The following is a 72,089-nucleotide window of genomic DNA, read 5'->3' as shown; positions in this document are numbered from 1 at the left end:
GTTCCTGTCTTCTCCCCATATCCCTTGATTCTGTTAGCCCTAAGAGCTCTATCTAACTCTCTTTTCAATGCATCCAGTGAATCGGCCTCCACTGCCTTCTATGGCAGAAAATTCCACAGATTCACAACTCTCTGGATTAAAAAAAGTAAAGCTCTTTCACTGTGCCTAGTGAGTAAAGCCGAGTAAAGTAAAGCTTTTACTACACAATTTACAGTGCTGCTACAAGGGCGGCACGGTGGCGCAGCGGTAGAGTTGCTGCCTTACAGCGAATGTAGCGCCGGAGACTCAGGTTCGATCCTGACTACGGGCGCCATCTGTACGGAGTTTGTATGTTCTCCCCGTGACCTGCGTGGGTTTTCTCCGAGATCTTCGGTTTCCTCCCACACTCCAAAGACGTACAGGTATGTAGGTTAATTGGCTGGGCAAATGTAAAAATTGTCCCTAGTGGGTGTAGGATAGTGTTAGTGTGCGGGGATCGCTGGGCGGCACGGACCCGGTGGGCCGAAGGGCCTGTTTCTGCGCTGTGTCTCTAAACCTAAAAAATCTAAAAATCTATACTATTGTTCTTCTCCTTGCGTATGGCGTGCACTGCCTCAAGTTGGAGGTCAAGGGTAGACATCCAGGCCAGGGCAGCATCAGTTGCTGGGCGGATGGCCTTGATGCCACCAGGGAAAAGCCTCAGTGAGCAGTCATTCACGATGTGTGGGATGGTCTGGTCTGGATATCCGCAGTCACAAGCAGGGCTGTCTGCCATCCCCCACTTGTGCAAGTGATGGGCTGTTCTTGCATGGAGGGTGCGGATCCTGTTCAGGGTTGGCCATTGCTTGCGATGGAGGTCAAATCCCTGGTGGTTTCACTGTGGGGTCTGTGATGACCTCTCCGTTGTTGGTGTGGCTACACTGCTGTGTCCCGGCCCCTTTACTGGAACAAATGATGAAGGACAAGGATGGCTTTTTCTACACAGCTTCAGCAGATGCAGCAATATTCAAAGCTTGCAGCATCAGAGAATGTTGGTGACGGGCAGACACAAAGTGTTGGCAGCTTTTCATTGCTTATTTAGAACATCTGCATCCTGTGCTGTTTTCACTAACTATGCCACCTGCATGTTCCATTCTTCGGCACACATTATGACACAGGGCAGCACGGTGGTAGAGTTGATGCCTTGCAGCGCCGGAGGCCCGGGTTCGTTCCTGACTGCGGGTGCTGTCTGTGCAAAGTTTGTACGTTCTCCCCTGTGAATCTGTGGAATTCTCTGCCTCAGAAGGCAGTGGAGGCCAATTCTCTGGATGCTTTCAAGAGAGAGCTAGATAGAGCTCTTAATGATAGCGGAGTCATAGAAACATAGAAAATAGGTGCAGGAGTAGGCCATTCGGCCCTTCGAGCCTGGGGTCAGGGGGTATGGGGAGAGGGCAGGAACGGGGTACTGATTGTGAGCGCCATTCAATGTGATCATGGCTGATCACATTGAATGGCGCTCAAAGGGCCGAATGGCCTACTCCTGCACCTATTGTCTATTGTCCCCGTGACCACGTGGGTTTTCTCCGAGAAATTCAGTTTCCTCCAAAGACATAGAAACATAGAAACATAGAAAATAGGTGCAGGAGTAGGCCATTCGGCCCTTCGATCCTGCACCGCCATTCAATATGATCATGGCTGATCATTCAGCTCAGTAGCTTGTACCTGCCTTCTCTCCATACCCCCTGATCCCTTTAGCAAAAAGGGCCACATCTAACTCCCTCTTAAATATAGCTGTAGGCTGTACAACTTTAACCATACGCAAGGAGTAGAACAATAGTATAGACGTACAGGCTTGTAGGTTAATTGGCTTGGTGTAAGTGTAAATTGTCCCTAGTGTGTGTAGGGTAATGTTAGTGTGCAGGGATCACTGGTTGGCACGGACTTGGTGGGCCGAAGGGCCTGTTTCCACGCTGTATCTCTGAACTAAACTAAACCACACACTGCACCTTTCACAGAGTATTCTCCTACTTTGGCTGATCCTTCCATGTGACTGGCTTAAGATATTGGTTTATCTAATCTCCAAGGTCCTAACACTGTGGACAGTTCATTGAACAAATTTGTCTTGAAATAAATATGTTCTTCGGCACTGACGCAATATTTTAAACAAAACAATCTGTGGACTAACTCTTCATAATTGCACCTCAGGTCTTCATTAGAATACTTATGAGTGTACATCTTTCAATCAGGCAACTGATGATCCTGTATATGTTTATGTGATATTCATCCTCTGCTTTAAAATATTCCCAGATGCACCATAAATATTTTTTCAAGAGATGTGGAAGAACTTTCCTTTCCACTGTCCGCATATCTTACAAATTAGTTCAGTTTAGTTTATTGTCAGAAGGTTCCGAGGTACAGTGAAAAGCCTTTAGACAATAGACAATAGGTGCAGGAGGAGGCCATTCAGCCCTTCGCGCCAGCACCGCCATTCAATCTGATCATGGCTGATCATTCTCAATCAGTACCCCGTTCCTGCTTTCTCCCCATACCCCCTGACTCCGCTATCCTTAAGAGCTCTATCCAGCTCTCTCTTGAATGCATTCAGAGAATTGGCCTCCACTGCCTTCTGAGGCAGAGAATTCACAACTCTCTGACTGAAAAAAGTTTTTCCTCATCTCAGTTCTAAATGTGCTACCCCTTATTCTTAAACTGTGACCCCTTGTTCTGGACTCCCCCTAACGTGTCCAACCCCTTAATAATCTTATACGTTTCGATAAGATCTCCTCTCATCCTTCTAAATTCCAGTGTATACAAGCCTAGTCGCTCCAGTCTTTCAACATACGACAGTACCGCCATTCCGGGAATTAACCTAGTAAACCTACGCTGCACGCCCTCAATAGCAAGAATATCTTTCCTCAAATTTGGAGACCAAAAAGGCCAACAACTCCCCTTGTTATGACTGCCTTTGTAGCGTGCGAACCAGTCAGCGGAAAGACAATACATGATTACAATCGAGCCACTTACAGTGTATAGATACATGATAAGGGAATAATATTTAGTGTAAAGTAAAGTCGGTAACGTCCATTCAAAGGTAGTCTATGGGTCACCAATGAGGTACTAGATAGTGGTTCAGGACTGTGTGGAATTCTCTGCCTCAGAAGGCAGTGGAGGCCAAGTCTTTGAGTGCATTCAAGAGAGAACTAGATAGAGCTCAGGGATAGCGGAGTCAGGGGGTATGGGGAGAAGACAGGAACGGGGTACTGATTGAGCATGATCAGCCATGATCACATTGAATGGTGGTGCTGGCTCGAAGGGCCGATTGGCCTACTCCTGCTCCTATTGTCTATTGTCTATTGTCTATTGTGTGGGAAGGAACTGCAGATGCTGTTGTAAACCGAAGATAGACACAAAATGCTGGAGTAGTGGGACAGGCAGCATCTCTGGAGAGAAGGAATGGGTGACGCTTCGGGTCTGAAGAAGGGTCTCGACCCGAAACATCGCCCATTCCTTCTCTCCAGAGATGCTGCCTGTCCCGCTGAGTTACTCCACCATTTTATTGTCTATACCTTTAGTAGTTCAGCACTGCTCTCTGGTTGTGGTAGGATGATTCAGTTGCCTGATAACGGCTGGGAAGATACTGTCCCTGAATCTGGAGGTGTGCGTTTTCACACTTCTATACCATTTGCCCGATGGGAGAGGGGAGAAGAGGGAGTAGCCGGGGTGCGACTCGTCCTTGATTACGCGTCTACCCAATCAATTTCTCTCATGATTCTTATATAAGAAGATCACCCCTCATCCTCTATAAGGAATAAAGTCCTGCCCTGCTCAACGTGGGGCAGCGGTAGAGTTGCTGCCTTACAGCGAATGCAGCGCCGTAGACTCAGGTTCGATCCTGACTACGGGCGCCGTCTGTACGGAGTTTGTACGTTCTCTCCGTGACCTGCGTGGGTTTTCTCCGAGATCTTCGGTTTCCTCCCACACTCCAAAGACGTACAGGTATGTAGATTAATTGGCTGGGCAAAATGTAAAAATTGTCCCTAGTGTGTGTTAATGTGCGGGGATCGCTGGGCGGCGCGGACCCGGTGGGCCGAAGGGCCTGTTTCCGCGCTGTATCTCTAAATCTAAAAAAATCTAAATCTAAACCTCTCCCTGTAGCTCAGACCCTCAAGTACAGCCAACATCCTCATAAATCTTCTCTGCACCCTTTCCAGCTTGTTATGATTTACCTGCCAAAATCCTAATGGCCATGTCCAGCTGACACATTAGGTTTAGGGTTAGGCTTAGGTTTATTATTGTCACGTGTACAGAGGTACAGTGAAAAGCCTTGTTTTGCAGATCCGATCAGATCTTACTATAGATAAATACATTCAAGTCAAACTCAAGTACAATAGATAGAGCACTTCTACAGAGTTCAGAATAGAGTTCTCGGCACGGTAGCACATCAGTTCCGCAGACAAAGTCCAATGTCCACAATGGGGTGGAGGTGAATCGGACAGTGCCCTAGGTTATGGAAGGAATGTTCAGAAGCCTGATAACAGAGGGGAGGAAGCTGTTTCGTGAGTCTGGCTGTGCATGCTTTCTAGCTTCCGAACCTTCTGCCAGGTGGGAACAGGAGGGGGGAGGAAGAAGAAATGTCCGGGGTGGGACAAGTCTTTGATTATATTGAAGGCAGACACAAAATGCTGGAGTAACTCAGCGGGTCAGGCAGCATCTGTGGAGAAAAGGAATAGGTGACGTTTCGGGTCGAGACCCTTCCTCAGACTGAGCATTTTGGCTGCTTTTCTGAGGCAGCGTGAAGTGCAGATGCAGTGAATGGTGGAAACGTGCAGTTGTTGGGGCAGTCCAGAACCGGGAGGGGGGGGTCACAGTTTAAGAATTAGGGGTAGGCCATTTAGGACTGAGATTGAGGAAACATTTTTTCACCCAGAGAGTTGTGAATCTGGGGAATTCTCTGCCGCAAAAGGCTGTGGAGGCCGATTCGCTGGATGTTTTCAAGAGAGAGTTAGTTTTAGACAATAGACAATAGACAATAGACAATAGGTGCAGGAGGAGGCCATTCAGCCCTTCGAGCCAGCACCGCCATTCAATGCGATCATGGCTGATCACTCTCAATCAGTACCCCGTTCCTGCCTTCTCCCCCTACCCCCTCACTCCGCTATCCTTAAGAGCTCTATCCAGCTCTCTCTTGAAAGCATCCAACGAACTGGCCTCCACTGCCTTCTGAGGCAGAGAATTCCACACCTTCACCACTCTCTGACTGAAAAAGTTCTTCCTCATCTCCGTTCTAAATGGCCTACCCCTTATTCTTAAACTGTGGCCCCTTGTTCTGGACTCCCCCAACATTGGGAACATGTTTCCTGCCTCTAATGTGTCCAATCCCCTAATTATCTTATATGTTTCTTAGGGTTAGAGGAATCATGGGATATGGGGAAAAAGCAGGAACGGGGCACTGATTTTGAATGATCAGCCAAGACCATATTGGATGGCGGTGCTGGCTCGAAGAGCTGAATGACCTACTCCTGCAACTATTGTCTATGTTTCTATGTTTCTATGTTTCTAAAGTCTGCTTTGCCTTTCTTATGTTCTGATGACCGCCCGGTATTGTGAAATCTCCAGTCTCTTGCTTTCTCCTGCTCACCCAGTTACAGGATGACATACTTCTTTCAGATCTCGTGTGAAGGCAAAACCTCCAGGCTTTCTCTTATCATTTATTCATTCAAAGATCCTGATCGAGAAATGTTTCAGGATTGTGTTTTTGTTTGTAAAATTGTGCATGCAACAACAGCTGAAGGCGAATCATTAAAAAGTAATGGCATGGAAAATACATTTTGAATACACATACGCATTGCCATAAATATGATGTATTAATAAAACCATCACATTTTAAATGTGAAACATAGGACTGTGAAACATTCACTTAGTCAAAAACATTGTTTTCTTTTGAAACTTTATGAATGTGCCATCCTTGATTCAAACAAACACCTTCAGGGCAGCAATTGATTTTGATTGAATTAATATTTCAGATTTCAAGTTGTGACCACTCTAAATATAGTTTGCACTTTGTTTACAGTTGTCTAATGAGAAATGTTTCACTCACCTCCAGCCTCCAGCTTTCTTTCCATCTTTCCATCGCGCGCTCCCTCTCTCTCTCTCTCTCTCTCTCTTTCTCTCTCCCTCCCTCCCTCCCTCTCTCTTTTTCTCTCTCTCTCTCTCCCCCCTCCCTCCCTCCCCCTCTCCCTCCCCCTCCCCCTCTCTCTCTCTCTCTCTCTCTCTCCCTCTCTCCCTCCCTTTCTCTCTCTCTCTCTCGCTCTCTCTCTCTCTCTCTCTCTCTCCCCCCCTCCCTCCCTCCCACTCCCTCCCCCCCCCCTCTCTCTCTCTCTCTCTCTCTCAATGAGGGGGAAATCTCATTCAAACATACTGGACATTGAAAGGCCTAGATAGAGTACACGTGTAAAAGATGTTTCCAGTAATGGCCTCCTCCTGCACCTATTGTCTATTGTCTATTGTCTATTAATGGGAGAGATCCTAAGACCAGAGGGCACAGGCTCCGAATAAAAAGGACATACCTTTAGAATGGAGATGAGGAGGAATTTCTTTAGCCAGAAGGTGGTGAAGCTGTGGAACTCATTGCCACAGGTGGCTGTGGAGGCCAGGACATTGGGTACTAGATTGATAGGTTCATGATGAACAAGGGCGTCCAAGATTATGGGGAGAAGACCGGAGAATGGGTCAAATGGCCTATTTCTGCTCCTATCACTTATGAAAATGAAAAAGCCCCTTCAGCCCAACTTACCCATGCCGACCAACATGCCCCAACTACACTGGTCCTACCTGCCTGGATTTGTCTTATGGTCTCATGGTTCCTTTCTCTATTAGCTTCTATAATTTACTCTATGATGCTTCCTGTCGCTCTTTCAAATGGTGATCTTGTGTGACCCTGTTCCTGGCACAGCTGCTCTATCAAAGTGAACAGTCAATACAGCTTTCTCCTTCCTACTCTCCTATCAGTCAGAAGAAAGGTTCTGACCCGAAACGTGGTCTGTAAATTCCCTCCCCAGCTGCTGCCTGACCCATTGAGTTCCTCCAGCACTTTGTGTTTTGCTCAATACATCTTGGATAGATCTGTCCCAGTACTGTCCATAATTGGGTGTTCCTTCAGACATTACATTTTAAGAGACAAAAACATTGTGCAGTTTTGGTCTCCAAATTTGAGGAAGGATATTCTTGCTATTGAGGGCGTGCAGCGTAGGTTCACTAGGTTAATTCCCGGAATGGCGGGACTGTCATATGTTGAAAGACTGGAGCGACTAGGCTTGTATACACTGGAATTTAGAAGGATGAGAGGGGATCTTATGGAAACGTATAAGATTATTAAGGGGTTGGACACGTTAGAGGCAGGAAACATGTTCCCAATGTTGGGGGAAGTCCAGAACCAGGGGCCACAGTTTAAGAATAAGGGGTAGATTATTTAGAACTGAGATGAGGAAAAACTTTTTCAGTCAGAGAGTTGCGAATCTGTGGAATTCTCTGCCTCAGAGGGCAGTGGAGGCCAATTCTCTGAATGCATTCAAGAGAGAGCTGGATCGAGCTCTTAAGGATAGAGGAGTCAGGGGGTATGGGGAGAAGGCAGGAACGGGGTACTGATTGAGAATGATCAGCCAAGATCACATTGAATGGTGGTGCTGGCTCGAAGGGCCGAATGGCCTCCTCCTGCACCTATTGTCTATTGTCCATTGTCTATTAGCCACGGTGCAGTTGGGTTCAAGTGAAGGGATGCGCTACAATGCGCTACAAGGCTGAGAACTGCGCTCTGTACCGTCCCTGTTGCTTGTGAAAATAATAAACCTAGGTCTAAACCTAAAGCTTCCCTCGTCCTCCCCACTCTGCATTTCATTTGAGGCGTTATACAGTGCTTGCCGTCCTGCACGTATTCCGGACCTGACAATAGACAATAGACAATAGGCAATAGACAATAGACAATAGACAATAGGCAATAGACAATAGGTGAGGAGGCCATTCGCCCCTTCGAGCCAGCACCGCCATTCAATGTGATCATGGCTGATCATTCTCAATCAGTACCCCGTTCCTGCCTTCTCCCCATACCCCCTGACTCCGCTATCCTTAAGAGCTCTATCCAGCTCTCTCTTGAATGCATTCAGAGAGTTGGCCTCCACAGCCTTCTGAGGCAGAGAATTCCACAGATTCACAACTCTCTGACTGAAAAAGGTTTTTCCTCATCTCAGTTCTAAATGGCCTACCCCGTATTCTTAAACTGTGGCCCCTGGTTCTGGACATCATTGGGAACATGTTTCCTGCCTCTAACGTGTCCAACCCCTTAATAATCTTATACGTTTCGATAAGATCTCCTCTCATCCTTCTTTTCGATAAGATCTCCTCTCATCCTTCTATCTGGGAGGAGACCAGTGCACCTGGTGGAATCCTAAGTAGTCACTGAGAAAACACGCACATTCCCAGCGGAATTTAGCTGCAAAGGTCAGGGGTGAAGTCAGGTCATTCTAGCTGCGAGGCAGCAGATGTACTTAACGCACCAATGTAGAACATTTTAGTCAGAGGGCGGTGAATCTGTGGGATTCTTTGCCACAGAAGGTTGCGGAGGCAAAGTCAGTGGATTTATTTAAGGCAGAGATAGATAGATTCGTGATTAGTAGGGGGGTGTCAGAGGTTATGGGGAGAAGCATCTGAGGAAGGATGTGCTGGCTCTGGAGAGGGTCCAGAGGAGGTTTACAAGAATGATCCCAGGAATGAGTATGATGGGCGTTTGACGGCACTGGGCCTGCACTCGCTGGAGTTTAGAAGATTGAGGGGGGGACCTCATTGAAACGTACAGAATAGTGAAAGGCTTGGATGGAGTGGATGTGGAGAGGATGTTTCCACTAGTGGGAGAGTCTAGGACTAGAGGTCATAGCCTCAGAATTAAAGCATGTTCTTTTTGGAAGGAGATGAGGAGAAATTTCTTTAGTCCGAGCGAGGGTGGTGAATCTGTGAATTCTGCCACAGAAGGCTGTGGAGGCCAAGTCAGTGGATATATTTAAGGCAGAGATAGATAGATTCTTGATTAGTACGGGTGTCAGGGGTTATGGGGAGAAGGCAGGAGAATGGGATTGGTAGGGAGAGATAGATCAGCCATGATTGAATGGCGGAGTAGACTTGAATGGGCAAAATTCTACTCCGATTCTTATGACCTTCTGACCTTAATGGGGTTAGGAGGGAGAGTTAGATCAGCCATGATTGAATGGTTGAATAGCAGAGTAGACTTCTCGGGCCGAATGGCCATATTCTACTCCTATCACTTATGATCTTATGACTTATGATCTTATGAGAACCATGTGATCCAGACCTACCAAAGTAATATACTTTAAACACCTCTTCAGTTCAAAGGTAATAGTGATGGGCAATAAATATCATTGGCAGTAATGGTCCTGCCTGTGAATAATTATGAAGAGAATAGCTTGAAGGAATCTTAGGTTTAGGGTTATTATTGTCACGTGTACTGAGGTACAGAGGAAAGCTTTGTTTTACATGCTATCCAAGCAGATCATATAAACCATACAATCAAGTCAATCTCAAGTCCAATAGACTGAGCAAAGGAGAAGGTATGAAGTGCCGAATGTAGTTCTTGGTATTGTTGCACATTGTAATTTATCAGTTCCATAACAATAGACGATAGACAACAGGTGCAGGAGGAGGCCATTCGGCCCTTCGAGCCAGCACCGCCATTCAATGTGATCATGACTGATTCTCATTCTCAATCAGTACCCCGTTCCTGCCTTCTCCCCATACCCCCTGACTCCGCTATCCTTAAGAGCTCTATCCAGCTCTCTCTTGAATGCATTCAGAGAATTGGCCTCCACTGCCTTCTGAGGCAGAGAATTCCACAGATTCACAACTCTCTGACTGAAAAAGGTTTTTCCTCATCTCAGTTCTAAATGGCCTACCCCTTATTCTTAAACTGTGGCCCCTTGTTCTGGACTCCCCCAACATTGGGAACATGTTTCCTGCCTCTAACGTGTCCAACCCCTTGGGCATAACCCCCTTGGAGATAACAGAGTCCAATGTCCGCAATGGGGTAGAGGTGAATCGGACAGTACCCTAGCTTGTGAAAGGACTGTTCACGATAACAGAGGGGAAGAATCTGTTCCTGAGTCCGGTGGTGGTGCTTTCAAGCTTCTGTACCTTCTGCTGGACGGGAGTAGGGAGAAGAAGGAATGACCAGGATGGGACAGGTCTGAAGAAGTGTGAAAACGCACACCTCCAGATTCAGGGACATTCTCTTCCCAGCTGTTATCGGGCAACTGATTCAAACTACCACAACCAGAGAGCAGTCCTGAACTACTAAAGCTAGACACAAAATGCTGGAGTAACTCAGCGGGACAGGCAGCATCTATGGAGGGAAGGAATGGGTGATGTTTCGGGTCGAGATCCTTCTTCAGACCCGAAACGTCACCCGTTCCTTCTCTCCAGAGATGCTGCCTGTCCCGCTGAGTTACTCCAGCTTTTTGTGTCTATCTTTGATTATGTTGGCTGCTTTTCCGAAGCAGGGTGAAGTGTAGAAGGAGTCAATGGTGGGGAGGTTTGGCCTGCACGATGGACTGAGATACATCTACAATTTCTCGCGGTCTTGGGCAGAGCTGATTCCAAACCAAGCAGCGATTCAAGCCGACGGTGTGCTTTCTCCTGTTGTGCGTCTGTGGAGGTTTGTAAGTGCAATTCCCTCGGCTTTCTCAGGAAGTAGGGGGCTACTCTGATGCCTTCCCGACTGTCACACTAATGCGGCTGTCGTTAGATATCACACAAGACGTTTCGCAGAGCTTGCCGTTCATCCTTGCCAATGTGCAACCAACTCTATTAACACATTTATTGACCCAGCCATTTTGGTCAACACCTCAGTCTCAGTCTCACAGCAATGCCAGATGGTTGTTATGCAACAAACTAACAGCATTTAACGGAACACCTATAGCATTGGTACAAAATCTGCCAGAGGCCCTCGACGGTTTGTTTCTTTTGATCCCACAAGTGCATTGCATATTGCCCCGTTCAAATTAAAGCGAGAATTGATTGTTTATATCAAGAAACTCCAGTTTCATTCTGTGTGACTTCTTGTGCCTGAGGCAAGTTAGCACGGTAAAGAAACCCACCATTCTTTTTTACATCTGGGAATCAATTTATTCAGGATGCATCATGGAATTGAAAGCAATTGTTAAAAATAATGCATGCAAAATGAAGTGGAACATTGAGGAAACGTCAATATTATTTTTTAAAGGTCAAGGGAGAAATGTTTTTCAATTTCCTGATAGAGTATGTTTTATGCATACATCTCTGGATGGGTTTATGATTTCTTCTACCAGCGTTTCGTATTCATAAGTGATAGGAGCAGAATTAGGCCACTCAGTCCATCAAGTTTACTCCGCCATTCAATCAAGGCTGATCTATCTCTCCCTCCTTACCCCATTCTCCTGCCTTCTCCCCTTAACCCTTGACACCCGTACTGATCAATAATCTATCTATAATAAAACATATTATCCTCCAACATTTCCGCCACCTCCTACGGGATCCCACTACTGGCCACATCTTTCCATCTCCACCCCTTTCTGCTTTCCACAGAGACCGTTCCCTCCGAAACTCCCTGGTCCACTCGTCCACTCTTCCCACCAAAACCACCTCCTCCCCAGGTACTTTCCCCTGCAACCGCAGGAGATGCAGGAGGTCCCTTTACCTCCCCCCCCCTCGATTCCATCCAAGGACCCAAACAGACTTTCCAGGTGAGGCAGAGGTTCACCTGCACCTCCTCCAACCTCATCTAATGTATCCGCTGTTCCAGATGTCAACTTCTCTACATCGACGAGACCAAGCGCAGGCTCGGCGATCGTTTCGCTGAATACCTCCGCTCAGTCCGTCTTAACCAATCTGATCTCCCGGTGGCTCAGCACTTCAACTCCCCCTCCCATTCCCAATGTGACCTTTCTGTCCTGGGCCTCCTCCATTGTCAGAGTGAGGCCCAGCGCAAATTGGAAGAACAGCACCTCATATTTCACTTGGGTGGTTTACACCCCAGCGGTATGAACATTGACTTCTCTAACTTCAGATAGTCCCCGCTTTCCCTCTCTATCCCCTCCCCCTTCCCAGTTCTCCCACTGTCTTCCTGTCTCCGACTACATCCTATCTTTGTCCCGCCCCCTTCCCTGACATCAGTCTGAAGAAGGGTATCGACCCGAAACATCACCCATTCCTTTTCTCCAGAGATGCTGCCTGAGTTACTCCAGCATTTTGTATCTACCTTTGATTTAAACCAGCATCTGTAGTTGTTTTCCTAAGAATCTATCTATCTCTGCCTTAAAAATATCCACTGACTGGGCCCCCACAGCCTTCTGTGGTAAAGAATTCCATAGATTCCCCAGAGGCATGTGCCATCAACCCCTCATCACATGCTGTTTCCAAGGAAGGTGCTGGAGTAACTGAACGGGTCAGGCAGCATCTCTGGAGAACATAGTTAGGCGAAGTATCGGATCGGGACCCTTCTTCAGAATGAATGTTGTCTCGGACTTACCGCAAGTAGGCAATAGGCAAGGAGAAGGGGGGGAATTGGATATTTTGATAGGTAGATGGTTGGGCAAAGGCTAGAACAAACAGAAGGTGTGAACAGACAGAAGGATTGAAGAGTTGTAAATTGTGAAGCAGGAGGAAGGAATGCATGTGGAGCGGGAGGGGGGGGGGCAGAGAAATAGGTACGAGTCCAGGTATACATTGTACACAGCAATGTGCAGCCATGTGACCAACAAGGTATTGGGTCGGCACCTAAGATCATAAGAGATCACAAATATTAGGAGTATATGTAGGCCATTCGGCCCATCAAGTCTACTCTGCCATTCAATCATGACTGACCTATCTCTCCCTCCTAACCCCATTCTCTTGCCTTCTCCCTATAACCCCTGGCACCCGTTCTGGTCAAGGATGGGTGCTTTGCATGGCAAAGAAAAATGGTAATAATGAAATTGGTCTTATTCTGCACTGTAACAATTCAGGGGAGGCCATTTAAAACTGAGGTGAGAAGAAGCTTTTTCACCCAGAGAGTTGTGAATTTGTTGAATTCTCTGCCACAGAAGGTGGTGGAGGCCAATTCACTGGATGAATTTAAAAGAGAGTTAGATGGAGCTCTCGGGGCTAGCGGAATCAAGGGATATGGGGAGAAGGCAGGCACAGGTTGTAGATGATCAGCCATGATCACAATGAATGGCGGTGCTGGCTCGAAGGGCCAAATGGCCTCCTCCTGAACCTATTTTCCATGTTTCTATGTTTCTAATTCCATGTTTCCGTGATTTTAATCTAATGTGTTACCATATCAACAAGGCTTAACTGTGGATTCCCACTGTCAAATCATGCAAATTAATCAAAAAGGCCAAGTGGATGATCAGTTTTTTGGAAACTATTAATTTATCTTGGGATAATTCTAAGGAATGTCAGGCAGGGAAGATGAGATTGATTCTGCTTAGAGAAGAGTCACTGGTTTAAACCACAAACTGCTGGAGGAGCTCAGTGGCTCAGGCAGCATCTGTGGAGGGAAGAACAATGACCTTACAGGTTGGGATCCAGAAGGGTTTTGACCCGAAACGTCACCTGCCCATTCCCTCCACGGATGCTGCCTGACCCGCTGCGTTCCTCCAGCACTTTGTGCTTTGCTCCAGGCTCCACCATCTGCATTTCCTTGTCTTGGCCAATGGCTTACGTTGGGCGTTATTGGTACCACGTAGAACATAGAACTGTAAGGCACACAAACAGGCCCCTTGGCCCACAGTCTGAAGAAGGGTCTCGGCCCGAAACGTCACCCATTCCTTCTCTCCAGAGATGCTGCCTGTCCCGCTGAGTTACTCCAGTTCTTTGTGTCTATCTGGTTTAAACCAGCATCTGCAGTTCCTTCCTACACCTTTGTCCCACAGTATCTGTGCCATGATGCCAAGACTATCACTTATCTATCTGCACATAATCCACATCCCTCCACTCCTCATATATCCATATGCCCTTACAAATCTTTTAAATGCCACTAACCTATCTGCTTCGCCCACCTCCACCGGCCTTGCATTCTAGGCACACCACCCTTTGTGTAAACAATCTTGCCCGACACATCTCCTTTAAACTCCTCCTCTCTCACCTTAAAGCAATGTTCCTCTAGTATTTGATTTTCCACCCTGGGACAAAGGAGTCTTACATTCAATTCTATCTAGGCCTTTCTTCTGAATATGTCCAGAAGACATCTTCCAGAGACGTGCAGGTTTGTACATTAATTGACTTCTGCAAAAATCGTCCCTAGTGTGTGGGATAGAACTAGTGTACGGGTGCTCGCTGGTCGGCATTGTCTTGCTGGGCCGAAGGGCCTGTCTCCACGCTGTTTCTGCAAACTAAACTCAGCTAAAACATAATTTTATCTGTATACTAAAACTCTCATTTGTTTGTTTGTTTGTTTGTTTTCTGAACTACAGCCGAAACAGTGCACGTCAGCGCGACAATTTTAGGCCCACCTTACTCACCGACGTCCCTTTGGTGCTAATGGAAGAAGTTTCATTGAAATCGGTGTTATATTTTTAAAGTTATTCACGTTTAAAAGTTAAATCTATCTCCTAGCGAGGGAGGGAGGGGATGGAGGGGGGCAAGGGGGGGAGGAGGGAGGATAAGGGGGTGTTGAGGAGGATGGAGTGGGGGGGGGAGGGGAGGGGGAGGGGGAGGGGGAGGGGGAGGGGGAGGGGGAGGGGGAGGGGGAGGTGGAGGGGAGGGGGAGGGGAGGGGAGGGGGGGGAGGAGGGAGGATAAGGAGGCGTTGAGGGTGATGGAGTGGGGGGAGGGGGAGGGGGAGGGGGAGGGGGAGGGGGAGGGGGAGGGGGAGGGGGAGGGGGAGGGGGAGGGGGAGGGGGAGGGGGAGGGGGAGGGGGAGGGGGAGGGGGAGGGGGAGGGGGGAGGAGAGGAGGGAGGATAAACCCTGACACCCCAAACAACTTCAGACCAATCTCCAACCTACCCTTTCTGTCCAAAGTTTTGGAACGTGCTGTAGCTTCCCAACTAAAATACCACCTCTCTACCAATAACCTGTATGAAACTTTCCAATCTGGATTCCGCTCAAACCACTGTACTGAAACTGCGCTCCTCAAAATCACAAACGACATTCTCCTCTCCTCCGACGCTGGCAACCTCAACATCCTCATCCTACTTGACCTCAGCGCCGCCTTTGACACCATAAATCACTCCATTCTCCTCACCCGACTTGAAACCTCCCTTAACATCACCGGCACAGCCCTATCCTGGTTTAAATCTTACCTCTCTGACAGACACCAGTTCATCTCCATTAACAACTGTAAATCCCCCACCGCTCCCCTCCCCCAAGGTGTCCCCCAAGGCTCAGTCCTTGGCCCCCTCCTCTTCATCCTCTACCTGCTCCCCCTTGGTCAATTAATCCGCCGTCATGGTCTCAACTTCCACTGCTTCGCCGATGATATCCAGCTCCTCATCTCCACCAAGTCAATCTCCTCCACCACACACTCTACACTGACAAACTGCATTACTGAAATAAAATCTTGGCTTCAATCAAACTTCCTCAAACTCAATTGCAACAAATCTGAAATCATCATCATTGGTCCAAAAATGCTCACCAAATCCACCCAAAACTTCATCCTCAACATTGATGGTCTCCCAGTATCCACCTCACCTCACATCCGGAATCTTGGAATCATCCTTGATCAAACCCTCTCCTTCGACAAACACATCAAACACATCACAAAGACAGCCTTCTTCCACCTCAAAAACATTGCCCGTCTCCATCCATCCCTCTCCTCCACAGCTGCAGAAACCCACATCCACGCCTTCATCACCTCCCGTCTGGACTACTGCAACAGCCTCCTCTATGGCGCACCCTCAAAAATCATCAATAAACTTCAATACATTCAAAACTCCGTTGCCCGTCTACTCACACACACCTCGATCCGTGACCATATCACCCCCGTCCTTTATAAACTCCACTGGCTCCCCATCCCCCAGAGAATCCAGTACAAAATCCTCCTCATAACCTACAAAGCCCTCCATAACCTGGCCCCATCCTACCTGACCGACCTCCTCCACAGGCACACTCCCACCTGCACCCTCCGCTCTGCCGCTGCCAATCTCCTATCCCCCCACATCCGGACTAAACTCAGATCCTGGGGGGACAGGGCTTTCTCCATCGCTGCTCCCACCCTATGGAACTCATTACCCCAAACCGTTAGAGACTCCCCCACACTCACCACATTCAAAACATCGCTGAAGTCTCACCTGTTCAGTACTGCCTTCAACCACTGAAGGTCACCTCACCTACTGTCTCCTTTCTCTGTTCATTTATTTCCAACTTTCCAGAGAAAATAATCCAAGTCCGTAGCTTCAGACTCTTTGACTTTAGAGATACAGCGCAGTAACAGGCCCTTCGGCCCACTGAGTCCGTGCCGACCAGCAACCACCCCATAAACCTGCGCTATCCTGCACACTAGGCACAATTTACAGAAGCCAATTAAGCTACAATCCAGTACGTCTTTAGAATGTGGGAGGAAACCGGAGCACCCGGAGGAACCCCACGCGGTCACATGGAGAACGTACAAATTCCGTACAGACAGCACCTGTGGTCAGGATCGAACCCTGGTCTCTGGCAGCAACACTACCGCTGCACCACAATGCTACCCTCATCACCCCCTAATTAAGACATCATTCTGGTATAAAGATGGCTGGATTAGGGGGCACTGCTAGCTTCATGAGTTTAAATTCCACCTCCAGTTTAAATTCCGTTTGGAATGTTTTGGAGGACCAAGAACCAAGAACCAAATCAGCAAAAGAAAATTGAGTTCCACATTCATTATTGTGGATTGTGTTTAAATAAATGCACCTGAAATTTAAAATACCTTTATGCTACCAGCCTGCTCAGTTTGCCCATCTCTCATTCCTTGACCCAGCTCTACAAACTATAACAAATGTTGAAATTGGAAATAAAAATATAGATGCTGGAAATACTGACAGTCTGAAGAAGGGTCCAGACCTGAAACGTCACCCATCCATTTTGTCTAGAGATGCTGCCTGACCCGTTGAGTTACTCTAGATCTTTGTGTCTAAGGGTGTCAGGGGTTATGGGGAGAAGGCATGATAACGGTGTTAGGAGGGAGAGATAGATCAGCCGTAATTGAATGGTGGAGTACATTTGAAAGATGCTCCTTTCACTTATGGCCTTATGATTATCTTGTTGGAAATACTCGATGGGTCTCTGAAACCAAATTAATTTTGCGGGCCAATGACTTTTCATATAGACAAGATAGACAATTTGTCAGGTAGACAAATTCTTGATTAGAACGAGTGTCAAGGTGGATAAGGCAGGAAAATGGGATTGGGAGGCGGGAGATCAGCCATGATTGAATGGCAGAGTAGACTCGATGGGCCGAATGGCCTAATTCTACTCTAGCATAACTGGTGAACTTGTTGACCAGTGAACTTGACTTGCCATTTCAGTCATTGGCAAATCATTGACTGTCAATTCATTCATTAGTAGGAAGTAGATATCATCGGCAAGGTCAGCTTTATTGACCATCTCTTGTCTCAGTTTAGTTTATTGTCACGTGTACCGAGGTACAGTGTAAAGCCTTTGTTGCATGCTAACCCCAGTCAGCAGAAAGACAATACATGGTTACAATCGAACCATTTACAGTGTACAGATAAATGATAAAGGGAATAACATTCAGTGCAAGGTAAAGCCAGCAAAGTCTGGTCAAGGAGAGTCTGAGGGTCACCAAAGAGGTGGATAGTAGTTCAGGACTGCTCTGTGGTTGTGGTAGGATGATTCAGTTGCCTGATAACAGCTGGGAAGAAACTGTCCCTGTGTATTAATGACTCTTGCACTCTCCTTCACCAGTTCATTTTGTCATTTAATCTCTCCTGGTCTTTTGCCGGGCTTCTTCACTGTCTGCCTCTCACCCCTCCCCTTCCATATGAAAACGTATTTTACCTCTAACATTTTAGAATATAGAGCAGAGAATAGTACGGCACAAGGACAAGCCCTTCGGCCCACAATATCTGCGCTGAAGAATGATGTCAAGACCATCACTTATCTATCTGCACATATCCCATATCCCTCCATGCCCTGCAGATCCCCCCACCCATATGCCTATCAGAAAATCTTTTAAATTCCACAAATGTATCTGCTGCAGCCACCACCACCGGCAGCATGGAAATTGCAGCAAATTGTGGATGCAGCCCAGACCATCACACAGATCAACCTCCCTTCCATTGACTCCATTTACACCTCACGCTGCCTCGGCAAGACCAACAGCACAATCAAGGACGAGTCGCACCCTGGCCACTCCCTCTTCTCCCCTCTCCCATCGGTATAGAAATGGTATAGAAGTGTGAAAATGCACACCTCCAGATTCAGGGACAGTTTCTTCCCAGCTGTTATCAGGCAACTGAATCATCCTACCACAACCAGGGAGCAGTGCTGAACTACTATCTACCTTGTTGGAGACCCTTGGGCTATCTTTATCTTTGATTGGACTTTTGACTTCATCTTGCACTAAATGTTATCAACTTTATTCCCGTTATCATCTACCTGTACTCGTTGGATGGCTCGATTGTAATCATGTATTGTCTTTCCGCTGACTGAATGGCACGCAACAAAACTTTTTCACTGTACCTCGGTATACTTGATACTGACTGACTGCCTGACCGACTGACCGACTCACCAACTCACTCACCAACTCACCAACTAACTCACCAACTAACTCACCAACTAACCAAATATCCAACCAACCAACCAAATATCCAACCAACCAACCAAATATCCAACCAACCAACCAAATATCCAACCAATCAACCAAATATCCAACCAACCAACCAACCAACCAACCAACCAACCAACCAACCAACCAACCAACCAACCAACCAACCAACCAACCAACCAACCAACCAACCAACCAACCAACCAACCAACCAACCAACCAACCAACCAACCAACCAACTAACCAACTAACTAACTAACTAACTAACTAACTAACTAACTAACTAACTAACTAACTAACTAACTAACTAACTAACTAACTAACTAACTAACTAACTAACTAACTAACTAACTAACTAACTAACTAACTAACTAACTAACTAACTAACTAACTAACTAACTAACTAACTAACTAACTAACTAACTAACTAACTAACTAACTAACTAACTAACTAACCAACCAACCAACCAACCAACCAACCAACCAACCAACCAACCAACCAACCAACCAACTAACTAACTAACTAACTAACTAACTAACTAACCAACCAACCAACTAACTAACTAACTAACTAACTAACTAACTAACTAACTAACCAACTAACTAACGAACTAACGAACTAACGAACTAACTAACTAACTAACTAACTAACTAACTAACTAACTAACTAACTAACTAACTAACTAACTAACTAACTAACTAGCTAACTAACTAACTAACTAACTAACTAACTAACTAACTAACTAACTAACTAACTAACTAACTAACTAACTAACTAACTAACTAACTAACTAACTAACCAACCAACCAACTAACTAACTAACTAACTAACTAACTAACTAACTAACTAACTAACTGACTGACTGACTGACTGACTGACTGACTGACTGACTAACTAACTAACTAACTAACTAACTAACTAACTAACTAACTAACTAACTAACTAACTAACTAACTAACTAACTAACTAACTAACTAACTAACTAACTAACTAACTAACTAACTAACTAACTAACTAACTAACTAACTAACTAACTAACTAACTAACTAACTAACTAACTAACTAACTAACTAACTAACTAACTAACTAACTAACTAACTAACCAACTAACTAACTAACCAACCAACTAATTATATTCCAGGCACTTACCACCCTCTGTGTAAAACCCTTGCCCTGCACATCCTCTTTAATCTTTGCCCTTCGCATCTTAAAATTATTCTCTCTAGTCTTTGATTTTAGCATCCTGACTGTCAACCTCTCGACACCTTTATTACTAAGTGACAATACCAATTCAATCTCTTGGTTCCTCTTTTATTTCAGATCATTTGAGGAAGGTAGACCGCACAGGCTAAGACAGCATTTGATGTTCATTTTCCAATGTCCTTGAACTAAATGACTGACTGGGTCGTTTTAGTGGGGCTGTAATCATCCAAACACCTTGCTGTGCTTCTTTAGTTTAATTTAGTTTAATTCAGAGATACAATGCGGGAACAGGCCCTTCAGCCCACCGAGTCCGAATCGATAAACGATCCCCGCACATTAACACCTCCGTGCACACACTAGGAACAATTTTACATTTATACCAAACCAATTAACCTACAAACCTGTAGGTCTTTGGAGTGTGGGAGGAGACCGAAGATCTCGCAGAAAACCCACGCAGGTCACGGGGAGAACGTACAAACTCCATACAGACAAGCACCCATGGTCAGGATCGGGCCCGGGTCACCGTGAGGCAGCAACTCTACCGCTGCGTCACCGTGCAGTGACATATAGAGTAGAGTGGGCAAGGATGGCAAATAGGCTTCACTGGAAGGCAGTAGCAAAGCTGAGGGATTCCTACAGCAATCTGCGTGCTTCACGTTCGCCACCACTGATACCAGGTTCCTCTCTCTCTCCAGACATACTTAATTACTGAATTAAATTAATTAATTATTCATGAAATTCCCTGGCTGTCGCAGTGGGGATTCGAACTTGTGATCATTAATCCGAGACTCTGGATACGAGTCCAATTAATTACCCATGGTGTTACTCCGCCAACTATTTCGGAATCAGTCTCGCTATTCCGTTTTCCTCTCTGTGAGATCGTGTCTGTCCCACACAATTTTCCTGTGAGGCCAAAAGGGACTACAAATGCTGGAATCTGGAACAAGAAAATAAAACAGAATGGAAGAAACTAACTGGTCAAATGGCCTCCTGTCAAGCTGGAAAGGGTAGAGGAAATGTTGCCAGGACTAGAGGGCCTGAGCTATAGAGAGAGGTTAAGCAGGCTGGGACTCTATTCCTTGGAGCACAGGAGAATAAGGGGGTGATTCATAGAGGTGTATAAGATCTTGAGAGGAGTAGGTCGGGTAGATGCACAGAGTCTCTTGCCCAGACAATAGACAATAGACAATAGGTGCAGGAATAGGCCATTCGGTCCTTCGAGCCAGCACCACCATTCAATGTGATCATGGCTGATCATTCTCAATCAGTACCCCGTTCCTGCCTTCTCCCCATATCCCCTGACTCCGCTATCCTTAAGAGCTCTGTCTAGCTCTCTCTTGAATGCATTCAGAGAATTTGCCTCCACTGCCTTCTGAGGCAGTGAATTCCACAGATTTACAACTCTCTGACTGAAAAAGCTTTTCCCAGAGTGGGGGAATCGAGGACCAGGGGGGCATAGGTTCACGGTGAAGGGGAATAGGAATCTGAGGGGTACCTTTTTCACACAAAGGGTGGTTGGTAGGTGTAGTTGAGGAGGTAGTTGAGGCTGGGACTATCCCGACGTTTAGGAGACAGTTACACAGGTACATGGATGGGACAGGTTTGGAGGGATATGGACCAAGCACGGGCAGGTGGGACGAGTGTAGCTGGGACATGTTGGCCGGTGTGGGCCTGTCTCCACGCTGTATCACTCTACGACTCTATCTGTGGAAAATGATGGCAGTGGATACAGCGATATATTGGCTCAATGATTTATTTTACTATAATGTGTACAAAGCTATAGTGAAATACCTTTTCTTGCATACAGCTCAGCAAGACTATCCTCGTACATAAGGACAATCCCCTGGTCAACACAGAAGGTACAGAATAGCCCACGGAGTCCGTATGCAAGAGTCGCCATATTTGCACCATTTTACAGTCCCTGCTGCAGCTGGCCACCATGGCCCATTGCAGCCCATCGCCACCATTTTGGTCGTACTGCGATCCGTCGTACCGCTCCACGCACGGCCCTCCAGCCGGTGTTCCCAGGGGGGGGGGGGGAGAGGGGGGAGCCTCCCACAGCCGATCCTGAGGGCTTGGGTGCTATCACCCCCCCCCCTCCGGTTCCTCTCACCGGGCCCTTTGTCCAGTGTCCATCGACGTCTCCATCCATCCTCCATCCTCCTCTCCGCAGCACCCTTCCCTCTCCAGACTGGTACCCGGTTATGTGGCGGCTAAGCCGGGCCTGCCATTGGGATATGGCCGCGGCTCGCCGGGCTTCAATGTGGGGGGGGGGGGGGGGGGGGGGTGGGGGGGTGGGGACCTTATTGAAACATACCGAATAGCGAAAGGCTTGGATACAGTGGATGTGGAGAGCATGTTTCCACCAGTGGGAGAGTCTAGGACCAGAGGTCATAGCCTCAGAATTAAAGCACGTTCTTTTAGGGAGGAGACGAGGAGGAATTTCTTTCGTCAGAGGGCGGTGAGTCTGTGGAATTCTTTGCCACAGAAGGCTGTCGGGGCCAAGTCAGTGGATATTTTTAAGGCAGAGATAGATAGATTCTTGATTAGTACGAGTGTCAGAGGTTATGGGGAGAAGGCAGGAGAATGGGGTTAGGAGGGAGAGATAGACCAGCCACGATTGAATGGTGGAGTAGACTTGATGGGCCAAAAAGCCTAATTTTACTCCTATCCCTGCCGCACCCTCTAGTTCTGGCTCGACGTGCTATTTCTTTGACAATATCACAATTTTATTTCATGCACCTTTATCTTCTTGCCCCTCCCCCCCCCCCCCCCACCCCCCCATTTAGCAGTCCAGTCTTTTCACTCAATGTCTCACCACTGACGACCCAACGCGCACACACACACACACACACACACACACACACACACACACACACACACACACACACACACACACACACGGGATCATTTGGTCGACATTACGAGCGTTTTGCAACCCTCATGCAAACCTTCGTTTATAAAACGAAACGAACAAGGAAGTAAAAATTCTCACCATTGCCATTTATCACCACAAAGAATTTTATTGAAGAAAAATAACACTTTTACAGCTAACCTTTGGGAATGTTTTATGGATTAAAATTGAAAAATTCAATTCCTCTGTACAAGCATTATTTCTCTCTAAGCTGCCATCATCACAGGATACTGCTCTGGGATCTTTCCATCCTTTTGTATTTGATTGCGTTTATTTTTGTATGTTTAGTTTAGTATAGTTCGGGGACACTGCGCGGAAACAGGCCCTTCGGCCCAGCGAGTCCGCACTGACCAGCGATCCCTATCCTAACACTATCCTACACCAGGGACAATTGTTACATTTATAACAAGCTGCACGGTGGCGCAGAGGTCGAGTTGCTGCCTCACAGCGTTTGCAGTCCCACAGACCTGGTTTCGATCCTGACTGTACGTTCTCACCGTGACCGCGTGGGTTTGCCCCGAGGCCTTCGGTCTCCTCCCACACTCCAAAGACGTGCAGGTTTGTAGGTTGACTGGCTTGGTATAATTGTAAATTGTCCCTAGTTGTGTGTAGGATAGTGTTAGTATGCGGGCATCACTGGTCGGTGAGGGCTCAGTGGGCCCCAGGGCTTGTTTCCACCCCGTACTCCTAAACCAAACCAAGCCAATTAACCTATGTAAAAGGATGCCACTCGTAGGCAGAGTCTTTTACTATATAAGTTTATTAATGACACTACACATACATTATGCCCTAGCTGTCCGTGGTCATCACTGGCACTAGAGAGCGAGCTGGAGGTGGGGAAGTTACAATTATACCAGAGACAATGGGGAGTGGTTAGTAGTGGTGAGGTCACTATGTTAAAGGAACATGCACTGATCTACATCCTTCCTCTTGGAAACAAAGTGACCACGGCTCATGCGCTAGGCTCAAACTACAAGCAGACTACTCGTACACACCGTACCGGACAGGCGGCCTGACCACTCTCCCAGAGCGGGTGCGCAACCCACCATCCCCTCCGGTCGAAGGAGCAGCATGAACGGGTGCGGGTACAGAGGCTGGGGAACCAGGGGAAGGTGGAGGACTGGGAAGCGATGCACGCGCAGGCGAGGGAGGGGAAGGTGGCTGGGGCGACTGCGGATGTACCGGAGCAGGAGGCACATCAGGCACCGCGGACTGGACGGGAGGTGAATACGGGATCGCGGGAGGCGGTGCAGGCTCGTTTACCAGCATCAGGTGCTGGCGGGTACGACGGTACACGGTGCCCTCGTAGTTGACCAGGTACGACCGTGGAGAGTCAGCATTGCCGACGACCACGGCCAGCCGGTGGTGACCGGAGGTCGACTCCATCCGGACAACCTGGCCAGCGAACAAAGGTGGAAGGGGACGTGACGACTTGTCAAAGGAGCGCTTCTGAATGAGCTGCTTTTCAGTGATGCGCTCCCTGACAGCGGCAGGGCTCCGAGCCGTGGGTTGCAGGGATTGCTGGGAGACGGGGATAGGGGGTCTAGTGGTGCGGGACATGAGGCGCTGGGCAGGGGAACCGAGCGCGGGGTCCCGGGAGATGTTGCGGAGGTTGAGGAGGGCAAGGTACAAGTCCGAACTGTCAAGCCGGCAACGTTCCATCAGTTCCTTAGCGCTGCGGACAGCGCGCTCTGCAAGTCCATTGCTTTGCGGGTACTCGGGGCTGCTGGTGATGTGGCGGAAGTTCCACCGATTTGCGAAAACAGCAAACTCGGCGCTGGTAAACTGGCTGCCGTTGTCGGACTGGAGAGATGCCGGGGAACCAAAGGTAGAGAAGTGGCGGCGAAGCTTCCCGATGACGGCAGCAGACGTGAGGGACGGCAGCAGGTCCACCTCGAACCAGCTGGAGTAGGAGTCCACCAGGACCAGGTAGTGTTTGCCACGCCACTCGAAAATATCGGCGGCAACAGCCATCCATGGCAACTCGGGAGCCGGCTGCTGCAGGAGAGGCTGGCGCTGCTGGTGAGGTAATAGGCTGTTGCAGGCAGCGCAGGCGGAGACCCTGTCCCGGATCTCCTTGACCATGCCAGGCCAGTAAAACTGTGCTTGGGCCTGGGATAACGTGGCCTCCAACCCTGGGTGTCCGTTGTGGGCAGTGTGGAAGTAGTGATCTCGCAGCGCAGCCGGCACCACAACCTTGTGACCCTTCACCACCACGCCCTCGTGCAGCACCAGTTCATCCCGAACCAGGAAGTAGGGCACGGCACCAGCCGGCAGGGAAGACCGTCGTTCAGGCCAGCCACGGCGGATGACGCCCTCAAGCTGTTGAAGGTTCGGATCAGCGGCAGTGTGTGTGACCAGGGACTGCATCTGCCAAGATGGAACGATGTTGACGTTCAACACCATCAGGTCAGCCGATTCGTACGGATGGCGGGAAATGGAAGGTAGTGGGGCACGGGACAAAGTGTCTGCCACGAACATCTCCTTGCCTTTGCGGTACACGATTTCGAATGTAAAACGCTGCAGCTGCAGCATCATTCGCTGCAAGCCGGACGAGGCTGCGTGGATGGGCTTGTTTAAAATAGAGACCAGCGGCTGGTGGTCTGTTTCGATGGTGAAAGTTTTTCCCAGAACGTAGTCTCTGAATTTGGAGCACGCGAACACCACGGCAAGGAGCTCCTTTTCAATCTGCGCGTAGCGCTGTTCAGCAGGGGTCATTGTGCGAGAGGCATAGGAGACGGGCAGCTGTCGGTCGTCGTAGAGCTGCAGGCAGGCAGCACCAAGGCCGAACCGAGATGCATCGCAGGTGAGGACAATTGGCCTGTTCAGGTCGAAAAACTGCAAAGTCGGGGTCCGTGCGAGTCTGGACCTCAGGGCCACGAAGGCCGATTGGTGGTGCGGGAGCCAGACCCAGGCATTGTCCTTCTTGGTCAGCTCCCTCAGGGGGGCACTCAGTTCGCTGAGGTCGGGTATGAACTTACCCAAGTAGTTGACCATGCCCAGGAAGCGCTGCAGGCTGGGCACGTCAGTGGGAGCGGGCATTTCGGTGATCGCCGCCGTCTTCGCGGGGTCTGGCTTCAGGCCCCCCGCCGTGAAAACGTGGCCGACGTAGGTGACTTCCTCAACGCGGAACCGACACTTCCTTCGATTAAGCTTGAGGTTGATCTCACGAGCCTTGTCCAGGACCTGGCGGAGGTGTCGGTCATGCTCAGCGACGTCCCTCCCGTACACCAGGATGTCATCCACGATGATGGCGCACGGCAACCCAGCAAACAGCTGCTCCATCGTACGCTGAAAAACCTCGCTTGCCGAGTTGATCCCAAAAGGCATGCGGAGGAAACGGAACCTGCCGAACGGTGTGCTGAAGGTGGTCAGGAAGGAGGAACGTGCATCCAGCGGTATCTGCCAAAAGGAGCTCTTGGCATCCAGGACCGAGAAAACCGTGGCTGGACCGACCTGTGCCGCGACGTCCTCCACCGTCCGCATGGGGTAGTGCGGGCGTTTAATAGCCAGGTTCAGGTCCTTGGGGTTGATGCAGATCCTGATCTCGCTCGCGTCCTTCTTGGCAGCGACCACCATGGTGGAGACCCACTGGGTGGGGGCACTCACCTCCTTGAGGATGCCCATGTCCACCATGCCACGTAGTGTGGACTCCACGCGGCCCTTCATGGCAAAAGACACACGGTGGGCCGGTCTGACCACTGGGTCGACCCCCGGGTCCACAACGATCTTGTAGGCACAGGGCAGCTTCCCCAGGACGTCATCAAATCGGTCAGGGTACTCGATCAGGGGGTCCATGGGGGCCTGCACCAGGTGGATGTCGCGGTGAAATGAGACCAAACCAAAGTCCTGGCATGCACGGGCGCCCAGCAGGGTGACGTTGTCGGATGCTAGCAGGAGGAACGTGAGGGGCCGAGAGGTCTCCAGAACAGTACAGATAACCGTTGCCTTTCCCACGGCAATCAGAACGCCTCCCCCATAGGCATGGAGGCGGGAGTTGTCAGGAGTAACCCTCTCCCCCGAGCTTATCTGCTCGAAGAGGCCCACAGACATAACATTTGCAAACGCCCCAGTATCGACCTTGGCAGGGAAGGAGTGTCCATTGACTGTAACATGCACGGATGGATCCGTTATCAATGCAGGTGCTCCCAAGAGCGAAAACACCAGAGAGTCTCCATGGGAGGAAGTCGTATCTGAGCCATGGAGTACCTCATGTTGGTACCCGGAACCGGTTGCGCTATCATCGTTGGCAAGGTTGTTTAGACTCCCTCTAGGAGCAGGGACAGGTCTCCCACGAGAACGACAAGCTGCAGAAAAATGGTTCTGCCTCCCGCAGGAATTACAAGTTTTGCCCTGCGCTGGGCAAACGTTATACCTGTGTGACGAGAAGTTGCAGTTTGGGCATCTGCGAGGGGTGACCATAGCGGGCGCGGAGGGGGCGACCCGGGTCTGCGGGTCATTCAATCGCCGGCGGCCGGTGAAATTTATGTCCTGGGGCGCCGGCCGAGATACTGAGCCAACAGCAGAGGCCATGCGTGCGGCATGTATGGCGTCCGTCAGCGACAGGTCAGGCTTCATCAGGAGCTCATCCCGCAGCTTAGAGTTTAGGAGACCGTTGACCAGGACGTCCCTGATCATCTCGTCGGGTGTAATCGTTTGAAGGCGGCACCGCCGAGCCATATGTCGTAAAGATGCAATGAAGGCGTCAACGTGCTCCCCTGGAGTCTGACGCCGCGAGAAAAATTTGAAACGTTCGATAATGTTATTGGTGGGTATATCGCACAGGGCAGTGAACTTAGCCATGAGACATACCGGGTCGTTGCGGTCCTCCGGAGGGACGAATTGGAACGACGCATAGCGTTCCATTGCCTCCGGACCAGCCAGGTTGAGGAGCAGGTGAGCTTTTATCGCAGCAGTTGCATCAGGATAGGCAATCGCTATATAGTGTTCGTAGTCCCGCTGGAAGACAGTCCAGCGGTGCACTATGTCCTCATCGAAAACGAGCGTGTCCGGACGACGACACGAGGAAGACATGGCAAAGTGGAAGGAGGGGACACAATTGGGAGAAACAAATGATAAACTAAAAACCGATAAACAGGAGACGCAAGTCTACCGATCTGACACCATGTAAAAGGATGCCACTCGTAGGCAGAGTCTTTTACTATATAAGTTTATTAATGACACTACACATACATTATGCCCTAGCTGTCCGTGGTCATCACTGGCACTAGAGAGCGAGCTGGAGGTGGGGAAGTTACAATTATACCAGAGACAATGGGGAGTGGTTAGTAGTGGTGAGGTCACTATGTTAAAGGAACATGCACTGATCTACAACCTACAAGGCATGTCTGTCTTTGGAGTGTGGGAGGAGACCGAGGTTCTCGGAGAAAACCCACCCAGGTCACGGGGAGAACGCAGAAACTCCATACAGACAGCGCCCGTAGCCAGGATCGAACCCAGGTTTCTGGAGTTGCACGCACTGTAAGGCAGCAACCCTACCACTGCGCCACCATGCCGCGAGGTTTATAATAATACTATACAATATATTATTGCTGTGGTCATGATTATATGATGATTAATTATTCTTTTATTATTGCACAAGATTTAAATTTGTTGATAGCACTTTATGTGGAAGAGGACTACTCTTCACCATGCTTTTGCTGAAGAAATGCTTCTTTATCTCTCTTCTGAATGTACTGGTTCTGTTATTAAGGCTAAGCCTGCGAACCCTATCCCACTAAACCTTTCCCATCCATGTACCTGTCCAAATGTCGTTTAGATGTTGTTATAGTACGTGCCTCAACTATCTCCTCTGGCAGCTCATTCCATACATCCATCACCCTCTGTGTGAAACAGTTGCCCCGGGGTTACCACTAAATCTTTCCCCCTCTCACCTTAAACCTATGTCCTATGGTTTTTGATTCCCCTACTTTGGATAAAGGTCTCTGAGCATCTACCCTATCTGTTCCACTCATGATCTTGTACACCTCTGTAAAGATCACTCCTCATCCTCCTGCGCTCCAAGGGGTAATGTCCTAGCCTGGCCCACAAGTCCTGACAACATCCGTGTAAATCTTCTCTGCATTCTTTCCAGCTTAGCAATATCTTTACTATAGCAGGGTGACCAAAACCGAACAGAAATTTGTCCTCATCGACGTCTTGTACAACTGTAACATAATATCCCAACTTCTATGCTCAGTACTCAGATCACTCACCAGGTTTTGTCTGACCTTCCTCGTTACCCAATTTATTACCCCCTCCCGCACCACAATCTATTTGAAGAAGGGTCCCATCCCGAAACGCCACCTTATCCAGGTTCCCCAGAGATGCTGCCTGACCTGCCGAGTTACTCCAGCACTTTCAATAATAGACAATAGACAATAGGTGCAGGAGGAGGCCATTCGGCCCTTCGAGCCAGCACCGCCATTCAATGTGATCATGGCTGATCATTCTCAATCAGTACCCCGTTCCTGCTTTCTCTCCATACCCCCTGACTCCGCTATCCTTAAGAGCTCTATCTAGCTCTCTCTTGAATGCATTCAGAGAATTGGCCTCCACTGCCCTCTGAGGCAGAGAATTCCACAGATTCACAACTCTCTGACTGAAAAAGTTTTTCCTCATCTCTGTTCTAAATGGCCTACCCCTTATTCTTAAACTGTGGCCCCTGGTTCTGGACTCCACCAACATTGGGAACATGTTTCCTGCCTCTAATGTGTCCAACCCCTTAATAATCTTATACGTTTCGATAAGATCCCCTCTCATCCTTCTAAATTCCAGTGTATACAAGCCTAGTCGCTCCAGTCTTTCAACATATGACAGTCCCGCCATTCCGGGAATTAACCTAGTAAACCTACGCTGCACGCCCTCAATAGCAAGAATATCCTTCGTCAAATTTGGAGACCAAAACTGCACACAGTACTCCAGGTGCGGTCTCACTAGGGCCCTGTACAACTGCAGAAGGACCTCTTTGCTCCTATACTCAACTCCTCTTGTTATGAAGGCCAACATTCCATTGGCTTTCTTCACTGCCTGCTGTACCTGCATGCTTCCTTTCAGTGACTGATGCACTAGGACACCCAGATCACGTTGTAAACCAGAAATTTCCTTGCAGTTCCTCACGTCAGCATTCTCGTAAGCCTCTTCTGCACCCTCCCCAAAGCCTCCACGTCCATCCTGTAATGGGGTAATAACCAGACCTATGCAAATTATGTTCCCAATGTTGGGGGAGTCCAGAACCAGAGGATACAGTCTAAGAATAAAGGGGAGGCCATTTAAAACTGAGGTGAGAAGAAACTTTTTCACCCAGAGAGTTGTAAATTTGTGGAATTCTCTGCCACAGAAGGCAGTGGAGGCCAATTCACTGGATGAATTTAAAAGAGAGATCGATAGAGCTCTAGGGGCTAGTAGAATCAAGGGATATGGGGAGAAGGCAGGCACGGGTTACTGATTGTGGATGATCAGCCATGATCACAGTGAATGGTGGTGCTGGCTTAATGGGCCAAATGGCCTCCTCCTGCACCTATTTTCTATGTTTCTATGTTTACTCCAACTGCAGCCTAACCAAAGTCTTAGAGATAGACAAAAAGCATTGGAGTAACTCAACGTGTCAGGCAGCATCTCTGGAGAAAATGGATGGGTGACGTTTTGGGTCCGACCCGAAATGTCACCCACCCTTTATCTCCAGATATGCTGCTTGATTCGTTGAGTTACTCCAGCACTTTGTGTCTACCTTCAGTATAAACCAGCATCTGCAGTTCCTTCCTACACAAAGTCTTAGAGAGCTGCATCTTGACTTCCCGACTCTGACACTGAATGCTCCAACCAATACCATACACCTTCTTTATCACTATATCTACCTGTGTTGCCACTCTCAGGGATTTAAGGACCTATACCTGAAGGTCTCTTTTCCCCATCAATACTGTCAAGGGTCTTGCCATCCACCATGCACATTCCCATTACATTTAACCTCCCAAAGTGCAGCTCCTCACACTTGGTACTTCTGCTGAATTATACGAGTGGTTTACTATTGTCTCTAGGTTGCAGCATCTGCAGTCTCTTGTGTGCCCAGCTGTGAATGCGAGCTGTTTTGCCAGCGTCGAGGCTGACACTTGAATGCCCCATTGAGGGAATGTTGAAAGTGCTGTCTTTCAAAAGAAACATTAACCTCAGGCATGTTTGGTCTCTCAGGAGGATGTAAAACCTCACCGTTCAACATCAGCATCATAGAAACATAGAAAATAGGTGCAGGAGTAGGCCATTCGGCCCTTCGAGCTTGCACCGCCATTCAATATGATCATGGCTGATCATCCAACTCAGTATCCCGTACATGCCTTCTCTCCATACCCCCTGATCCCTTTAGCCACAAGGGCCACATCTAACTCCCTCTTAAATATAGCCAATGAACTGGCCTCAACTACCTTCTGTGGCAGAGAATTCCACAGATTCACCACTCTCTGTGTCGAAAAAAACTTTCTCATCTCGGTCCTAAAAGACTTCCCCCTTATCCTTAAACTGTGACCCCTTGTTCTGGACTTCCCCAACATCGGGAACAATCTTCCTGCATCTAGCCTGTCCAACCCCTTAAGAACTTTGTACGTTTCTATAAGATCCCCCCTCAATCTTCTAAATTCCAGCGAGTACAAGCCGAGTCTATCCAGTCTTTCATCATCCACTCAAAACGTATCAACAAAGCTCAGCATGCAGCAAAGGCTTCTCACTGTACCTCGTTACACGTGACAATAAATAATAAACTAATAGGGCGGCACGGTGGCGCGGCGGTGGAGTTGCTGCCTTACAGCGCTTGCAGCGCCGGAGACTCGGGTTCGATCCCGACTGTGGGTGCTGTCTGTACGGAGTTTGTACGTTCTCCCCCTGACCGCGTGGGTTTTCTCCGAGATCTTTGGTTTCCTCCCACACTCCAAAGACGTACAGGTATGTAGGTTGATTGACTTGCTAAATGTAAAAATTGTCCCCAGTGTGTGTAGGATAGTGTTAATGTGCAGGGATCGCTGGTCAGCGCGGACCCGGTGGGCCGAAGGGCCTTTTTCCGTGCTGTATCTCCAAATTAAACTAAACTAAACTAAATTAAACTGAAACCCATAGAACTAAGTCTCTGCTTATCTGTAAGTAATTGGATTGGAATAGCCTGGAGAGAGTGGATGTGGAGAAGATTTTCCACTAGTGGGAACGTCTAGGACCAGCGTGCAGAGCCTCAGAGTCAAAGAACGGTTCTTTTGGAAGGGGATGAGGAGGAATTTCTTTAGTCAGAGGGTGGTGAATCTGTGGAATTCTTTGCCACAGAAGGCTGTGGAGGCCGGCAGTAGATATTTTTAAGGCAGCGATAGATAGATTCTCGATTAGTTCGGATAGCAGTGGTTATGGGGAGAAGGCAGGAGAATGGGGTTAGGAGGGAGAGATAGAGGGTCATACTATGAGGGTCATACCGGAGTTAGGGGGTATGGAGAGAAGGCAGGAACGGGGTACTGATTGAGAATGATCAGCCCTGATCACGTTGAATGGCGGTGCTGGCTCGAAGGGCCGAATGGGCTCCTCCTGCAACTATTGTCTATTGTCTATTGTCTATAGATCAGCCATGATTGAATGGCGGAGTAGACTTGATGGGCCGAACGGCTTAATTCTGCTCCTTTCACTTATGACCTTATGGATCCCTTGGCAGGAGGTCATGTTACAGTTGTACAAGACATTGGTGAGGCCACATTTAGAATATTGTGTTCAGTTTTTGTCACCCAATTATGGGAAAGCTGTTAAGCTGGAAAGGATTTGTCACGGAGAGAAGGTACAAACTCTATACAGACAGTACCCACCCATAGTCAGGATGGAACCTGGGTCACTGGCGCTGTAAGACAGCAACTCTACCGCTGCGCCACCGTGCTGCCCTATAAAATGTTTTCCTGTGCAGAAATGTTTATATGTGCAAAGGTTGTGAAATGTTTAGCTGTGTAGTGGTCCAACACTTGATAGCCATGACACAGTGAACCTTACCACACTGGGTTTTAACAGATTCATACATTTTATCAGGATGCCTCACAGCTTGATTTGGGGAACAGCTCCATCCAAGACTGCAAGAAATTACAGCGAATTGTGAATGCAGCCCAGACCATCACACAAACCAACCTACCGTCTGTTGACTCCATTGATACCTCACGTTGCCTCGGCAAGGCCAGCGACATAATCAAGGATGAGTCGCACCCTGGCCACTCCCTCTTCTCCCTTCTCCCATCAGGCACAATGTATAGAAGTGTGAAAACGCACACCTCCAGATTCAGGGACAGTTTCTTCCCAGCTGTTATCAGGCAGCTGAATCTTCCCGCCACAACCAGAGAGCAGTGCTGAACTTTTTTCCACCTCTTTGGTGACCCTTGGATTATCCTTGATCGGACTTTGCTGGCTTTACCTTGTATTAATCATTATTCCCTCATCATATATCTATACACTGTAAATGGCTCGATTGTAATCATGTATTGTCTTTCTGCTGACTGGTTAGCGTGCAACAAAATATTTTCACTGTACCTCGCTCGGTACACGCGACAATAAACTAAAATGAAACTGAACGAAACATTTGTAACTTCTTTCACAAAGAGTGCAGCCTCTGCCTATTTTGACGTGTCTAACACAAGCAGCATCTGTTTGGGCTAATAAGTGTTTTTGCGATGTTTAGGATGTCAGGCTTTCCAAATCAATTTAAGAAAATGACACTCGTTCGAGCTCTTAGGAACAAGTCCGTTGGGAGATCAAGCTACTTCACTGTTACAAATAGATGTGTTGTTGGCATGACAAATGCTAACGCTTTCTCCCCCCACGCCTCACAAGATCTTCACACTTTCTACCCAAAACAGCAGTTAGCTTCCATGCTTTCCATGCACTGTGTGAATATCTTTAATCTCAGTTCGAGCGCTCAACAATTACTGCACTTAGCACATCTCTCCTTCTACTCGAGATACCTTCCTAACCACTGCTTGGAGAGGACTTCAAAAGAAGGAATATTCTCCTGTCCAATATGTAGAATACAGATGCACAGAGTCTCTTGCCCAGAGTAGGGGCATCGAGGACCAGAGGACATAGGTTCAAGGTGAAGGGGAAATGATTTAACAGGAATCTGAGGGGTAACTTTTTCACACAAAGGGTGGTGGGTGTGTGGAATGAGCTGCCGGAGGAGGTCGTTGAGGCTGGGACTATCCTAACTGGGACTAAGAAACAGTTAGACTGATACATGGATAGGACAAGTTTGGATGGATACAGACCAAACGCAGGCAGGTGGGACTAGTGTAGCTGGGACATGTTGGCTGGTGTGGGCAAGTTGGGCGAAGGGCCTGTTTCCATACTGTGTCACTCTATGACTCTATATATGTGTACAGGGATAGTTTCTACCCAGCAGCTATCAGGCAACTAAATCATTCTATCACAACTAGAGAGCAGTGCTGAACTATTATCTACCTCATTGGTGACCCTCGGACTATCTTTGATCGGTTTTACCTTGTACTTAACATTACTCCCTTATCATGTATCTGTACACTGTAAATGTCTCGATTGTAACCATGTATTGTCTTTCCGCTGATTGGATAGCGCGTAGCAGAAGCTTTTCACTGTACCTCGGTACACAAGACAATAAATAAAACTGAAACTGAACTGAGCTGTGACTAGTGGTGTGCCTCAGAGTTCGGTGCTAGGCCCGTTACTGTTTGTCATTCACATCAATGATTTGGTTGAGAACATGCAGGGCAAGATTATTAAGTTTGCTGATGATAAAAAAAAATGGGTGGTTTTGCAGATTGTGAAAATGGTTGAGAAAAATTGCAGCAGGATCTGGATCTATTGGCCAGGTGGGCGGAGGAATGGTTGATGGAATTTAATACAGAGAAGTGTGGTGTGTTACATTTTGGGAAGTCTAACATGGGCAAGAGTTACATAGTGAATGGTAGGGCTCGGGAGGGTTTTGTAGAACAGAGGGACCCAGGAGTGCAGGTGCATGTTTCCTTGAGGGTGGAGTCGCGAGTAGATAGGATGATCAAAAAGGTGTTTGGCACATATGCCTTCATCAGTCAGACTATTGGGTATAGATGTTGGGAGGTCATGTTGCAGTTATATCTGACGTCAGTGAGGCCGCATTTCAAGTATTGCATTCAGTTCTGGGCACCATGTTATAGGAAAGATGCTGTTAAGTTGGAAAGTGTGTAGAGATTTACGAGGATGTTGCCAGGACTCCAGGGTCTGAGCTACAGGGAGAGATTGAGCAGACTGGGACTGAATTCCCAGAAGTGCAGGAGGTGATCTTACAGAGGTATATAAAATCATGAGAGGAATAGATTGGGTAGATGCACTGTCTCTTGCCCAGAGTGGGGGAATGAAGGACCAGAGGGCATAGGTTTAGGGTAATGGGGGAGAGATTTTATAGGAATCTGAGGGGTAACTATTTCATGCAAAGAGAGGTGGGTGCATGGAAGGTGAGACTAGTGTAGATGGGACATGTTGGCAGGTGTGGGCTGCATAGAAACATAGAAACATAGAAAATAGGTGCAGGAGGATGCCATTTGGCCCTTCGAGCCTGCACCGCCATTCATTGTGATCATTCATTGCTGATTATCCACAATCAATAACCCGTGCCTGCCTTCTCCCCATATCCCTTCACTCCACTAACCCCCAGAGCTCTATCTAACTCTCTCTTAAATTCATCCAGTGATTTGGCCTCCACTGCCCTCTGTGGCAGAGAATTCCACAAATTCACAACTCTCTGGGTGAAAAAGTTCCTTCTCACCTCAGTTTTAAATGGCCTCCCCTTTATTCTAAGACTGTGGCCCCTGGTTCTGGACTCGCCCGACATTGGGAAAAATGTTCCTGCATCTAGCTTGTCCAGTTCTTTTATAATTTTATATGTCTCTATAAGATCCCCTCTCATCCTTCTAAACTCCAGTGAATACAAGCCTAGTCTTTTCAATCTTTCCTCATATGACAGTCCCGCCATCCCAGGGAACAATCTCGTGAACCTACGCTGCACTGCCTCAATTACAAGGATGTCCTTCCTCAAATTAGGAGACTAAAACTGTACACAATACTCCAGATATGGTCTTACCAGGGGGGGAGAGGAGGGAGGGAGGAGAGGAGGGAGGGGGGAGGAGAGGAGGGGGGAGAGGAGGGAGGGGGGAGGGGGAGTGAGGAGGGGGGAGAGGAGGGAGGGGGAGAGGAGGGAGGGGAAGAGGAGGGAGGGGGGAGAGGAGGGGTTGAGGAGGGAGGCGGGGAGTGGAGGGAGGGGGAGAGGAGGGATAGGGGAGAGGAGGGAGTGGGGGGAGAGGTGGGAGGGGGAGAGGAGGGAGGGGGAGGGGGAGAGGAGGGAGGGGGGTAGAGGAGGGAGGGGGAGGGAGTGGGGGAAGAGGAGGGAGAGGGGGAAGAGGAGGGAGGAGGAGAGGAGGGAGGGGGGGCAGATGAGGGAGGGGGAGTGGACGGAGCAGGGGAAGAGGAGGGAGGGGGGAAGAGGAGGGTGGGGGAGATAGGAGGGAGGGGGGGAGAGGAGGGAGGGAGGGAGAGGAGGGTGGGGAGGAAGAGCAAGGATGGGGGAGAGGAGAGGGGGAGAGGAGTGGAGGGGGCAGGGGGGGTCGGGTGTTGCGCGAATGCGGGAGGGGTTTGGGCCCAGCGGGTCCTCTTGGTCTAATTAGTCTGACCTTTAACTGCTCGGCGCGGCGGCTCTGGGGCTGAGCGGTGAAGGAGACGCCCGTGGCTGAGAGCGGCAGCAGGAGCGGCGATGCTGAGCGGGAGCTGGAGGGCTGAGTGGCGACGGCAGCGATGGAGACACCCGGGGTTTAGAGCGGGAGCGGCGGCGGCGGTGGTGTGATGGTTCAGCGGAAGCTGGAGAGCGGAGTGGCGGCCATGATGGAGACGCACGGGGTTTAGAGCAGGAAGAAGAAGCAGCGGCGGCGACGTGATGGATCAGCCGTGCTCTGGAGCCTAGCAGTGAAGGAGACGTCCATGGTTTGGAGCGGCGGCAGTGGTGATGGCTGGGCGAGGGCTCCGGGGTGGTGCGGCGGCCATGATGGAGATGCCCGGGGTTTGGAGCGGCGGCAGCGGTGATGGCGGGGGCTCCGGAGCGGCAGCCATGATGGAGACGCCCGGGGTTTGGAGCGGCGGCGGTAACGCTCCACACACTTGGGCCGCGGAACCAAACGGGAGTCTGGCGGGAAGTGGCAGCTGAACAAAAATGATGACCCTCCCCCCAAATGTGCACGCTCAGTCACCGGGCGGCCATCTTATGTAAGTGTAGGCGCTGGTCTGGCGGCCATCTTATGTGAGGACCGGCCCCGACTGCGCATCCGCTGGTTTTTAAAAACTTTAAAATGTGAATAACTTTAAAAATATAACACCAATTTCGGAAATCCGATTATACATAGTGTTATCCGTATTTGGAAACAATTAAAACTCACTTTAAAATTGAGTAATTTATCTTTCTTCCTACCCATTGCAAATAACCCTTCTTTCAAACCATCTGTCTCAGATAGAGGATTCATTCAATGGAAAAGTTATGGAATTAAAATGGTGGGAGACTTCTATCATAAGGGAACTTTTCTCTCTTTTCAGGAATTACAACAGAAGTATGGATTACATGCTAATAATTGTTTTAGATATTTACAACTCAGAGATTATGTAAAATCACATACGCAAGAATATAGATTTAGAGGCCCAGGAATTCTTGATGAATGCTTGAACCGTCACTACAATACAAATAAATTAATATCTTATATTTATAACACTCTTTTGGATACTGACATTCCGTCATCAGAATCATATAGACGAGCATGGGAGGACGAATTGGCTCAACCCATAACGCAAGACATATGGGACCAAAGTTTACAACACATACATCAATGCTCGTTAAACACTAGACACTCATTAATACAATTAAAAATATTACACAGACTACATTATTCGAAGACAAAATTAAACAGGATCTTCCCAAGTATCTCTCCTATTTGTGATAAATGTCAATTTCAAGAAGCCAATTTAACTCACACTTTTGTGACTTGTACAAATATGCAAAATTTTTGGTTCGATATTTTAAAATTGATTTCCAAAGTTATCGATAACCAACTGGATTTAGATCCAAAATTAATAATTTTAGGATTATCAGAACACATTACAAACTTTACGTTAAGTCAGAGACGCTTTCTTGTCTACAGTTTAATAACTGCGAAAAAATTAATACTTAAATTTTGGAAAAAAACAGTAACCCCCACAACTAAAATGTGGATTACGGAAATGACCGAGACCTTGCATTTGGAAAAAATAAGGTTTGCCTTAATTGACAAACCAGATCTATTTTTAAAAATATGGTCTCCATTTATTGAATTTAAAAAAAAGTAAATGGGTTTGTCACAAAACTAAAATTTAAAACTAAAGTTAAAACTTGAGTTTAGGGTTGGATGTACTACTATACTCATCATCTCCCGGATCTATCCCCATAATCTTTGTTTGTAATTCTCTTTTTTCTTTGCTTTCTCTCTATTAGTTTATAGTCTTATTTTTTCTCAGTCTCTTTTCATCTTTATTTTTTCTTTAAAAATTTAAAATTGAAGCTATGTAAGAACTCTATAACCAATTTGTCGTTTATTATTATTTGTACATATGCTTTAAAATTTTTTTTTAATTTAAAAATAAATAAATAAATAAATAAATAACACCAATTTCAATAAAACGACCATTTTTACCATTAAAGCGATGACGGTGAGTAAGGTGGGCCTAAAATTGTTGCGCTATCTTGTACCGTTTTGGCTGAAGTTCGATCACAAATAAACAAACAAACGAGAGTTTTAGTATATAGATTGCCACGCACAGAATCGCTTGCCCAGAGTAGCGGAATCGAGAACCAGAGGACTTAGCGGTAATGTGAAGGGGGAAAGATAGGAATCTGAGGGGTAACTTTTTCACACAAAGGGTGGTGGGTGTGTGGAACGAGCTGCCAGAGGAGGTAGTTGAGGCAGGGACGATCGCAGTGTTTAAGAAACAATTAAAGAGGTACGTGGATAGTCAGGTTTGGAGGGCACGGTAGCGCAGCGGTAGAGTTGCTGCTTTACAGCGAATGCAGCGCCGGAGACTCAGGTCCGATCCTGACTACGGGTGCTGCACTGTAAGGAGCTTGTACGTTCTCCCCGTGACCTGCGTGGGTTTTCTCCGAGATCTTCGGTTTCCTCCCACACTCCAAAGACGTACAGGTTGTAAGTTAATTGGCTGGGTAAATGTAAAAATTGTCCCGAGTGGGTGTAGGATAGTGTTAATGTACGGGGATCGCTGGGCGGCACGGACTTGGAGGGCCGAAAAGGCCTGTTTCCGGCTGTATATATATGATATGATGATATGATGATATGGACTGAATGCAGGCTGGTGGGAATAATGTAGATGCGACAAGTTGGGTCGCAGAGCCAGATTCCACATTCTGTCACTCTCTGACTCTGTGACTCTAATTGGCTTTGATAAAATTGTAAATTGTCCTTAGTGTGTGAAGGATAGTGTATAGAAACTTACAAAATTCTTAAGGGGTTGGACAGTCTAGATGCAGGAAGATTGTTCCCGATGTTGGGGAAGTCCAGAACAAGGGGTCACAGTTTAAGGATAAGGGGGAAGTCTTTTAGGACCGAGATGAGAAAGTTTTTTTTCACACAGAGAGTGGTGAATCTGTGGAATTCTCTGCCACAGAAGGTAGTTGAGGCCAGTTCATTGGCTATATTTAAGAGGGGGTTAGATGTGGCCCTTGTGGCTAAAGGGATCAGGGGGTATGGAGAGAAGGCAGGTACGGGATACTGAGTTGGATGATCAGCCATGATCATATTGAATGGCGGTGCAGGTTCGAAGGGCCGAATGGCCTACTCCTGCACCTATTTTCTATGTTTCTATGTTTCTAATGTGCAGAGATCGCTGGTCGGCGCGGACTCGGTGGGCCAAAGGGCCTGTTTCCGCGCTGTATCTTTAAACTAAACTAAATTAATCTCAGCTAAATGGGTTCGGCGATGGACCTATCTGACCTACCCGCGACGCTAACAAACCAATACATTAAATAACTGCTCCCACTGCTGTTGCAACAGTGCGTGGTGACTGGGCTGTGCCTGATTAAGATTATTAATAATTGAGTGGGATTTAGTTGTTCACTGGACTCAGTCATGCAACTTCTACGCAGCCTGCCACCTGTAATTACCTTACAGATACTTATTTATCTTTAAAACCTTAACAGTAAGGTGTTTTGTAAAATTAAAATATTAATGTGGCTGTCCTTGAGAGATGTTTTCAACCCTGTATGGTTACAATGTAAGTGTGCTATAAATTTACCTGATAAAATTAAAAACAGAGGCTTTATTTACACTGGATTTTAAAGCATCTCTGAAGAATCTATTCCAATGTTTTTGGAATGAATTGCTAGTAAGTGCAGTGTGTTTATTCTGAGACGATCCAGGAGACCATCTTGTGTAAATATCATCTGTGATCCGGGGAGTGGCTGATTTGAGATAGAGTCATAGAGAGGCCCGAAGATCCATCTTTGGCAGCGGTCAAGTTGCTGTCTGACAGCGCCAGAGACTCGGGTTTGATCCTGACCATGGGCGTTGTCTGTACGGAGTTTGTACGTTCTCCCTGTGACCATGCGGGTTGTCTCCGGATGCTCCGGTTTCGTCCCACACTCCAACGACGTACAGGTTTGTAGGTTAATTCGCTTCGGTAGAAAATTGTAAATTGTCGCTAGTGTGTGCAGGATAGTGTTAGTGTGTGGGGATCACTGGTCGGCGTGGACTTGGTGGACCAAAGGGCCTATTTCGGCGGTGTATCAGCGGCCAACATGACCCATCTACGCTTGTCCCACCTGCCTGCGTTTGGCCCATATCCTTCTAAACCTATCCTAACGATGTACCTGTCCAAATGTTTCTTAAATGTTGCAATAGTCCCTGCCTCAACTATCCTCTCCGGCAGCTCGTTCCATATGCCCACCACTCTTTGTGTGAAAAAGTTACCCCTCAGTTTCCTATGAAATCTTTCCCCCCTCGCTTTAAGCCTTTGCCCTATGGTTCTTGATTCCGAATCGTGTCAGGAATAAGCAAAGACAATGAGAAATCATTTTTGTTTTTGCTTCATAGAGTGATGTGAACGTTTCACCGGTCTTTGAGTCAAAGAATCATACAGCACAGAAACATGCCATTCTGCCCAACTCGTTCATGCTGACCAAGGTGCCCCATCTAGGCTATTCCATTTGCCTGCATTCACAGGTGGATCTCTGGGATTCCGTGCCGCTGAGGGTCTGATAATTCTTCACTGGGGATATTTCAAAGAGGAGGTAGATACATTTTTGAACAAAAAGGTAATTGAGGGTGACAGGAATGGGCACAGGAGAGGAGATAGAGTCATAGAGTCATACAGAGTGGAAATAGGCCCTTCGGCCCAACTTGCCCACACCGTCCAACATGCCCTGTCTACACTAGTCCCACCTGCCCGCGTTTAGCCCATATCCCTCTAAACCTCTCCTATCCACGAAAGACGCGTGGGGCAGATCGGTCATGATCACGCTGAACTCTTGATTAGAATGGGTGTCAAGGGTTATGGGGAGAAGGCAGAAAGTGGGACTAGGAGGCAGAGATCAGCCATGACTGAATGGAGGAGTGGACTCGAAGGGCCGAATGGCCTAATTCAACTCCTATGACGTGAACTTGTGATTGGTGGGAGAGGCTAGAGGGGCCGAGTGTCCTTCCCCTGCTCCAATTTTTCATATTTTCCAGTGTTTCGTATGCTGACAGAATGAGCTGACCTCCGGGCCAACGAGCCCAACAGGGGAATGATCGATCTCGCCTGCAGAATTTCAACAGCAATTAATAATTATCACCAGGACTCTACTTTGAGCAGCCTTGAAGAAAAATTGTTTAAAAATTCACGTGACCATTTTTTGAGAAGCATTGTTTTGAACATTTTTGTAAGGAACAGACAGAGCAAATAGGAGAGGGACTGGGGGAGAATAATCAGTGTATAAAGGGCATGTTAACCCATGTAGATACAAGAAACTGCAGGTGCAGGTTAACAAAAAAAAGACACAAAGTACTGGAGTAACTCAGCGTGTCAGGCAGCATCTCTGGGGAACATGGATAGATGATGCTTCGGTGATTTTTTTGTTACCATGTGACCATTTGCTTTAGTTTACATTAGTTTAGAAATACAACGTGGAAACAGGCCCTTCGGCCCACCAAGTCTGCACCGACAGACAGGCAGGAGTTGATTGATACTCATAAGTTCATAATTCGTAGGAACAGAATTAGACCAGTCGGCCAATCAAATCTCCCCTGTGGAATCCTCTGCCACAGAAGGCAGTGGAGCCCAATTCAATGGATGTTTTCAACAGAGAGTTAGATTTAGCTCTTAGAGATAAACTGAATCAAGGGATTTATTCACAAAATGCTGGAGTAACTCAGCAGGTCAGGCAGCATCTCGGGAGAGAAGGAATGGGTGACGTTTCGGGTCGAGACCCTTCTTCAGACTGATGTCAGGGGGGCGGGACAAAGAGAAAGCAGGAAAGTGGTACTGATTCTAGATGATCAGCCATGATCATATTGAATGGTGGTGCTGGCTCGAAGGGCCGAATGGCCTACTCGTGTACCTATTTTCGATGTTTCTATGTTTCTATGTTTCTATGACAAAACTATGTAGGAGAGATACATCCCAAGAGTGGTCAGAGAGATGGATGACATGCAGCTCCTTGGCTTAAAAGCGACCGAAAGGAGGGCCAACGTGACTCTTGAACCCACGGCCTAGCACTAACCAACGTGTCGACCATTACATTGCGTAGTCCAATACTGTTTGTCCTTGGGCCATTTGGCCATTTTGTCTCTACCTTACAGCACCAGAGACCCGGGTTCGATCCTGACTACGGAGTTCGACCCCCGTCTGTACGGAGATTGTACGTTCTCCCTGTGACCTGCGTGGGTTTTCTCTGGGAAACTCCAGTTTCCTTCCACACTCCAAAGACGTACAGGTTTGTAGGTTAATTGGCTTGGTATAAACATAAATTGACCCAAGTGTGTGTAGGACAGCGTGAGTGTGAGCGAGTGGGGATCGCTGGTCAGTGCGGACTCAGTGAGTCGTACGATACGATATGATACGATACAATACAATACAATACGATACCATAGAACTTTATTTTTTCCCAGGAGGGAAATTGGTCTGCCAACAGTCCTAAAACACAACAAGGTACATGAAACATGAGCTTAAAGTGACGAGTGGAAAGGATTGGGGATGTGCAAAAATTGGGGAGGGTGAGGGGGGGGGGGGCGGGCAAATGGGATCAGTCTACTCCACGACAGAATGGGGAGGAGTTGTACTGTTTGATAGCCACAGGGAAAAAGGATCTCCTGTGGCTAGACACAAAATGCTGGAGTAACTCAGCGGGTCAGACAGCATCTCAGGGGAGAAGGAATGGGTGACGTTTCAGGTCTAGATCCTTCTTCAGACTGATGTCAGGGGAGGGGGCGGGACAAAGATAGGATGTAGTCGGAGACAGGAAGACTAGTGGGAGAACTGGGAAGGGGACGGGGGTAGAGAGGGGAAGCAATTCTCCTTCCGTGCAGTTTTCTCGGATCTCCTGTGGCGTTCTGTGCTGCATCTTGGTGGAGCCAGTCTGATGCTGTAGGACCGTTGGAGCGACTAGGCTTGTATACACTGGAATTTAGAAGGATGAGAGGAGATCTTATCGAAGCGTATAAGATTATTAAGGGGTTGGACACGTTAGAAGCAGGAAACATGTTCCCAATGTTGGGGGAGTCCAGAACAAGGGGCCACAGTTTAAGAATAAGGGGTAGGCCATTTAGAACTGAGATGAGGAAAAACTTTTTCAGTCAGAGAGTTGTGAATCTGTGGAATTCTCTGCCTCAGAAGGCAGTGGAGGCCAATTCTCTGAATGCATTCAAGAGCGAGCTAGATAGAGCTCTTAAGGGTAGCGGAGTCAGGGGGTATGGGGAGAAGGCAGGAACGGGGTACTAATTGAGAATGATCAGCCATGATCACATTGAATGGCGGTGCTGGCTCGAAGGGCCGAATGGCCTCCTCCTGCACCTATTGTCTATTGTCTATTGTCTATTGTCTATTGTCTATTGACCTGTTCCTGCGCTGCATCTCCAAGCTGAGCTAAGTTAAACTTATTTTGCCTTTCTCCAGAAGCAATTTTCTTTCTTATTTTACTGTTACATTTCTACCCACAGGAAACGGCCAGCTCAGAAGTTGCATTTTGCACGCCTTGGTCAGATCACATTATTTACAAAGACAAACAGGCATCGAAGATAAATGACTCTTTGGATTATTAATAGCTCCTATCTGGCTGAGAGCTTCATGCTCTGTGTCACCTGGGTGCAGATTTGCAGTCTGCAGCTCAGAGCAGAGTCCGGCTGTAAATGTGCAATTCCAGATTTATGTACGGGATGTGGGGCCATACATCACAGCAATGACACCTCCTGCCAGGTTCACTGCCCCACCCCCAATAACCTGTCAAACAGCCGCCCACTTTGGAAGAGAAAATCTGCAAAACGAGCCGTTGTATTGTTCCGTGCGTGGAACGATGACTGAGATTAAACGAAGAGGTGGTGTTTCATTCGGTTCACTGTGCCGAATTGCCTCCGAATTACCTTGGCGTGAGGGCAGAGCAGAATCATTTGGACGTTAGGCTTTAGAGATACAGCGCGGAAGCAGGCCTTTCCAGCCCACCGAGTCCGTGCCGCCCACCGATCACACTGTACTCCAGCACTATCAGGGACAATTTACCAATTTACAGTTTTAGCCGAGCCAATTAACCTGCAAACCTGTATGTCCTTGGAGTGTTGGAGGAAACCGGAGCACCTGGAAAAAACGGGGTGAACGTACAGACTCCGCACAGACAGCACCCGTAGTCAGGGTCGAACCCGGGTCCCTGGGGCTGTAAGGCAGCAATTCTACCGCTGCGCCACCATGACATCCGAATCACTCACCGAATACAAGGGAGGAGAAATACTGGAGGGAGTGTGGAACCAGCATTGCCATGTGGAATGCATCACTACGGGATCATTCCCGTAAACCTCCTCTGGACCCTCTTCAACGATGTGCTGGCTCCGGAGAGGGTCCAGAGGAGGTTCGCGAGAATGAGCCCAAGAATGATTGGATTAACATGTGATGAGCGTTTAGAAATATAGAAACATAGAAAATAGGTGCAAGAGTAGGCCATTCGGCCCTTCGAGCCTGCATCGCCATTCAATATGATCGTGGCTGATCATCCAGCTCAGTAACCTGTACCTGCCTTCTCTCCATACCCCCTGATCCCTTTAGCCACGAGGGCCACATCTAACTCCCTCTTAAATATAACCAATGAACTGGCCTCAACTACCTTCTGTGGCAGAGAATTCCACAGACTCACCACTCTCTGTGTGAAGAAATGTTTTCTCATCTCGGTCCTAAAAGACTTCCCCCTTATCCTTTAGCTGTGACCCCTGGTTCTGGACTCCCCCAACATCGGGAACAATCTTCCCGCATCTAGCCTCTCCAACCCCTTAAGAATTTTATATGTTTCTATAAGATCCCCCCTCAGTCTTCTAAATTCCAGCGAATACAAGCGAGGCACTGGGCCTGTACTCGCTGGAGTTTAGAAGGATGAGAGGGGGACCTCATTGAAACTTACCGAATAGTGAAAGGCCTGGATAGAGTGGATGTGGGGAGGTCATTTCCACTAGTGGGAGAGTCTAGGACCAGAGGCCACAGCCTCAGAATGAAAGGATGTACCTTTGGAAAGGAAATTAAATGAGAAACAATTTCTTTAGTCAGAGGGCGGTGAATCTGTGGAATTCATTGGCCGGCAATAGATAATTTTGAGGTGGAGCTTGACATATTCTTGATTAATATGGGTGTCAGGGATTAAGGGGAGAAGGCAGGAGAATAATAATAATAATAATAATAATAATAATAATATTCATTTATTGTCATTGCAACGAGTACAACGAAATTAAAAAATAGCCAATCCTGACGGTGCGTACAAACATATAGCAATAAATGCAAAAACAAATAAATACATAAATACAATTAAATACAATTATATTAAGTACAAGATTTTTTAACGGTGTTGCCTAGTGCAAAGGTAGTGTTCAGTTCTCGTATGGCCCTGGGGTAAAAACTGTTCTTAAGTCTGTTTGTTCGGGATTTGATCGACCTGAAACGTCGACCAGAGGGCAGATGAACAAACAGACGGTGGCCGGGGTGGGATGGATCTTTTATTATTTTGCCTGCTCTACTGAGGCAGCGTAGGCTGAACAGGGAGGGCAGTGAGCAGCCGATGATCTTCTGGGCCGTCGTGATGACCCTCTGAAGGGCCTTCCTGTCCTTTTCTGAGCAGCTGGCATACCATGTGGTTATACAGTATGCCAGCACACTCTCGATGGAGCAGCGATAGAAGGACAACATGAGCTTCTCCTGCAGGTTGGTTTTCCTGAGGATCCTCAGGAAGTGGAGTCTCTGCTGTGCCTTCTTTACTGTGGTGATGGTGTTGGTAGACCAGGTAAGATCCTCTGCGATGTGCGTACCCAGGAACCTGAAAGCTGGTACCCTTTCCACACAGACCCCATTGATGTAGAGTGGGTCGTAATCTCCACTGGTTTTTCTAAAGTCAATTATAAGTTCCTTTGTTTTGGAGGAGTTCAGGACCAGATTGTTCACTGAACACCATGCTGCCAGCCTTTGGATTTCATCCCTATAGGCTGTCTCATCTCCTTCTGAGATGAGTCCAACCACAGTCGTGTCATCCGCGAACTTGATGATGGTGTTGGTGGGATGGGTGGGGGCGCAGTCGTGAGTGTAGAGGGAGTAAAGGATGGGGCTCAACACACAGCCCTGTGGTGAGCCGGTGCTCAGTGTAATGGTGGAGGAGAGGTGAGGGCCTATTTTGACGGTCTGGGGGCGGTTGGTCAGGAAGTCCTTGATCCATTGGCAGATGGTTTGGGAAAATCCAAGGTTGGAAAGTTTGGTGACCAGTCTGCTCGGGATGACCGTGTTAAAGGCAGAGCTGAAGTCGAGGAAGAGCATCCTCACATAGCTCCCCTGGTGTTCAAGGTGGGTCAGTGCAGTGTGAAGAGCAGTGTCGATGGCATCCCCTGTAGACCTATTTGCTCTGTAGGCAAACTGGTGTGGGTCGAAGGTGGGTGGGAGGCTGGCTTTGATGTTGAGAGGGAAAGATAGATCAGCTATGATTGAATGGTGGAGTGGACTTGATGGGCCGAATGGCTCCTATCACTTATGAACTTATGTAGAGGCTTGAGGTACATGTGAGGGTGAAGGAAACTGATGGAAGTGAGGGAGAAGGACTTAAAGTGAACAGCGACTCCTGACAGGCCAAATCACAGAATGATAGTCAGAGAGTTATACAGCACACAAACAGGCCCTTCGGCCCAACTTGCCCATGCCGACCAAGATGGCCCATCTGTGCTTGCCCCACCTATCCGTAGCCTGTGACAGACCAGTCTATGGAATCACTTCCCTTTGTGTGGTTCTGGTCTGGTTCTCTTAACCCCAAACTCACAGGGAAAATGTAGGCTTCAATCGGGCCACTTAACTTGCCCAGCTCCATCTTAGTTTAGTTTAGTTTAGTATAGTTCAGATTGATTATGGTTTAGTTTAGTTTAGCTTATTGTCACGTGTACCGCGGTACAGTGAAAAGCTTTTTTGTTGTGTGCGAACCAGTCAGCAGAAAGACAATATGCGATTACAATCGCTCCATTTACAGTGCATAGATACATGACAAGGGACTAACGTTGAGTGCAATGCAAAGCCACCAGAGTCCGATCCAGGATAGTTCGAGGGTCACCAAAGAGGTAGATGTTGGTTCAGCACTGCCCTCTGGTTGCCTCTTGTCATACAATTAGGTTTACATCCAGGGGCTATTGATTTTTCTTTTCACTTATTTATTTTTCAGCCTCTAGACATCACTGCTGAGGACAATATTTATTGTCCTCGGGGATGGTGGTTGCTCGTCTCCTTCAAGATGGAGTTCAATCCAATAAATTGTGAGGTGTTGCACTTTGAGAGGTTGAATGTGAGGAGAAAGTGTATCAGTGCAGTGAAAAGCTTTCGTTGCGTGCTAACCGGTCAGCAAAAAGACGATACAGGTGCTGCTCAACTTACCGTGGGGTTACGTTCCGAGAAACCCATCGGAAACCAAAAATATCGTAAGTGGAAATGCATTGAATACACGTGATCACGTGGCCGGAAGCGAGCTGAGTCTCGCTACGGGTCGCGGTCGTTTGCACCATCGCAAAGCCGAAGCATCGTAAGGCGGGGAGCATCTGTACATGGTTACAATCGAGCCATTCGCAGGGTACAGATACACGATGAGGGAATAACGTTTAGTGCAAGGTAAAGCCAGCAAAGTCCGATCAAAGATAGTCCGAGGGTTATCAATGACGTAGATACTAGATCAGGACTGCTCTCTGGTTGTGGTAAGATGGTAGGATGGGTATAATTGATGACAAAACCTTTAACAGCATGGACGTGCAGGGGTATTATTGGGAGTAAGTTCATAACTCCGTGAAAGTGGTAACGCAAGTCGATTGTGTGGTAAAGAGGAATAGAGTACACTTGCCTTCATTTGCCAGTGTACTGACTCAGAAAACTGACTCCATCTACACCTCACGCTGCCTCAGCAAGGCCAGCAGCACAATCAAGGACGAGTCGCACCCTGGCCACTCCCTCTTCTCCCCTTTCCCATCGGGCAAAAAGGTACAGTGTGAAAACGCACACCTCCAGATTCAGTGACAGTTTCTTCCCAGCTGTTATCAGGCAACTGAACCATCCTACCACAACCAAAAAGCAGTGCTGAATTACTATCTACCCTTTAACACTCTTTAAAAAGATAGAAGTTGGGAGGTCATGTTGCAGTTATGTAAAACGTTGGTGAGGCCGCATTTGGAATCGTGGGTTCAATTCTGGGTAGCATAGCATAGAAAATATATTGTCAAGCTGGAAAGGGTGCAGGGAATATTTACGAGGATGTTGCCAGGACTCAATGCCCTGAGTTATAGAGAGCGATTGAGCTGGCTAGGATTTTATTCCTTCGAGTACAGGAGATTGAGGGGTAATCTTATGGGCCTGTCCCACTTAGGCGATTTTTTAGGCGACTGCCGGCGACTGTCAAAGTCGTAGCAGAACGCCAAACTTTTCTTTTACCCGACGACAATGACCACGACAATGCCGAGTCAGGTCGAGATTACACCGTCTTCGGAAACATTGCGAAAATTCCCATGCTGTCAATGCTCCTCCGGCGTCCTAATTTTCGCTGAAATCACTGACAAGTCGGTAAGTACTTGAGCGTTTTGAAATATAACATCTTGCCCGGGTTACTTGAAAACCAAGCTTCACGGTAACAAGGCATAAACTGGATTGACTTCCAGTTTACTAATAGCAGTATTAAGAAATTTAATTTTAAAAGTGGTTAAGTGGATTTTTGTGCGGAGTGTGGGCATTCTTTGAAAATGTACGGGAGATGCATATCTGATTTCTGGGTTGCATATCTGGGTTGGGAGCCCACTTTAAATGTAATCGCTGATGGCCATAAACATCGTGAAAATTCCCACGCTTACCTGACCGTCAAACTGTTGCCTCCAATCTACCTGTCAAATGTCCTGATGGTAAATAAATTGGTTAAACACAAGTATTTTATGGTATCTTCAAACGACTTTACTTAAATTAATATTACATGCTTCTAAATGCATCTAAGAGAACCTAGCAACCCTGGGGACAGCATGCGACAGCGCCCGCAATAAGCAACGATACCTGGCGACAAGCCAGCTGTCGCCGAGAAATTTCACTCCGGTTGATTTCTCAGCGACGCGCTGAGATCCACTACGATTCTTGGAAGACTCCTCACGATCATGCCCGCAACACCCGGCGAACTGTCGGTGACAGCCTAGTCGCCAGCAGTCGCCTTAAAATCGCCTCAGTGGGACAGGCCCTTTAGAGAGATGGACAACGTCATGAGTGGAATAGATCGGGTAAACGCCCAGAGTAGGGAAATCAAAGGTGTAGGTTTAAGGTGAGGGGGGAAGGGGGGAGGCGGTGGTGGGGGGGAGGGGGGATTTGTTAGGAACCTGAGGGGTGATGTTTTTACACAAAGGGTGATGGGTGTATGTAACAAACTGGTAGCGCAGCGGTAGAGTTGCTGCTTTACAGCGAATGCAGCGCCGGAGACTCAGGTTCGATCCTGACTACGGGTGCTGCACTGTAAGGAGTTTGTACGTTCTCCCCGTGACCTGCGTGGGTTTTCTCCGAGATCTTCGGTTTCCTCCCACACTCCAAAGACGTACAGGTATGTAGGTTAATTGGCTGGGTAAATGTAAAAAATGTCCCTAGTGGGTGTAGGATAGTGTTAATGTACGGGGATCGCTGGGCGGCACGGACTTGGTGGGCCGAAAAGGCCTGTTTCCGGCTGTATATATATGATATGATATGATATCACAACGTTCAAGAAACATTTTGGTAGGTACTTGGGTAGGATAGGTTTAGAGGGATATGGGCCAAAAACAGGCAGATGGAACTCATGTAGATGGGACATGTTGGTCGGTGTGGGCAAATTGGGTTGAAGGGCTAGTTTCCATGCTGTATGACTTTATGACTCTGACCATTGGATTGTCAGCTACCAATTCAGATTGTATGGCCATTGCAGACACACAGAACTGCAGAAGCTGGTCTACAAAATGTAAAGGGTCCCAACCCGAAACATCGCCTATCCACATCCTCCAGAGATGCTGCCTGACCTGCTGAGTTACCCCAGCACTTTGTATTTGCCATGTACTGTATTTCATTGCTGCTTATGTGAATGCACAGTATTTGTTCCATTTAGCCCAGACAAAAAGTGTAGGAAGGAACTGGAGATGCTGGTTTATACCAAAGATAGACACAAAATGCTGGAGAAACTCAGCGGGACAGGCAGCGTCTCTGGAGAAAAGAAATGGGTGACGTTTCAGGTCAAGACCCTTCTTTAGACTAGGAGTCAGGGGAAATGGAAACTAGGGATATAACTTCCCCACTGTCCTCCTGATTAATTTTACCGTGTGTTTGCCCCGGCCCAATAATGAACCATTCTACATTTCCTTGATCATCGTCTGATTTTTCTAGATTTTTAGATTTAGAGATACAGCGCGGAAACAGGCCCTTCGGCCCACCGAGTCCGCGCCGCCCAGCGATCCCCGCACATTAACACTATCCTACACCCACTAGGGACAATTTCTACCCAGTCAGTTAACCTACATACCTGTACGTCTTTGGAGTGTTGGAGGAAACCGAAGATCTTGGAGAAAACCCACGCAGGTCACGGGGAGAACGTACAAACTCCGTACAGACGGCGCCCGTAGTCAGGATCGAACCCGGGTCTCCGGCGCTGCATTCACTGTAAGGCGGCAACTCTACCGCTGCTCCACCGTGTCGCTCAGGGGAGCTTTGATCTGTCGTTTTCACGCCTTACCCCTCCATGTCTCTAGACTCCCTCTCCCCTGACTCTCAGTTCCAAAATGGCGGCGCTGCCCTAGCAGCTGCGGCTTACCTGCGGTCCATTTGTCTTTGTGTTTTGTTGTTTTTTTGTGTCTTAATTGTAGTTGTGATGTCGTGTTTTTGTGTTTGTGTACTATGTGTGTATGTGGGGGGGAGGGGGGGAACTGTAAAATTGTAAATATGTGTCCCTTCCGAAACGGAGACCCGACCTTTGTTTTCTGGGTCGTGTCTCCGTTCCTGCTGCGGCCTACCATCGGCCCAACTTCTGGAGCTGGCGGCCTCCAGGGCTCTGGTTCGCAGAGGCCGTGGATCGGACTTACCATCAGCGGAGCTGGCCGTCCTCGGAGGCTGCGGGAGCGGCTGCGACTCGCCTTAGGCTCGGGCCGGTTGGATGCCGACATCGGGAACTCCGGCAGCGGCAGCGTGTTCGCCCGCCCCGGATCGCGGGGCTTGGGTCGCGGACATTTCACCGTCCGGCGCGGCCTGAAATAGGCCGCGGGATTTTTTTCTGCTGGGCGGGGGCTTCAATATCGGGAGCCACGACCGCCCCGACGTGCAGCAACAGCGGCAGCGTGTTCACCTGCCCCGGATCGCGGGGCTTGGGTCGGCCCGCTGCGGACCGTCCGGCGCGGCCTGCAACCACAGCAACCTGACCGCGGGAGAAGACGGCAGGGGAAGGGAAAAGACATTCTGGCCTTCCATCACAGTGAGGAGAGGACTGGAGGAGACTCACTGTGATGGATGTTTCTTTGATGGATGTTTCTTTTTTTGTGTGTTTTTGGGGGTTGTGTAATTTGCCTATTTTAATGCTTTTATTGTTGGACTGTGGGTGACTGAATTTCGTCCAATTTGGATGACAAATAAAGCTATCTTGAATCTTGAATCTTGAATCTTGAATCTTGAATCTTGAATCTTGAATCTTGAATCTTGAATCTTGAATCTTGAATCTTGAATCTTGAATCTTGAATCTTGAATCTTGAATCTTGAATCTTGAATCTTGAATGAAGAAGGGCCTCGACCTGAAACGTCACCCATTCCCACTCTCCGGAGATGCTGCCTGTCTCGCTGAGTTACTCCGGCATTTTGTATCTACCTTCCACTTAGCAACTGTAAGCACATGTGGGATGGCCTTTGCTGGCGATGAGGCACTGAGGTTGAGAAAGGTGTTCTACGTGGAGAATCCTTCCTTCTTTTCTGACGAGCAAATTGAATTCTGCACCACCACAGGCCACCTGTTTCCTGCCTGACCCCCCCCGCCTCACAGCATTGAAGTTGTCAAAGACTCGGAAGCAGAGAATATATGTTCTACAGGACTGCCATCAGTCATCTCCAGAGTCATACTTATTCGCAGACAAACAAACGAACTTGCCTGGTTGAAGCCTCCAGCCAACTGCAGCGTGGAGGAAGAATAAACAAAAATCCTGCTCAGACAAATGTTTGAGCAAAGGCATGAGGCAGCAGCAAAATGATTTGACACCAAGCAATCTGCTTAAACATTAGTGACTGGGCTGACTTGGTAAGGGCAGGCACCTGGGGCAGGGGCACCACAGCTGCTGCAGTAGATGGTGAGGTTTGTGATCGGCCCTTTCACTGAACCTGCGCTGAACGGGCCGGCCTTCTTCACAGCTGACGATTATTGAATGGAGCAGGCCGCTCTCATGTTGCCAGTGTGCAGCGTAACAGTGACAGTAAATATAAATGCACTCCCGGGAGCCTGCCTCAGCTGTACGCACACCTGACAGTAGTCCATCCCCTTGTACCTACGCATCACGAGACATCGGAGCAAAGAGCTGGTAGAGCTACTGCCTTGCAGCGCCGGAGACCCAGGTTCGATCCAGACACCGGGTGCCGTCTGTACGGAGTTTGTACGTTCTCCCCGTGACCTGCGTGGATTTTCTCCAAGATCTTCGGTTTCCTCCCGCACTCCAAAGACATAGAAACATAGAAAATAGGTTCAGGAGGAACTATTCGTCCCTGCACCGCCATTCAATGTGATCATGGCTGATCATCCACAATCAGTAACCCCGTGCCAGTAAACCCAGTAAGACGTACAGGTTTGTAGGTTAATCGGCTTGGTATAAATGTAAATTGCCTTAAGCGTGTAGGATAGCGTTAATGTGCGGGGATCGCTGGTCGGTGCGGACTCAGTGGGCCGAAGGGCCTGTTTCCGTGCTGTATCTCTGAACCTAAACTAAACTGAGAGAGGTGGTGACAGAAGTTAAACCACAAGGCTATATTCAGCAGAGATCGCTCAGTCTAAACCTAATCCAAATACTGAAACCTATGCCAGAATTGAGTTCCGTTCTGGGCACCATCTTACAGGAAAGATGTGGTCAGGTTGGAAAGAGTATAGGGAAGATCAGGAAAGAGGAGAGGAAACAATTTTCTCCAGAGATGCTGCCTGACCCGCTGAGTTACTCCAGCATTTTGTGCCTGGCCTTTCATTGTACACATGACAATAATAAACTGAACTAAACTGAACTAAACTGGATGCGGAGCCACAGAACGTTGAAGGCCGAGGCAGATTTAGTTGAGTTTCTCTAGCATTATGTGCCTAGCATTTCATTGTACCCCGGTACACGTGACAATAATAAACTAAACAAAACTAAGCTGGATGTTGATCCACTGAATGTTGAAGGCCAAGGCAGATGGGAAGTCAAAGCATATGGAGATGGGTAGGAAAGTGGCATAGACCATCAGAGGAGCATAGTTAAGGGAAATGCAAAATGCTGGAGTAACTCAGTTGGTCAGGCAGCATCTCTGGTGAGAAGGAATGGGTGACATTTTGTGTCGACACCCTTCTTCAGACCCTTCATGCTGCCTTTCCCGGTGAGTTCCTCCAGCATTTTGTGTCTATCTTCGGCTTAAACCATTAGGGCTGAGATGAGGAAAAAAGGTTTTCACCCAGAGAGTTGTGAATCTGTGGAATTCTCTGCCACGGAAGACAATTCACTGGATGTTTTCAAGAGAGAGTTAGATATAGCTGGACACCAATTCACTGGATGTTTTCAAGAGAGAGTTAGATATAGCTCTTAGGGCCAACGGAATCAAGAGGCATGGGGAGAAAGCAGGAACGGGGGACTGATTTTGGATGATCAGCCATGATCATATTGAATGCTGGCTCGAAGGGCCGAATGGCACCTATTTTCTATGTCGATGTTTCTAAACCAGCATCTGCAGTTCTTTCCTACACGTGAACATCACTGTGTGGTAATTATATTCCTACTTCTCATGTTACCTCATAATGTTTGGCATCACCTTTAATTTTTGGACCTTTAAAATTTTCGCTCAATTCTCCTTCAAAAGCTGCAGTTGAATCTGCATCCCAGATGGGTTATCATTTCTTCTTGACATCAGTGCCCCATGGCTCCAGCATATTTAATACATCATTTATATTAAACCCCTGAAGAAGACCATTGGATTCATAAACCTTGCATCAGCATCGTCTCTTTAATTGGTGCCATCTGCTGCAATCGCTGAGATTGAAGTCTTGTCTTCATGCATTTATTCGTTATTTCCTTATCAGTTATTTATACACTGTAAATGAATCGATTGTAATCATGCATGGTCTTTCTGCTGACTGGTTAGCACGCAACAAAAGCTTTTCACTGCACACACGTGAAACATAGAATCATAGAAAATAGGTGCAGGAGGAGGCCATTTGGCCCTTCGAGCCAGCACCGCCATTCATTGTGATCATGGCTGATCATCCACAATCAGTAACCTGTGCCTGCCTTCTCCCCATATCCCTTGATTCCACTAGCCCCTAGAGCTCTACCTAACTCTCTTTCAAATTCATCCAGTGAATTGGCCTCCACTGCCCTCTGTGGCAGACAAGAGAATTCCACAAATTCACAACTCTCTGGGTGAAAAAGTTTCTTCTCACTTTAGTTTTAAACTAAACTAAGACTTTGCTATCCTTCTTGTCAGTGCCTAAGCTTAGTTTAGTTTAGAGATACAGCATGGACACAGACCCTTCAGCCCATCAAGTCCATGCTGACCAGCGATCATCTGTACACTAGTTCCATCCTGCAAACTAGGGACAATTTACAGAAGCTCTCCCACTCCCAGTCTGACCTTTCTGTCATGGGCCTCCTCCAGTGCCATAGTGAGGCCCACTGGAAATTGGAGGAACAGCACCTCATATTTCGCTTGGGCAGTTTGCAGCCCAGCGGTGTGAACATTGACTTCTCCAACTTTAGATAGTTCCTCTGTCCCTCTCTTCCCCTCCCCCTTCCCAGATCTCCCTCTATCTTCCTGTCTCCACCTATATACTTCCTTTGTCCCGCCCCCCTGACGTCAGTCTGAAGAAGGGTCTCGACCCGAAACGTCACCCATTCCTTCTCTCCTGAGATGCTGCCTGACCTGCTGAGTTACTCCAGCATTTTGTGAAATAAATACCTTCGATTTGTACCAGCATCTGCAGTTATTTTCTTACACAACCTATAAACCTGTACGTCTTTGGTGTGTGGGAGGAAACCGGAGCACCCAGAGAAAACCCCACACAGTCACAGGGAGAACAATACAATACAATACAATACAATATATCTTTATTGTCATTGTACAGGGGTACAACGAGATTGGGAATGCGCCTCCCATACGATGCAATAAATTAATTAGCTAGTCAGTATTAATTTAAACAACCCAATGAAACAAATTGTAACAGTTTTAAAACAGAATAAAGTGCAAGTAGATCTGTGCCGGTTCACTGTGCGATGTGACCATCCGGCTCAGCCGGACCGGTTCTTAGCAGCTATGGCCCTGGGGATGAAGCTGTTCCTGAGTCTGGAGGTGCGGGCGTAGAAGGCCTTGTATCATCTGCCCGATGGAAGGAGTTCGAACAGACTGTTGCAGGGGAGTGAAGAGTCTTTGTGGATGCTGGTGGCTTTTCTGAGGCATCGTGTGTTATAGATGCCCTCCAAGGCTGGTAGCTGTGTTCCGATGGTCCTCTGAGCTCTATGGACTACCCGCTGAAGAGCTTTCCTCTCTGCCTCCGTGCAGCTGAGGTACCACACAGGGATGCCATGTGTTAGGATGCTCTCTATGGTGCAGCGGTAGAATGTCGTCAGCAGCTGTTGGGGTAGACCAGACTTCTTCAGTGTTCTTAGTTAGAACAGTCGTTGCTGTGCCTTCTTGACCAGCGCAGCAGTACAAACTCCATACAAACAACAGCCGTGGTCAGCACCTGCAGTATTAGTTTAGTGTACATAGAAACAAAGAAACATAGAAAATAGGTGCAGGAGGAGGCCATTCGGCCCATCGAGCCAGTGTCGCCATTCATTGTGATCATGGCTGATCATCCACAATCAGTAACCTGTGCCCAACCTATCCCCATATCCCTTGATTCCACTAGCCCCCCGAGCTCTATCTAACTCTCTCTTAAATTCATCCAGTGATTTGGCCTCCACTGCCCTCTGTGGCAGAGAATTCCACAAATTCACAACTCTCTGGGTGAAAAAGTTCCTTCTCACCTCAGTTTTAAATGGCCTCCCCTTTATTCTAAGACTGTGGCCCCTGGTTCTGGACTCCCCCAACATTGGGAATATTTTTCCTGCATCTAACTTGCCCAGTCCTTTTATAATTTTATATGTCTCTAGAAGATCCCCTCTCATCCTTCTAAACTCCAGTGAATACAGGCCTAGTCTTTTCAATCTTTCCTCATATGACAGTCCCGCTATCCCAGGGATCAATCTCGTGAACCTACGCTGCACTGCCTCAATTACAAGGATGTCCTTCCTCATATTAGGAGAACAAAACTGTACACAATACTCCAGATGTGGCCTTACAGGGCCCTATACAACTGCAGAAGAACCTCTTTACTCCTATACTGAAATCCTCTTGTTATGAAGGCCAACATGCCATTAGCTTTCTTCACAGCCTGCTGTACCTACACGCCAACTTTCAGTGACTGGTGTACAAGGACACCCAGGTCTCGCTGCACTTCCTCCTTACGTAATCTGCCTCCTTGTTTTTGCCGCCAAAGTGGATAATCTCACATTTATCTATATTTTACTGCATCTGCCACGCATCTGCCCACTCACTCAACCTGTCCAGGTCACCCTGCAACCTAATAACATCCTCTTCACAGTTCACACTGCCACCCAGCTTTGTGTCATCCGCAAACTTGCTAGTGTTACTTCTAATTCCTTCATCCAAATCATTAATATATATATAGTAAACAGTTGCGGCCCCAACACCGAGCCTTGCGGCACTCCACTCGCCACTGCCTGCCATTCTGAAAAGGACCCGTTTACTCCTACTCTTTGCTTCCTGCCTGCCAACCAATTCTCTATTCATGTCAACACCCTATCCCTAATACCATGTGCTCTAATTTTGCTCACCAATCTCCCATGTGGGACCTTATTAAAGGCTTTCTGAAAGTCAAGATACACTACATCCACTGGCTCCCCTTCATCCATTTTACTTGTCACATCCTCAAAAAATTCCAGAAGATTAGTCAAGCATGATTTCCCTTTCATAAATCCATGCTGACTTGGACTTATCCTTTTACTGCTATCCAAATGCACCATTATTACCTCTTTAATAATTGACTCCAGCATCTTCCCCACCACCGATGTCAGGCTAACTGGTCTGTAATTCCTCTTTTTCTCTCTCGCTCCTTTCTTGAAAAGTGGAATAACATTAGCTACCCTCCAATGCACAGGAACTGATCCTGAATCTATTGAACATCGGAAAATGATCACCAATGCGTCCACGAATTCTTGAGCCACCTCCTTGAGTACCCTGGGATGCAGATCATGAGGCCCAGGAGATTTATCAACCTTCAGTCCCATCAGTCTACCCAATACTATTTCTCGCCTAATGCAATTTTTTTTCAGTTCCTCTGTCCCCCTCGATCCTCTGTCCACTTGTACATCTGGGAGATTGTTTGTGTCTTCCTTAGTGAAGACAGATCCGAAGTACCTGTTCAACTCTTCTGCCATTTCCTTGTTACCCATAATAACTTCACCCGCGTCTGCCTTCAAGGGACCCGCATTTGACTTTGCTAATCTTTTTCTCTTAACATATCTAAAGAAGCTTTTACTGTCCTTCTTTCTATTCTTAGCCAGCTTCCTCTTGTATTTCATCTTTTCAGCCCGTATTGCCCGTTTTGTCACCTTTTGTTATCCTTTGAAAGTTGCCCTATCCTCTGGCTTCCTGCTACTCTTTGCTATGTTATACATCTTTTCTTTTAGTTTTATTCCATCCCTAACTTCCCTTGTCAGCCACGGTTGCCTCCTATTCCCCTTAGAATCTTTCTTCCTCTTTGGAATGAAATGATTCTGCATCTTCAGGATTATGCCCAGAGATTCCTGCCATTGCTGTTCCACCATCATTCCTGCTAGGATCCCTTTCCAGTCAACCGTGGCTAGCTCATCTCTCATGCCTTTATAGTTCCCTTTGTTCAACTGCAACACTGACACTTCCGATTTAACCTTCTCCCTCTCAAATTGCAGATTAAAACTAATCCTGTTATGATCACTACCTCCAAGCGGTTCCTTCACCTCGAGTTCTCTTATCAAATCTGGTTCATTGGACAACACTAAATCCATAATTGCCTTTTCTCTGCTAGACTCCAGTACAAGCTGCTCTAAGAATCCATCTCGGAGGCACTCTACAAACTCTCTTTCTTTGGGTCCAGAATCAACCTGATTTCCCCAGTCTACCTGCATATTGAAATCGCCCATCACCACAGTGGCATTACCTTTGTTACATGCCAGTTTTAACTCCTGCTGCAGCTTACACCCTATATCCGGGTTACTGTTTGGGGGTCTGTGGATAACTCCCATTAGTGTCTTCTTACCTTTACAATTCCTCAACTCTATCCACAGTGACTCTCCATCGTCAGTCCCTGTGTCACCCCTCGCAAGGGACTGAATTCCATCCCTCACCAACAGAGCTACCCCACCTCCTCTGCCCACCTGCCTGTCCTTTCTATAGGACGTATAACCCTGAATATTAAGTTCCCAGGCCCGATCCTCCTGCAGCCACGTCTCTGTAATCCCCACAATGTCGTATCTACCAATCTCTAACTGAGCCTGAAGCTCATCTACTTTACTTCTTATACTTCGCGCATTCATATACAAATACTTTTAATTCCTTACTCATCTCAACTTTTCACACCGATTCCTATTACACTTGGCTATACTCTCCTATCCCTTTGTGAGCTTTCTTTCCCGTTAAGTTTAGAGAAACAGCCCCTTCGGCCCACCGACCAGCAATCCCCGCACATTAACACTATCCTACACGCAGTTTTTACATTTACCAAGCCAATTTACCTTTGGCGTGTGGGAGGAACCAGAATATCTCGGAGAAAACTCACGCAGGTCACGGGGAGAACGTACAAACTCCGTACACACACGGGCACCCGCAGTCGGGATCGAACCCGGGTCTCGGGCGCTGCAAGTGATGTAAGGCAGCAACACTACCGCTGCGCCAGCTTGTCGCCCTGCACGTAGTTCCTTCCTACACATGGGGCATGTGTCCACGTCGTGGAAAATGCTGGAGTAACTCAGCGGGACAGGCAGCATCTCTGGAGAAAAATGCTTTATCTTCTCTACTTCCCTTTCCCGACCAAAGTATGTCAAATTATGAGAGGCATAGATAGGGTCGACAGTCAGAATTTTTATTTCCAGGGCGGGCATGTCAACGAATAGAGGGCCCAGCTTTAAAATGAGAGGGGCAAAGTTTAAAGGAGATGGGGGGTGGACAAGATTTTTATACAAAGAGTGTAACCTTCATACAATAGGCTCCATAATGCTTCTAAACTTCAATGGCATTAGAATCATGAGTTACCCCAGCATTTTGTGTCTATCTTTGTATTCCAATAAGTCAACAGGATAAATTTTTGAAGCTCAAAATTTAAAAAAAAAACATGGGCGGCACGGTAGCGCAGCGGTAGAGTTGCTGCTTTACAGCGAATGCAGCGCCGGAGACTCAGGTTCGATCCTGACTACGGGTGCTGCACTGTAAGGAGTTTGTACGTTCTCCCCGTGACCTGCGTGGGTTTTCTCCGAGATCTTCGGTTTCCTCCCACACTCCAAAGACGTACAGGTATGTAGGTTAATTGGCTGGGTAAATGTAAAAATTGTCGCTAAATTGTGTAGGATAGTGTTAATGTACGGGGATCGCTGGGCGGCACGGACTTGGAGGGCCGAAAAGGCCTGTTTCCGGCTATATATATATGATATGATATGATATGATTTTTGAGTACCTGGCTGAAAGCCAATCGTACTGAGCTCACAGCTAGCACTTTGCTAGTGGATTAATGAGGAAGCTGCTTCCCTTTCCAGATGCTTAGCTGACATGCCTAACCTGCCTGCTAAGCTCCAGGGCTCACCCAGAGCCTGATATTTTCCTGTTCACAATCTCTCTGTTTCGCAGGTCTCTGAGCATGTGAGATGTTTATAAAAATGATCAGGATGGAATGCATTCAAGATTAGTTGGGACCTTCTGCATTTGTTTTTAATTAATAAATTCAGATGAAGGTGTGTTGCCCGGACTAAACTGCCATTAGGAAACACTTATCTTTGTGTCAAGAGACAGAGGTGAGAGCGAGAAAGGAGATGGGGAAAGAGAGAGAGAGAGAGAGAGACAGAGACAGAGACGGAGAGGGAGAGGGAGAGGGAGGGGGAGAGGGAGAGGGAGGGGGAGGAGGGGTAGAGGGGTAGAGGGGGAGGGAGAGGGAGAGGGAGAGGGAGAGGGAGAGGGAGAGGGAGAGGGAGAGGGAGAGGGAGAGGGAGAGGGAGAGGGAGAGGGAGAGGGAGAGGGAGAGGGAGAGGGAGAGGGAGAGGGAGAGGGAGAGGGAGAGGGAGAGGGAGAGGGAGAGGGAGAGGGAGAGGGAGAGGGAGAGGGAGAGGGAAATAAAGAGGGAGGGAGTGAGAGAGAAGGAGGGAAAAAGAGAAAAACAGAGAGAAAGAAAGAAAGTGAAAGAGAGGGAAAGGGAGTTAGAAAGAGAAAAAACAGAGAGAGTGAGAAAGACAGAAAGGGAGAAGAGAGAAAGAGAGAGCGAAAAGGTTGAGAGAGAGAAAGAAAGAAAGAGAGAGAGAAAGAATGAAAAAGAGAAGTAAAAGAAGAGGAATGGACACAGGGAACATGGGGGATGTGGCACAGTGACACTGTTCAGTTGACGAGCGTGACTCTGAGCTTCCAGCACCTTGTTACTTCAGCTCCCTGCGCTTGGTGCCTTACTGTTTCACTTTCACTGAAGCTCAGAATAAATTACTGATAATTACTGATAAGGCCACAGCTCTCCAGTCTGTGGAAACTGGGGAGTTGTTGAGGGCCATGCACGGTCACAACGTGGAACTATGCAATCATTATGGTGACACGGTGGCGCAGTGGTAGAGCTGCTGCCTTACAGCGCAAGAGACCCGGGTTCGATCCTGACCACTGTTGCTGTCTGTGCGCAGTTTTACGTTCTCCCCGTGTCCATATGGGGTTTTCTCTGTATGCCTCCTGTTTCCTCCCACATTCCAAAGGCGTGGCATCGGTAAAATAAAATTGTAAGTTAGCCCTAGCCTGTGTAGGATAGTGCTGGTGTCCTGGGTCGGCGTGGACTAAGTGGGCCGAAGGGCCCGTTTCCGTGCTGTATCTCCAAACTAAACAATGCATTACCGCCAAAGCTACGTGCGTTACATTTTGTCACAAACTATCACGTGGAACATTATCAAAATAATTTTGAAAATCCAAGAGCAACATATGTAATGGTTCTTGCTTACCTATTCCACCAGTTATATCTTCAAAAAATATCCAATGGCTTTGTCGAGCACAATTTCCTTCTCAGATCTCCATGTTGACTTTGGTTGATTCCATTACATTTTTCTAATGCTGTATTATTGCACTTTTGATAAAAGTGCATAGCTCTTTTCCCACTGCCATTGTTAGCTTAACCAAGCCATGTTACTCTATTCCTTTCTTATTCTGCACATAGCAGGGTTAAGTCTGTTGTGCTGCTGCAAGTAAGAATTTCATTGTTCCGTTTCGGTGCTTAGAGTCATAGAGTAATAGAATGATACAGTGTGGAGACAGGCCACTTCAGCCCAACTTGCCCACATCGGCCAACAATGTCCCAGCTACACTAGTTCCACCTGCCTGCATTTGGTTCAGATCCCTCCAAACCTGTCCTATCCATGAGCGACTAGGCTTGTATACACTGAAATTTAGAAGGATGAGAGGAGATCTTATCGAAACATATAAGATTATTAAGGGGTTGGGCACGTTAGAGGCAGGAAACATGTTCCCAATGTTGGGGGAGTCCAGAACAAGGGGCCACAGTTTAAGAATAAGGGGTAGGCCATTTAGAACTGAGATGAGGAAAAACTTTGTCAGTCAGAGAGTTTTGAATCTGTGGAATTCTCTGCCTCAGAAGGCAGTGGAGGCCAATTCCCTGAATGCATTCAAGAGAGAGCTGGATAGAGCTCTTAAGGATTGTGGAGTCAGGGGGTATGGGGAGAAGGCAGGAACGGGGTACTGATTGAGAATGATCAGCCATGATCACATTGAATGGCGGTGCTAGCTCGAAGGGCCGAATGGCCTCCTCCTGCACCTATTGTCTATTGTCTATTGTCTATTGTCTACTTGTCTAACTGTTTCTTAAACGTTGGTTTAGTCCCAGCCTCAACTACCTCCTCTGGCAGCTTGTTCCATACACCCACCACCCTTTGTGTGAAAACGTTACCCCTCTGATTCCTATTAAATCTTTTCCTCTTCACCTTGAACCTATATCCTCTGGTCCTCGATTCTCCTACACTGGGCAAGAGACTCTGTGCATCTAACTGATTTATTCCTCTCATGATTTCATACACATCTATAAGATCACGCCTCATCCTCCTGCGCTCCAAGGAATAGAGACCCAGTCTACTCTACCTCTCCCTATAGCTCACACCCTCAAGTCCTGGCAACATCCTCGAAAATCTTCTCTGAACCCTTTCAAGCTTGACAATATCTTTCCTACAACATGGTGCCCAGAACTGAAATCAATACTCTAAATGCAGTCTCACCAACGTCTTATACAACTGCAACATGACCTCCCAACCTCTATACTCAATACTCTGACTGATGAAGAACAATGTGCCAAAAGTCTTCTTGATCACCTTATCCACCTGCGACTCGACCTTCAAGGAACCATGCACCTGCACTCCTAGATCTCTCTGCTCTACAACACTTCCCAGAGGCCTACCATTCACTGTGTAGGTCTTGTCCTTGTTAGACATCCCAAAATGCAACACCTCCCATTTATCTGTAAAGACAATTAAACATTCTTGACTCTCTTAAACTTGTAACCCTTTGAATTTGTAGGAACTGTTCCACATTCTGTAGAATCCTGAAAAATAACAACTATTTCCACAACTACCTCCTTCAATTCTCTAGAAGGCAAAATAGACAATAGACAATAGGTGCAGGAGTAGGCCATTCGGCCCTTTGAGCCAGCACCACCAGTCAATGTGATCATGGCTGATCATTCTCAATCAGTACCCCGTTCCTGCCTTCTCCCCATACCCCCTGACTCCGCTATCCTTAAGAGCTCTATCTAGCTCTCTCTTGAATGCATTCAGAGAATTGGCCTCCACTGCCTTCTGAGGCAATGAATTCCACAGATTCACAACTCTCTGACTGAAACAGTTTTTCCTCATCTCCGTTCTAAATGGCCTACCCCTTATTCTTAAACTGTGGCCTTTAAAATATGAAGCCTTTCGACTTTCGACTTTCAGTGCTTTTAACTCAAGTGACAGAGGAGGTAGTTGAGGCAGGAACTATCGCAACGTTTCAGAAATATTCAGACAGGTACATAGATAGGAAGGATTAGAGGGATATGGGCCAAATGCAGGCAGGTGGGACCTGTGTAGATGGGACATGTTGGTCGGTAGACACAAAATGCTGGAGTATATCAGGGGGTCAGGCAGCATCTCGGGAGAGAAGGAACGGGTGACGTTTCGGGTCGAGACCCTTCTTCAGAAATGTTGGTCGGTATGGGCAAGTTGGGCCGAAGGGTCAGTTTCCACTCAGTAAGACTCTATGACTCCATAACTCTGTACACTTTTCATACAAAATACTAATTTCCTTCAGTTCCTCATATTCACTGGTTTCCTGGATCCCCATTATTTATGGAACATTGCAAAAGGAAGTCACGAGGAACTGCAGATGCTGGAACTTTGAACAAAACACAAAGTGCTGGAGGAACTCAGCGAGTCAGGCAGCATTTGTGAGGGGAAATGGACAGGAAATGTTTCGGGTGGGGACCCTTCTTCAAAATGATGGCAGATGACGTTTTGGGGCCTGGGAACCTCTGATCAGGCCCAGGAGATTTATCTACCTTCATGTTCTTTGGGATGTCCAGCACGTCCAGCAAAAAGGTAAGTTCTTCGGCGTGTCTCAAAGGAGGAAAAATAAGAAGGAGGAGCTAGATATCAACTTTAGGAAATGTAGTGGAGAACCTGCTCCAACCAGTATCCGTGGCTGAGCGTGAATATGGTTGGGAGTTTCAAGTTCCTAGGTGTAAACCATTGATTTGTCGTGGACCAACCACATTAATGCCACAGCCAAGAAGGCACTCCAACGCCTTTACTTCCTCAGAAGATTGAGGATACTTGGCATGCTATCCACGTTATTCTCTTCATCATGTATCTGTACACTGTGAATAGCTCGATTGTAATCATATATTGTCTTTCCTCTGACTGGTTAGCACGCAACAAAAAATTTTCACCGTACCTTGGTACACGCGACAATAAATAAACTGAACTAAACTAAACTATGTCTGTTTCATTGTGACTGTTACATGTTCATAAGTGACAGGAGCAGAATTAGGCCATTCGGCCCATCAAGTCCACTCCGCCATTCAATCATGGCTGATCTATCTTTCCCTCTCAATCCCATTCTCCTGCCTTCTCCCCATAACTCCCCATAATCCCTGACACCCCTTAACTAATCAAGAATCTATTTATCTCTGCCTTAAAGGCACCCATTGACTTGGATGCCTCAAGCCTTCTGTGGCAATGAATCCCACAGATTCACCACCATTTAAAAATTTACCTTCAATAGACAATAGACAATAGGTGCAGGAGGAGGCCATTCGGCCCTTCGAGCCAGCACCGTCATTCAATGTGATCATGGCTGACCATTCTCAATCAGTACCCCGTTCCTGCCTCCTCCCCATACCCCCTGACTCCACTATCCTTAAGAGCTCTATCTAGCTCTCTCTTGAATGCTTCGGGTTACATCACAACATGTTTTGGGAACAGCTTAAGCCAAGACCGAAACAAATTGCTGAGAGTTGTAGGATTGAGCTCAGTCCATCACACAGACCAGAGTCAATAGACAATAGACAATAGTCCTCACCATTGACTCCATTTGAACGGTCTTTCCTTGTTCTCCGCTTCTCTGTCAGGCAGAAGGTAGAATGCACACACCACCAGGCTCAGGAACAACTTTATTCAGTCTGTTGCCAGATTTCTGAGCTGTCCCTCATTAAGCTACGGCGCAGTCCTGATTTCCCATCTTCCATTGTGTTAAAAATGGGTTCAAAATGGTTTAATGTGTTTAAAATGGTTTGGATAAAATTGAATATTTTGTAACTTTGTCGGCGTCCTTTATGTGGTGACTCTTTGCATACCTTGGGTGGCTTGCCACATGTGACAATAAGGCATTCATTCATTCATTCATTCATTCAATCATTCATTCATTCATTCATTCATTCATTCAATCATTCATTCATTCATTCATTCATTCATTCATTCATTCATTCATTCATTCATTCATTTATTCGTTCATTCATTCATTTATTTATTTATTGCATTATTGCAGACATTGTACTTTTGCTCTGGAATTGTTACGCTGGAATGCGGCGCGGCGGTAGAGTTGCTGCCTTACAGTCGAATGCAGCGCCGGAGACTCAGGTTCGATCCTGACTACGGGCGCCGTCTGTACGGAGTTTGTACGTTCTCCCCGTGACCTGCGTGGGTTTCCTCCGAGATCTTCGGTTTCCTCCCACACTCCAAAGACGTACAGGTTTGTAGGTTAAGTGGCTGGGCAAATGTAAAAATTGTCCCTAGTGGGTGTAGGATAGTGTTAGTGTGCGGGGATCGCTGGGCGGCGCGGACTCGGTGGGCCGAAGGGCCTGTTTCTGCGCTGTATCTCTAAATCTAAAAAATATATTAAAAATCTGAGAAACTATATTCTCCATTGTGGTATCTTTCTCTTTTCTTTACCTTGTGTGGTTGTGTCTGTCTTGATTATGTTGATTGGTAGTACTCTCTGATTTAGAGTCATTTACACACGTACAGCACGGAAACAGGCCCTACCTCCCAACTTGCCAATGTCGAACAAGATGACCCATCTATATTAGTCCACCTGCCTGCATTCGGCCCATATCCCTTTTCTATCCATGAACCTGTTCAAATGTCTTCCAAAAGTTGTAATAGTACCTGCCTCATTAACCTCCTCTGGAAGCCCGTTCCATATACCCACCACCCTCTGTGTGTAAATGATTTTGTTTGGATATATCGCAAAACAAATGCTTCTAACTCTATCTGGGTACAAGTGACAATAATAAATCTGAACCTAATTAAGCTGAGGCACTTTGGGAAACAACTCCAATTCTGTCCAAATGTCTTCTAAATGTTGTTATGGTTGCTGTCTCAATTACCTCCTCCCATTCCAGATACCCACCACCCTCTGTGTGAAAGTGATTTTATTTGGATATATCGCAAACGCTTTTAATTGTTTAGTTTACTTTAGAGCTACAGCGTGGAAAAAGGCCCTTAGCCCCACTGAGTCACCCCGACCAGTGATCCCTGCACACTAACACTATCCAACACACACTCAATAGACAATAGACAATAGACAATAGATGCAGGAGTAGGTCATTCGGCCCTTCGAGCCAGCACCACCATTCAATGTGATCATGGCTGATCATTCTCAATCAGTACCCTGTTCCTGCCTTCTCCCCATACCCCCTGACTCCGCTATCCCTAAGAGTTCTATCTAGCTCTCTCTTGAATGCATTCAGAGAATTGGCCTCCACTGCCTTCTGAGGCAGAGAATTCCACAGATTCACAACTCTCTGACTGAAAACGTTTTTCCTCATCTCCGTTCTAAATGGCCTACCCCTTACTCTTAAACTGTGGCCTCTGGTTCTGGACTCCCCCAACATTGGAAACATGTTTCCTGCCTCTAACGTGTCTAACCCCCTTAATAATCTTATACGTTTCGACGGGACGGTTTACAATTATCCCAAGCCAATTAACCTACAAACCTGTACGTCTTTCGAGTGTTGTCGGAAACCAAAGATCTCGGTTCTTGGAGTGTGGGAGGAATCCGAACCCACGCCGGTCACGGGGAGAAGGTACAATCTCCGTACAGACAAGCGCCCGTCGTCGGGATCCAACCTGGGTCACCTTGCGCTGTGAGGCAACAACTCTACCGCTGCGCCATTGCATCTTGGTGCACGTGACACGAATAAACCTAAACGTAAATAAGTTGAGAAATTTTGGAAAGCAATTCTAAATGCTTAAGACCTTGACAGCTGGACAGGCACAGACAATAGTTAACTTCTGGCTGATCAAACAGCCAGCACTGGAGGAGATATCTTGGAGGGCTCCAGGCAAACATATGATCAAACAGCAAAGACGAAATTGAACAATCCCACAGTCTCTGATACTTCACTCTCAATATTATTCTTGGCTTGGGTGATAAAAGGACATTAAGCAGGGGTGGTTTCAGCTCACTGGTTACGATACATGCTCTCGTACGAAAGGTATTGACTTTGGACGGTAGCAAGCAGCCACTTCACTGAAGCAAGACTAGGCATGGAAGCCTTCCAAACAGCTCCATTAAATATTAAGCATGTAAGTCAACAGAAACAACATAATATTCCAGACAGTTGTAAACCAACCTTCAATGCCATCAGTGGATGTTACAAGGTCTCTGAATAATAAAGTCTTGTTAGGCTTCTTACTGAGCCTCTATTAAATCAGATTCATAGACTTTATTCATATAACGTAGAATAGTACAGCTCAGGGGTATTATGTCCATGCTGAACATAATGCCATTAAGCTAATGGGCGGGCACGGTGGTGCAGCGGTAGTGTTGCAGCCTTACAGCGTTTACAGTGTCGGAGACCCGGGTCCGATCCTGACAGAGGGTGCTGTCTGTACGGAGTTTGTACGCTCCCCTCGTGACCTGCGTGGGTTTTCTCCGTGAACTTCAGTTTCCTCCCACCATCCAAAGACGTACAGGTTTGTAGGTTAATTGGCTTGGTATCAACGTTAAAAAAAGTTGTCCCTATGGGTAGGGCGGTGTTAATGTGCGGGGATCGCAGGTCGGCACGGACTCGCTGGGCCAGAAGGTCTGTTCCCACGTTGTATCTCTAAACGAAACGAAACTGAACTAATCTCCTCTGCCAGCTCGTGATCCATATCTTAGTTTAGTTTCGTTTATTTTATTATCATTGTCACGTGTGCCAAGATACAATGAAACGCTTTTTCTCGCGTGCTATCCAGTCAACCTAAAATGAATGATCAGGGAGTTGTGAATCTGACTGGATATGGCCACAAGGCAGTGGAGGTTTTAGATCAGAGTTTTCTCTCTCCTAGATGGACTGCCGTCCCAGGCTGTCGAGCCTCATCTGCCCGAGACTCGTGGGGGCGGGAGCGTCTATCTTCCCGTCTGTAGCACCTGCCCACTGCGGCCTTCATCCGCCTTCCCAGCCATTGTGACGCTCCACTAACGTCAGCCATCATCCTCCCTCCGCCTGTTCCACCGTTGAGGTCTTGGTTGGATTGCTCTTTGTCAGGGACCTCCCCCTCGACCTTACCGCCATGGGTGACCCTACCAGGAGCATAGCTCCAGACGGCATCGCTCTCAGGATCTCAGGACCACACAAGCTTCTCCACCACGACAAGGTGACAATCCACGGAGAAGATGTGCAAATATGCAAAAAGAATTTCACTGTGCAGTTGCACATGTGACAAATAAAGCACCAATAGACAATAGACAATAGGTGCAGGAGGAGGCCATTCGGCCCTTCGAGCCAGCACCGCCATTCAATGTGATCATGGCTGATCATTCTCAATCAGTACCCCGTTCCTGCCTTCTCCCCATACCCCCTGATTCCGCTATCCTTAAGAGCTCTATCTATCTCTCTCTTGAAAGCATCCAGAGAATTGGCCTCCACTGCCTTCTGAGGTGGAGAATTCCACAGATTTACAACTCTCTGACTGAAAAGGTTTTTCCTCATCTCCGTTCTAAATGGCCTGCCCCTTATTCTTAAACTGTGGGCCCTGGTTCTGGACTCCCCCAACATTGGGAACGATTGAGAATGGTCAGCCCTGATCACATTGAATGGTGGTGCTGGCTCGAAGGGCCAAATGGCCTACTCCTGCATCTATTGTCTATTGTTTCCTGCCTCTAACATGTCCAATCCCTTAATAATCTTATTTGTTTCAATAAGATCCCCTCTCATCCTTCTAAATTCCGGCATACACCATTAAACCATTACAATCGAGCTGTCCACAGTGAGGAGATACAGGATAAAGGGTAATCCTCTCATCAACTGGATTGCAGTCCTGACCTCCCATCTACCTCATAGGAGACCTTTGAAATATCTTTAATCAGACATAACTGGACTTTATCTTGCACTAAACATTATTCCCTTATCCTGAATCTGTACACTGCCGATGGCTTGATTGTAATCATGTATTGTCTTTCTGCTGACCGGTCAGCACGCAACAAATGCTTTTCTCAGTACCTCGGTACACGTGACAATAAACTAAACTGAAACTGAAACTGAAACTGAAACTGAGAAACTAATTGAACTATTGAACCGTTGAACCATCACCCAGCAACGCCCCCGGCGCAGTTGACGGCTGATGTGGAGATACCAGTGCTGCCCTCGCAGCTGCGGCTTGCCTGCAGTCCGTTTGTCTTTTGATTTTTGTTGTTGTTTTTGTCTGAATTGTAGTTTAAATATGGTGTAGTGTTTGCGGTTGTGTGTTATGTGGGGGGGGGGGGGGGGGGTGTGAACTGTAACATTGTCTCTCCCGTACGGAGACGCGACCTTTGTTTTCTGTGTCGTGTCTCCGTTCCCGCTGCGGCCTACCACCGGCCATGCACCTGGAGCTGGCGGCCTCCGGCTGGGACCACCCGGGGCTCTGCGCTGGCTGCGGGAGCGGCTGCGACTCGTCTCCGGAGGCTCCGGCGCGGGCCGCGTGGAAGTCGGAAGCCCGCAGGCCCCTGGGTGGGGGCCGCCATCGGGAGCTCCGGCAGCGGCAGCGACAGCGTGTTCGCCCGCCCCGAATCGCGGGGCTTGGGTCGGCCCGCCGCGGACCTTTCACCGTCCGGCGCGGCCTGAAATAGGCCGCGGGGTTTTCTCCACCCGGCGGGGGCTTCAATGTCTGGATCCCCGACCGCCCCGACGTGGCAACTCCAACAGCCTGACTGCGGGAGAAGACGGCCGGGGAAGAGAAAAGCCATTCTGGCCTTCCATCACAGTGAGGAGGTGACTGGAGGAGACTCACTGTGATGGATGTTTCTTTTGTTTGGTGTTAGTTTATGATTGTATGTGTTATTGCATGTTTATTGATTATTCTTATTGGTCTTATTGTTGAACTGCGGGTAATTTTTCATTTCACTGCACATTTATGTGTATGTGACAAATAAACGACTATTGACTATTGACTGACACGAACTGTCTTTCTGCCTCCGTGCAGTCTCACCACAATCTGTGGACAATCTTTCCAGAGATGCTGCCTGACCCGCTGGGTTGCTCCAGCATTTTGTGTCTATTTTCCATGCACCAAGCCTGTTTTAATTCCACTGCAGGAAGACACAAAATGCTGGAGTAACTCGGCGGGTCAGGCAGCATCTCTGGAGAGAAGGAATGGGTGACGTTTCAGGTCGAGACCCTTCTTCAGACAAATTTTAATTCCATTGCGCCCGTCATTGCTCTGAAATCGTTAAGCCAAAAAATGCTGTCTAGTTTTTGCTGGCTGTGCTTTTTCCCCCAAGAGTAAATGTAATGAAGACAGAGTCTTTTTAACAGGAATAGTCCTTTACGAGCCGTGCACTTAAGTGTAATTTACTGCTGTTCCGGATCGTGGTCATTACCAGCAAGATTATCAGTGCCTTCAGAAGCCTTCGTTGGGTGACTAGGGGTCATTAGTGGCTGATCAATTATGTGGTCTTCTGAGAACAGGGCTACAATGTCACCACTTATTACACTGCCGGCAAAGAGGTCATCGCGAGCTCGGGAACTTAGAAATTCCACCATGCTGCGTTATATTTCATTCGGGGCCATGTGGTTATAAATCGAAGCAAGCCGAGGCAGGAAATTGACCAGCCATTTCCAGTTGCAGATGATGCTTGGGCACCACACCACCTTTCCACATCCGTCAAGCTCCTAACGATGACAGTCCCTGTCTGGGAGAATTTTTGGAACATTTCAAGGAGATTTTATATCCGATGGTTTCAAAGCAGCATGGGGAGAGAGCAGATGCTGATATGAATGATCAGCCATGATCACATTGAATGGCGGTGCTGGCTCGAGGGGACGAATGGCCTACTCCTGCACCTATTGTCTCTTGTCTATTGTCAGCGCGCAATTGACTTAAAAAGAACTGCATATGAGGGAGATCTGGAATAAAACAGAAATCTTCAACAAGCCAGGAATAATATGTAGAAAGAGAAGCAGTTATCATTTCTGGCAACCGACATCAGAACAC

The sequence above is a fragment of the Rhinoraja longicauda genome, chromosome 1 (assembly GCF_053455715.1).
Source record: "Rhinoraja longicauda isolate Sanriku21f chromosome 1, sRhiLon1.1, whole genome shotgun sequence".
Taxonomy (NCBI): domain Eukaryota; kingdom Metazoa; phylum Chordata; class Chondrichthyes; order Rajiformes; family Arhynchobatidae; genus Rhinoraja; species Rhinoraja longicauda.
The sequence above is the reverse complement of the archived record's forward strand: the minus strand, read 5'-3'. Positions refer to the sequence as shown.